The 72,089-nt window shown below is 40.6% G+C and overlaps 2 protein-coding genes across 2 annotated transcripts; one reads left to right on the forward strand and one right to left on the reverse strand.

Moving 5' to 3' along the window:
- Positions 1-1,322: 1,322 nt before the first annotated feature.
- Positions 1,323-22,589, reverse strand: cngb1a (cyclic nucleotide gated channel subunit beta 1a; the record flags this gene model as incomplete). The annotated part of the gene is made up of 32 exons (XM_083900593.1): positions 1,323-1,547; positions 1,709-1,898; positions 3,122-3,268; positions 3,795-3,913; positions 4,006-4,089; positions 4,458-4,555; positions 4,819-4,978; positions 5,364-5,505; positions 9,487-9,609; positions 9,712-9,776; positions 9,942-10,028; positions 10,153-10,203; positions 10,308-10,516; positions 10,730-10,951; positions 11,238-11,386; positions 11,485-11,571; positions 11,936-12,089; positions 12,921-12,960; positions 13,143-13,266; positions 13,740-13,781; positions 13,939-14,072; positions 14,189-14,290; positions 16,360-16,420; positions 17,151-17,180; positions 17,794-17,851; positions 17,945-18,060; positions 18,433-18,496; positions 19,019-19,043; positions 19,164-19,263; positions 21,557-21,626; positions 21,700-21,739; positions 22,479-22,589. 32 exons carry the CDS (start codon positions 22,587-22,589, stop codon positions 1,323-1,325), a joined length of 3,429 nt encoding a protein of 1,142 aa, XP_083756719.1.
- Positions 22,590-31,072: 8,483 nt separating this feature from the next.
- Positions 31,073-38,449, forward strand: LOC310936928 (annexin A2-like). The gene is made up of 13 exons (XM_083901091.1): positions 31,073-31,147; positions 33,023-33,084; positions 33,576-33,669; positions 33,984-34,078; positions 34,159-34,272; positions 34,466-34,556; positions 35,309-35,388; positions 35,680-35,739; positions 35,847-35,940; positions 36,246-36,341; positions 37,038-37,096; positions 37,203-37,325; positions 38,299-38,449. Exons 2-13 carry the CDS (start codon positions 33,034-33,036, stop codon positions 38,356-38,358), a joined length of 1,017 nt encoding a protein of 338 aa, XP_083757217.1. The 5' UTR covers positions 31,073-31,147; positions 33,023-33,033; the 3' UTR covers positions 38,359-38,449.
- Positions 38,450-72,089: the final 33,640 nt, after the last annotated feature.

Below are 72,089 nucleotides of genomic sequence, written 5' to 3' on the forward strand. Positions count from 1 at the left end.
TATTCCTAATGTTTAGATCCCACATTGTAACCCTATGTTTAAAAACTTAAACTGCGTCAGCATGTTAATAAAAGAATGCCAAAAGGAAAAAAAAGGAAGACAAACGAATGAGGGTCAAAAGGAAAAAGACAAACATCAGGAGGACAAAAAAAAGTTAGAAGCTAAAGTGCTTATTTTTGTCTTGAAATTTACCCTAATTTTAATGAACATCTGACCATTTTCTAGAATATTTTGGTCACTGTATTTGATCAAATCACCTCTCAACAAATACTTCAAATTCAATAAAATTATTCCTATTAAGATGGTAAATTTCAAGTAATTCCGAGATACGTTTTTGAGTCTAAAGTCAGCTCACTGTCAAAGTGCATCAGGGCAAATGGATCATTTCCTGAATTTCAACGGTTCCTTGTTCAGGGCGATTCCGACTATTATGATGATAAATTTCAAGTAATTCCGAGATACTTTTTGTTTTTGATTCTAAAGTCAGCTCACTGTCAAAGTGCATCAGGGCAAATGGATCATTCATGGCAATGCCCTAAATAATGCATGATACTGTTATCTAATACACTTTAACGCTAAAGTGTTGTAAAATAGAAATACAATAGAGTTCTGTTAAAAAAACAGTAAATGAGCTGTAATTTCACAGATGTTCTGTAATATTAACAGTAAATCACTGTTTATTAAAAAAAACACCTTAATACTGTTGAAATTCTGCTGTAATTTCACAGAAATTATGTACAGTGTACACGTCAGACTCGAGAACGGTCATCAATCATACTTGTCTTATCTTGGACTATATTGACAGCACCCTGAACATTTCATGTAAACTTTAAAATCTGTGTTTCCAGCGGAAAACTACAGTTAGGTATGCGGAGTATTTATGCAAGGCAGATCATGCACGGATCATTTCCTAACACAGATGCCATGGCAACCCATAGACAAATCAAAGGCAGACACAAAGGTGGCATTTCACTCTATACATTTTAATAGGGGGGGGAAATGGCAGATAAAGTTAAATATATTTAAATTACAAATAACAGAAAAAAGTTGCTGCATGGCCAATTCTCTTGCCACCTAATTTATCTACAGTGGAAAACCTTGTCGTAGTGACTTTTTTAAACTAAACCTCACCAGTGTGGACTTTAACAGCAGTGTCTTGTCTGTACCGATGCTTCCTGCCAGGTTCACAAAAACAGAGCCCAATGGTGAATAAATGTCCTTCTCTTGACGTGGAAACAAGAACAAGAAAATGTTTCACTTCATCGCTCAACAATGGGACCAGAATGAATCAGGGTAGAAGATAACAGCGCAGGTGGAGGAGCTCACTCCCCCCTTCTTTCCTCTTCCTCCTCCTCCCCTCCTCTCGCATGCATCACCTCCACACTGAGCGTCTCCTCTCCTTCGTGCCGCGGCGTCATCCTGATGACGACAGAGCTGTCGCCCGTCTCCGCCACGGCGTCATCGTCGTCCTGAGCCCGAAAGTGAGGGATTGGAGAGCGGCGGTGCATGGGACAGGGAGGAGGGAGTGGAGAGACAGAGGCAGGAGTCTGGGAGGGACAGAAAGGAGGAGTGGATGAATGTCTTTTCTATGCCCATCCTTTCTCCTCCCTTTTAGTCCTCCTGAATACGAGGAAAAAACAAAAACATAGGTGTCCGAGACTGAAATTGACCTATAAGTGGAAAAAAGAACTCAGTGTTTTTGTCATACCTCTGCTCCTCTCTCGGATGACGTGTAGGCCTTCTTCAGTTTGGAGAAGGTCCCCTCTATTCCTGCCTGCTCTGCCATCTTCAGTGCCGCCTTGAACATTTTGGGGGTGTCCGGTCTTGGTGGGATGACCTCCATCGCCTCTTTACCTCCCTCCTTCTCATCTGGCTTCTTGTCCTTCGTCAACATGGTCCTGCAGGGACGCAGAGACGCAACAGTGAGTTCAAGAAATGCAGTGTGAACAAGTTAAACTGTTTCTTTCAACAGAAAAAAAACCCCAAAAGCTATACAACTCCAAAGGAACTCGTACCAACACCAAAAGAACCTCCAGCACATCCACCCACTCTGCTGCGGCACCATGATCTGACTGAGAACATGAAGACAACAGCAGGAACCTGCACTAATCTGACCTGATTCTCTGACCGTCCGACCCCAGAAGTAGAACAACCTGAGTGAGCAGATTAGAGCCAAGACTAATCCTGACCCTGGAGGAGACAAAGACAGACGCAGAGCCCTGGAGGCAATCTCAACTTGCCGTGAAACAAACTACGTCTTATTTTTAACATATGCAGTATGTGTTTGTTTGCAGTTTTTATATATTCACATATCAAACTATATTAAATGTGGGGTAAGTAATGCTGGAAATGACTCAAAACCTATACTGCACATTCTCCTCTTTGTGTTTTTATCTAATACCACTTTTTTAGGTCATAGTCTAAACGATTGTCTGCATGTTGCAGCTGAATATCCCTCAACTTACCCTTTCCTTTCAAGTGTGTTATCCCAACGCAAAAGTTAAGTTAATGTTAAGTTAAGTTAGCAAGTTTATCCACTCTGGGCGATTATAAAATCAGAAGCAGAATCATAATGTATTGTAAGTGCATTTAAAGATACAAAGAATTTGACTTGGTGTTTTGGTGCATATAAGACATACACAAATGTACACAAAATATATACATAAGGTGCAGTGGGTTAAAAGGAATTATTATTAATATACTGTATATGGTTTGCGTTAATATGACGCATACATCTGCATTTATGCAGAAAACATGGTGGTCCAAAATGGTGGCCTCCGTAGAGTTGACCCAGCTCCATGAACACAAAAGGCTCAAAACTGTTTTTGTTTAGCCTTAGAATAAGCCTTTAAAAAAATACTTAGAACTTAGAACTATCATGCACCGCAATGCTTTCTTCTGCTGTCCAAACTGACAATCAAGCTTAATCTTGTGTTTCATGTTCTGAAGCTTAATCTTACGATGCAATAATCTTTCTGGTATAGTAGGGCTGCTGTAGTTCTCTGACTCACTTGGGAAAGGAAAGGCTAAACATCTTTATACGACTGTCTTTATAAACAGTGATTCATCATGTTTGTTGTTTGCATCTTAATGTCAGTAATAATGTCGAACTCTGTCTTACTTTGCCTTCTTGCGGAGCAGCTTCTGGGACTCTGGGTAGTGGACCAGAATCTCTGCCAGGTCCTTCTTATCCAGGATGAAAAGGTTTGCAAATCCATGTGCCTTGACGTTGGCTGTACGACGGTTCCCTCCACCTCCTGCCAACAAACTGAGCAATCAGAAAAAGCAGAAATTACATATTAGCAAGTTTGTTTTGGTGGTTGCTTAATCAGTTTGTTAGTAGTGGTGTTAAACGGCAATTGGCATCCATACAGTGGTATCATCGTTTTTTTCAGTATCCAGTCATCGATCAATTCCCTTTCCTTTCCGTTCTTATTTCTTCTATTATTATACCTCCCTTATATTCTTCAAAGAAACATTATCAGAACATTATCCATTAGATAATAACAATATAGATAATGACATTAGAGGAAAAGTCAGGCTGGACCATGAACAAGTCATGATTTCATGGTGAAAAGACCGAATAACAACTTCATGAGAATTAAACTGCAAAAAACATTTTTAAACACAACAAATGAAGACATAATATAAAATCAGATTAAGTGTCTAATTTCTATTAATTAACAGCCATATAGAAGTCACAGCTATATAAACTGAAATTCGTGTCCCCACATTGTCCCCACATGATGGATTATAAAGTGGTTAATAGGATGATGAGAAGAAGTGGGACTGACCTGATCTCTCCGAACACTGAGCCGGCCCTGATGGTGACGAACACTATCTGCAGGTCGGGACCGCCCACCACCTGCACCTCCCCCTGTTTGATGATGTACATCTCTCTGCCAATCTCCCCCTGACACACACACACAAACACACACTCAGTGTCGGCACACTCACAGATTGTTAACTTCCCCCTTCTCGTAAACAGCTCCCTGATGTGCTCACCTTTTTGCAGACAAAGTCTCCGGGTAGGTAGACAACAGACTTGAGTCTGGTCAACATGTCGGACACCATTTGTCTGTCACAGCCCTGAGACACACACACACACACACACACACACACCACATTTTCTTTTTAACTTCTGAAAATGTACAATGTAAAAGAAAAGTACTACAACATCATCAAGATGGTATTAAAGACAATACATTAATGGGAGGCACACTATTGAGACCTTGTCAGGACCATTATGGGGACCAAAGGCCAGACCTAATGATACTTTACCTTATTTCAAAAGCTTTGGTTTAAGGCAAGATTACGATGTCTTAAGGTTTAGGCATGAAATGGTTATGGTTAAGATAAAGCGTGAGACTTTGGCTAAACTGTTCACATGGAGGCCAGTGCAGTGTCCTAACAGGAACAGCTGCACAAACCTGCTTATGTTTGTGTGTGTGTCTGACCTGAAACAGGGCGACTTTACTGACGATGGCATAGTTGACGTCCACAGCGATGTCCATTCTCATCTTAGTAGGTAGTTGAATCAGCAGTTCCTGTTCATCTTAAAAAAAATACAGGAAGCAAACTGTGAGCCTCCCCGCCTCACTCCCAGATACTGAATTTTGTTTTATAGAAATTGGGCGACTTTTATTTTCGTCAATCAGTCAGTGTTGCTCCTGACGGCTCTACTAGTGAGTGGTCATCACCACCATTTGGTGTGTGTATCCTACATAAGGCTGCAGTAAACGGTGGAGGGTAGTAAGCGCTGCATATTAACAGTATATGCTGCTAAACTCACTGAAGTGTTTAACTCTGTTCCCTTACCCAGCATACCCTGGCTCTTCCAGGTGTAGTCATACCAGGTCTTGATGCGGTTCTGGACCTCTCGTGGGATGTTATAGGAGTTCATGTACTTGACGGTGCTGTCCATACAGGCCCGATAGTAGTTCTCTCCAGCGGTTGCTGCTCCGACCACGTCTCTCATCTGAGAAAAGCACAGTCAGGTTTTTTTGTTCCAGTGAAGAAATCATGACTATAATCTTTTTATGTTCTGGATTCATACGTATTTAATGTTCTTAGCGACTTTGTTCCTGAAAGTTTCTATAATCAATACAGTTTTAGTTAAAAGTGATATCTGTCACTGGTTTCTAAAACACCATCTTCATCATTATGGAAATATATTTCTCAAAGCACAGAATCAATGGATCCTGAGTTTTGAAAATGCCAAAAACGATTTATTCCTTTATTCTACTGTGTTGGAGCTAAGGATCTCATGGTCCTGTAGTAATGTATATGTTTGTCGGCCTATGGTGGACATATATTACGTATCAGGGTGTAACCAAAACAAGCAGTGGAGGTTTTCCCATCACCTGACCGATCATGATCGAAAAGGCAAAGACTCCAACGAAATAGTTGATGAGCTGGAAGCAGATTTCAAAGACGGTGGTGGGGTCAGGTAGTCCTCCGATGGTGATCAACGTCTTCACGGCAAAGTAGTAACAACGAATGTAGCTGAAGGAAAATTAAAAAGAAAAGGATTAAATCAAAGCTGCAACCAGAGTTGATAATAATGAGAGCAAAAACAATAGGTTTTGCTTATGACCACGCTGTTCGAAATCTTTATGATCACACAAAACGTTTGCAAATTATCAAAGAAGCAATATCCTGTTAGATATATACAAAACAGGAGGTAATACATCATTTGTTGTTATATCCCTGATGTCTGAACTATACTATGATAAGTCTATTTCTGGCAGGCTGTGTACACTACAAGGTGATGATTCTTCTCAATATTCAAACTGAATGTCCACACTGGCACAGAACATCTGGATGTTTTCCTATACATTTCAAACAGCCGGCTTAGCCACAATACCCCAATAACAGTCAACTTGGGACTTATATTTCTTCTTCTATGGGTTTTAATGGCAGCTTGAATCTGTGATTCAATTGCATTACCGCCATCCTCTGGAGTTAGAAATGTCTACACTACCATTTCTGTTATATTATTTCTTCCTTCCCTTCTCCTGTCTTCTTCTTCGCCCCCAATACGTTCTGGCAGGCTGTACACCAAGAGATGCAATGCTTCCCTCCTCCAAATTGAAAATCTCATCTTCCTCTTCAGTCTCCTCATCTCCTGTCATTTCCTTATTTCCTCTCCTCCTCCTCTCCACATGTTGTCTTTGATGTGGTGAGTAGTGCTGTTTAACACCACAACCACAGATGTAGTGGTGGTGCAGATCCAAGGCAAATCATTCTGCCTTTAATCTCTACAACATTTAGAGGCATAGTGAATACATTGTTTTTTTTTAAATTATTCACAGCTGATAAATGTTCACTCATGCTGATGACGCAGCAATAGATGACATGTCCCAACTCAAAGCTGTTTTACAAGACCTGACGATTCATCAGAATGGTCGGGGGCGACCAGATATCACTCGATTGTCCAGGACGGAGCTGGAGGACTGGTTCTGGCGCCTCTACGAGGAGTCCCTGCTCTTTAAACAGCATTCTAACAAACAGGATGACATGATCAAGAAGCTCAGTACTAAAGTGATGAGGCTGAAGAAGGATCAAGGTCGTATGGAGCAGCTGGCAGCAGGAGGAGCCCGGGCAGTCTCCAAGGCTCGAAGCGTGGACATGGAGGAGATTTTAGAGGAGCTTCAGGAGAAGGTGCAGCAACTCCAAACCGAGAATGAGGGACTGAAACAGCGTCTTCTCGTGGCCAAACACCAGTTACTGAACTCACAAACTAGCAGGTCACGCCCATACAAACAAGTCCAGTCTCAAGTCAACTCTGGATTAAAGAAGAGAATTGATTCCCCGTCGCTTGCTCATACACCATTGAGCCAGCTGAAGGAGGCAAGGGCCAAGATCCACAATCTTGAGAATGTCATAGAGTCTCAGCGGTGCCACATGGAGGAGATGGATGCAGAGTTAGAGCAGCTGAAGGAGGCACTGAGGAAGGAGGCAGACAAAAATGAGAATAGACTTCTGCAGTCACAGATGATCAACAAACTCAAGGAACACGTGAGCAACAATTTGACACAGATCCAACTGCAAAAGCAGCTGACCGACAAGTCCAATGCTGTCACTGCATTGGAAGGTCAACTACAAGAGCATAAGCAGACACTGAAGGCAGGATTACAGAAGTTGGACGAGCTGTCAGAGCAGCTCAAACACGAGAGGCTGAAGAGTCGGGAACTGGAGAACTGGCTGCAGATCTCCAACAACAAGTTGGAGCTGCTGCCGCAGCAGTTGAGTGAGGTGGAGCAGGAAAGAGACCAGCTGAAGGAGAACTATAACAAACTGCTGGACAGCATCTTTGATGCATCTCAGCAACAGAAATGGCAGGTCCAGGAGCAGCAGCTGAGGTTACAGATCATGCAGCTGGAGACGGAGCTGAAGACCGACCTTGACGACAAAAACAAAATCCTCCAGAAGCTCAAGACTGAGCAGGAGACACAAGAAAAACTTGCAAAAGAAAACAAAAAGCTTCAGTTTCAGTTTCTGGTGCAGAAGCAAGAAATGGACAAACTGATAGATTGTTTAAAAGACTACAGCAAGGGGAGTGAACCGTGCAATGAGGCATGTGACCCAAGTGTCATGAAGCAGGCGGAGGACACGAGGAGCAGTAAAACAGAGAGCTGCATCCAAGAGCTTCAATCTGCTGAATCTAAAACCATACGGGAGCTGAGCGTGGAATCACTCCTTTGGACAAAGAACAACTACATGGCGGAGCTGAAGGCAGCACAACAAAAGATGGACAGTGACAGTGTACATGAACAGCAGCAGCTGGAGATTCTGACTCAGCAGATTAACACAAGCACGGCAAATACCAAGATTGCGCAAGCTCATCTCAGGGAAACCACCTACAGCCCAAAAAGACACATCTTCAGACCCGAAATGACAGCCCGTGCTGAGAGGGACAACTTTGGTAAAAGGCTTCACCTCGAGTGTGAAGTCCTTGTTGAGCTTCAGATAGTCTGTGCCAGTCTGTCTCCATCTCTCTTGGAGGCGCTGGGTGACAGCAAACCCTACACCCTCTGTACCTACTCCTTCTACTTGTTTGAGCTACAATCCACTCCTGTGATGAAAGGCCACAGACCCAAATACAACTACAAATCCAAGTATATGGTGAGCATGGACAAACACTTCCTTAACTACCTCAGCACAGAGTCTGTCACCATCAACCTGCATCAGGCCATGGGTATGGACTGTAGGAATCTGGCGAAAGGACAGCTTCGACTGCAGCAGCTGCTCAAGCAGGACAGTCAAGTTCATGGGACGATAAACTTGGTCAGTGCCGAGTTGGGGACTGTCGGCTCAGTGGATTACTGGATGAAACTCACAACAGAACCCAGCCGCCCGATAAAGGCCAATCAGGGGCCGGGGGGCGACTTCAGCTTTGCCATGAAGGCAGCAGCACAGTCTCCACATGGATTTGTTGCCAAACATTCATGTTTATTAATTCCACCGCTGCAGTAACCTGGTGATTTTGACATCTGCTATTTTCCTGTTGTGTCGAAAGTGAAGGAGAAGAAAAGGCAAAAGAAAGACAATAAGGCAGTAATGTAAAATTATAGATGCCGACTGCCTTAAAGCACACGAAGAACACTGACGACAACAAGCTGGAAGAAGAGGCAAAGGAAAGAAAAGATGGAGGCAACAGATATCTGCTGTAACACTAAGCACAAAAAACAAATGCAATAAAAACAAACCATCTGCACACATCTTCTTTTTAGCAAGACTCTCGCTTACTCACTGTCTCACACATATATTCAGATACTGTCTTTATCCTAGATTAGTTCTTAGCTTAGCAGCGATGGCTACTCGATGTCCCCCTCTGTCACTGAAGTCAACCATAACATGAACGGCTTATAGCTGCTATTGCACATTTACACTGCAGGAGAAAATATTAGTGAGGGAAGAATGATTTTCTCTTACTGTGTATGTGTGTGTGTTTACCTGTGTGCAGTCTAATCTGTTGATCTGAATCAGTGTCAGAGTGGCGCGGGCAGTTAGTGGTGGCTATAGAGAGGTCACTGATTACTACTGTACTCTATGAACTACTCATTGTAACGTGAGTTGGAACAACCTTTCTCGATGCAATACACAATGAAATCCAATAAATCAATGAAGGCTGTGACAGAGCTGAATTGAGGGATGAAAGATTTGAAGATTTGAATTAAAATGCTGTGTTGAAGTACGTGGAAGCAGTAAGTAGTAGGAAATTCTGTATAGACTGAATAGAATGGAGTTTACATGTTGACGTATGTGAAACTGAAAAGAAGCTAAAAATGTGTGTTTGAAGTTTGAATGAAGTTTCTATGTTGAAGTATAGATAACTAGTCTAACAGCAGAATGATAAGAAAAATAAACAACATTTTAGTGGGAGCAATCCCACTAATACTTTGCATTAGCTGCAGTTTAAACCTCAGCAGGAAGCCTCGTTATGACAAACCAAGTGTCAGCCGAGTGTTGTATGGTTCTTACGCGTTGCCTTTTCCATTGTAGACCCATTTGGTGGATCCCAGTCCTTCATAGTCTGAGCCCCAGTAGAAGAGACAGGCATTGATATGCAGAGAGTACAGGAGGTACATGGAGGTTCGGATCACCCTGACACACCACAAGAATGCAGCAACGAACACAGGGAGAAGATTGAATAACATGAAAATAAACATATCACATAATAAAGAAGATGGTCGTGCCTTTCCTCACCTGTAGATGTAGGCTTTCTTCATCACGGCTTCCATTCTGTCGTTGAACTCGAAGAAAACATGGTACTGAGAGAAAGAGAGAGAAAGAAAACAAGTCAGCTGTGTTTCATCTATATAAACAATAATGTGAAATGAAAGATGTAGGTGTGTAATAACACAAACATGAAAAACTATGTCTACTGTTCATTGATAGAAACAAAAACATTTGTGTTAAGTGGAAAACATCCAGACCTTAAGCAGACGAGGAAACCTCAGCAGTGAGTTCACTCCTGTAAAGTAGTATAATATCTCCATGGGAAACAGACTCATGACGTCCACCTGTAACACACGCAGTAAAACATTTTGGATTATTATCATTAAGAAAACAATCATTTCAAAATAGCTTCCGTGACCAAATTGCTTCAAATCGATGCCAAACACACACATACAGATGTGTTCTCACCTTAAATCTCTCAGTCGACATGTAGTTTTCTCTCATTTCTTTTTTATCACACTGTAAAAAAAAATGGTCCAGACGTAAAATTATTATTTTAGCGCTTAGTTTACTGAGATCAAATCAAGTTTTTTTATTTTTTATTTTCTGTTGAAATCACTGACCACGATGTCTCCTCCACGGACAAACTGCAGTCTGGGCTGGAAGACGAGGATGTCGGTGATGTAGACGAGGTCACAAGTGTAGTCCATCATCAGCCACAGGTGGATGTTCTCTGAGGTTTGGTAGGGGAACGCCCAGCGGATTGGGATCAGCCACACATTCCAGTTCCACGCAGCCACCACAAAGAACAGCCAGATCACATAGATCAGGTCTGTGGAGACAAAGGTGGAGTTAACCAGAGTGACCTCTGCCAATCCGTTTACCTGACAATGCATCTACCTGATTACACATGCCAGGTAATTCATACATGGTTTAAAATATACAAAATGGAACATCCACATCTTCTCTGAAATTGGATGAAATAATAATAATAATAAAACATATTATTAGACAAAAAGAGTGTGGGTTAAAGTGGCAGCGTTACCAGTGAATGGGTCGATGCTGGAGGGGAAGCGATACTCCACTATGGCTCGGAGCCAGTCGGGCATTGGAGGAAGTTTGGGCAGTTTGGGAAATTTTACTGGGTGTCCTAAAAGTTCAAAGTTGAAGAGTGTTTTTTCTTCCTCTTCTTCAACAACAGCAGCATCTGCTTTCTCCTCCCCTGGTGGAGGTGGGGGAGGGGGCGGGGGTGGAGCTTTGCTCGGGGCTGCAAGGATCAGACAATGCCGATGTCAAAAAAATCAACATGAAGGAGCAATCAGTATTCAGAGTCAATTAATTTCCACTGTCAAGTGCAAAGGTTGATATCGTCCAGTGCAAAGTTTCATCCATCAGATGCATGTTGCAGGAGTTTCTACAGTCTACCTCAAAAGTGAATCAAATGAAAAGAAAAATATGATGCTGTGAAACATATCCAAGACAAAGTCATGTAGAATGAAACATAAAAATATCTGCATCTACTGAAATGTCTGAAACAAGGAGTTAGGACGCACAGGCGGATGGACTTTCCCCCTCAGACTCGTCCGGATCCACCAGCCGGTCTTTCTGGCGCTCCGTGCGGCCTTTGAACAGCCCGACGAGCTCACTCAAGCGGTCCTGGATCACGACGCTGCCGACACTGGCCGCTGACAGAGGACGCATCCTGCAGGACCACACGGGAGACGGGAAGATTAGGTTGGACGAGGACATGTGTGAGACAGGTACAGAGGGACAGAGTGTATCTTGTGTAAATGATCTCACTCTCCATCTGCAGTCAGCAAGTCTCCCTGACTGGACCAGGTTTTGAGATCAGTCCTCAAGTGTTCTTCATCCTCATCACCGACAGCACTGAGATGAACAAAAGATGATATGAGGACACCGCATGAACACAGAAGACAAGTGAGTGAATCAGTTCATACTTTTGAACCAACAACCACATCATCTTTTAGCTAATTTTGGCTAACTTGCTGTCTGTTGCTGTGTTGACATATACTGTATATATTTGTCAATGTTTGCTAAATTTAAAAGGATCACTCTATGATGTTCATGAGATATTTCAAATTTGAACGGATTGTCAAAATATGTTCTTGAGATATTGCATTCACAAGAACGGGACAGATGAGTTAAGATTTTAAAGTGTTAAGGTGGTTACATCTATGGCACCCTCATCAGACAGTACATTATTTACTGTGCACAGTATAATGGCCGTTACCTGGGTTTTGATAATACCATTTCAGGGACAGTCAAAGCAGTGGAATCTGGTCCTGCGGTTGTGATGATGTGAGGGATGTTCAGGCTTTTCCCCTGCACCACATCCTGATCCACAAGCTCCACCTTTAGTGCTGGAGTTTCACCCAAAGCTATACCTCATAACAGAGGACGAGAACAGAGACAAAACTGTTGGACATCTGTCAACGAAAGGAAAAGAAGTGCACAACGAAGGAGCAACGTCTAGCACAGTATGTAATTCCTTGTCTTTTTGAGATCACCTGAAGTGTGGTTAGCTGTTTGCTGCTGGCAAAGCAGTGCAGAGGTGTGAGACAAGGGCTTATTTGGCACTGTCGAGGGTTGGATCTCTACTAAATTCTATGAGGGTTCTCTAAGGGTCTGCAGGAGGAGGGTGGGGCTTAAGGCTGCTGAGGCTGCTGGGAGTTGAAGTTAAGGTAGCTGATGATTCTCGTGCAGCATTGTTGCGCCCGCTTGGAAAGCTGCGATAGTTCCTGGGTAAGCTGTGCGAGCTCCAGCGGCGGGGTTGGCATGCATAGTTTGGGACAGCTGAGGTAATTGTCATGCATGAACTTCCGGCAGCTCTCCAGGCAGTCAGCAGCATGAGGGATTCGCAGCAGAAAGCTCTGCGCTGGAGAGCAAATACCACATACTGGACAGAGAAACAGTAAGTTAGCCACAAGATGAGACGTTCACATGATCCTAGCACGGCCGATTTGTACGTCATCACAGAGGTCACTCCAGAAAGGGAAGAAAAGAGGACACTAAAGTCTGCTTTGTTAATTCAGTGATTTATTTGGTTTCAGTTCAGACTGTCCAAGTGTTCTATAAAGCTCATCCCCCAACATTTCAGAACGGAGAATTTTTCCACCTAATATTTTTATAATTTTATAATTTTATATATATTTTTATTTTTTTTTACTGCTTTACAGATCTTTAATTATAGTAACATCCACATTTTCTGCTCTCACCTCCACATCCACCTTCTTCCTTAGATGCTTTGTTGTTGCCCTAAAAGAGAAAGTCAGGATGAAGAAATTTAATTATTCTTAATGGCCTTATTTTCATAAAATTCTATATTCTGTATACATAATATTCTATATTATGTTCTGTAATCCCATAAAACACCAACATGAATATTTCAGTAAGGAGGGCATTATATGGTGTATTTTATGAAACCATTGACGTTTCACCTGCTCGTTGGTGGTGGTCGGGGCTCCTGGGGCTTGTGGTTGTTGGGTGATGTCCACTGGTGGTTCAGATCCACAGTGTGGAGGCTCTTCTTTGTCTTCAGCTGGACAGACATCTATCAGGCACCTGGTGAAGAAGGGCAGGTGTCATGAACATCTTGAAAACAAAATAAAACAACAACTGAAGACCTGCAGAACTGATTCAGTGTGTTCAGCACACAGTTTTGGCTTCCATGTTAATGTCTGTTCACACACTGTAGGATTTGAATTAAGACTGACATGTTTATTTGGGACTATTTTGGAGCACAGGAGAAACATTTGCAGTTAAATTATCCTATTGGAAGGGTGGTGTATTCATATCATCATCAACAATTTATTTTATCCACGCTTTGCAAGAATTGTGGTACACCCAAAGCAACACATATTATGTCTAGTGAGTTACTTATTGTATACTTTTTGGGGTCTGGCATAAATTATGGGAGTCAAGAGTTCTTGAAAAGCAAAAGAGGGTCTGAAGGTTCACCTCTGTCAAAAAGTCAATTATATAATATGAATATTGTGAAAATGCAAGTCCCGTTCCATATTATCAGATGGACTTACTCCAGCTCATCCTCGTTTTCCTCCTCCAGGATGTTGGGCAGTCTGTTGAGAACAAACATCAGGACTGTGACTGCATTGTCAGATAAAGTCAACCCCTAGTATTTATTCTATGTGGGTCACAAAACAACCACAGCTGTGCATCTAGAAGATGAATTCCATATAGAACTGAAGGTTTTATACACTGTGTCTATCTACTTACTGCTCATTGGACTCATTGGACAGCATTTCTATTACGATCTTGGCGGACTGCTCCATCTCAAGCTGGCGGACTGCCTCCTCAGCTGCCTTCATGGCCAAGTCCTCTGCAACACGGGCTGCCTCCAGACGCTCCTGCTGAAGTCTGTATGATAACATGACAGTCACTAAAATTCAGGAAAACTACACTTTGAAATACAGTCTAGAGTCCTGTTAGTGTCTGATACAGGCTATAAAGATGGAGCTAAAGTTACTACTAACCTTTCCTCCACATGACTTAGTATCGATTCGCCGATCTCCTTTTTGATGCTGTCCATCATTGGATCCGTGTGTGTCTCTGTGTCTCCTGCCTGCAGCTGAACACACATGTAGCTTAGCACATATCATCAAATATCAGTCTGGATGTTATTACCACAGTGGTACGACCTACTATGCTCATGTATATCCATGGCAACTGCTATGGTAATAGCTCAGTAGACTTTTATGTTTCGTGGTGCCAACCATGGAATTACGTGGCCACATTTCCACAGGCACTAACAGCACACAATGTCAACACCTTGTGCCAAGTGTTACTGCTAACACCACCATAGTATAACCTTCGAAAAGCCACCATGGTAGCTACTGTTCACGTTAATGGGAGTGATGGAATTTAAGAGTCCCAGACTAAAGAGACCAGAATGTAATGACCTCTGTGTTTAAGTAACACACCCTCCCGTGTGTATTTAGTTTTTTTTAGTTACTTTATAAACCTGCTGCTGCTGCTGAATCAGCTGCCTGAGGCCCAAAACTGTGAGGGGGGACCCAGGCAGTCAATTGCTTTGCCTTCCCTATTGCAACACACTTCAGCAAAGGCATGCACACAAAAATGTTTCCTTAAGTCTGGGATAAAACACCCACCTCCTTTTTTGATGATTGCAGATCCTTTTTGTTCTGGGACTGTGGCTCTTCTTTAATTTCCTGCTTTGTCTGCATGTCCTCATCCTGTTCTATGTCCTCCAGCACCAGGTCTGTCCTCCTTTGCACGATGCTGACTTGAATGCCGTGTGGCAGGGAGAACAGGGCTGAGGTTTATCGGTGCATAGTTCTCTGAAATCTACTGTACAGACCCTGACTGACTGATTGATCGATTGATTTCATGACAGTTAAGTTTCATGCTTTTTGAACAACATAACAAACACACAACAAAACACTTTTTGTTTTTTATTTCAGAATGAATGTTTTTATTTCCATGAATACAGAGGGAAATGCTTTTATAGCATTAGCTGCAGTGATTTAGCTGCCTTTATATCACAAGCAAAAGCCTTTAAAAAGCACTTAACAGTTGTTATTGCACTACTGAAAGACACAGTTTCAGATCTGCAAGCCAGAGCTTAGGTGAGTTTACTTAATTTGAGGCAACACCAGTGGCAGAATAACTACATCAGCTGAGATCAGTTTGGTATTGTAGCTAGACTATTGTAGTATGGATTATTAAACAGAGTAGCCCCCCCCCCCCCCAAAAAAGACTCACTCCTATGGCATAAATAATTCTGATTCTGTATGTTTGCCAAACTGACTGAGATGGAAGACTTAAAGCTTAAATGAAACAAGCTTTTTCCAAAATCTAAAACATGTCTCTGTCTGTCTGTCTATCCTCAGCCAGTTACAGTCTCTGCTGCATGTCAGTGTCAGTGTGAGCGACTCTCTCCTGCTTGTCCTTCTCCTTTTATTTTAAGGGGCTCTCGTGCCTCCCCCCCCTGAAACAGAAGGAGCAGAGCAGCCCGGTTAGAGTCCGCCTCATCACTGGCACCAGCATCTGTTCATCACTACACTGCCAGTAACACCCAATCAACCAATCAATCAATCAATTCATTCATGTGTTTGTATCTGCAGACGGCAGTCAGGGGGCAGTAATAAGCTCATTTCTGTGTAATCAAATTAGGCCCTAAATTGTTTTATGGGGTATAGCGACACTGTGTCTTACATAGAGCTGACTGTGCCCCAGTAGCACCAAGATGCATTACAGAAGAAGGAGGACATTTTTAGCAGACCAGCAACTTTAATGGCTTTAATGGGTTCATTTTTTTGTGTTTTTAAGCCCCAAAAACCCTGTCGCCGTCTTAACGAAAAGCACTTTTTTTTTTAAGTAGCTAAAAAAAATTCTGCTCCTGCCTGTCTCATGCAGGTTCATATGACTATTTTTTCAAAACTGCATAGAACCACCCTTCAAAAAAACTTGAACTATCCCTTTAAACCACCTACATGTCTGTGTGATGTGACTTTAATGCTCACGTGTTCATGTGTTAGTGAGAGTGGCGTAAAGTTTGTACTCACTGTTCTGAACGTCACCACTGCCTGTGTCCTGAATGAGGAGGATATTATTGTTATGATATTATTCACAGATGGTCGGCGAACAGCATTTTATATTCGTGAGCGATGGACTCACCTGCTTCTGTACAGGCTGAGGTAACATTTGACTAATGCCAGTGAAAATCCAGCCCATCATACTGTGAAAACAACACCAGCATGTTAAAATGACTTAAAACACATAGTTTTATTCACAAGCTAAGTTCTGCATGTGAGTTTCTTGTGTAGCATGAAATGTCCTGAACAGAATTAACTTTGTTCTTGTTTTTGCCACCTTGAGAAAAAGAAAAAAATGTCTCTCATCTGTTGCATATGAGTATGCCCAGGCCTTAACGCTGGGGAAACACTACACAACCTTATTGATTTTGAAAAGACTTGGAGTACACTCTAATCGACTGGTTTCAGCAGAAAGACTGGGGATCACACATTTAACGACCGACTACATGATTTGTCAAACCTCATAAACATATCAAACTCTGACCATTTCTACGATAGAGACAGTTTTGATAATATATTTCCAGTGAGTCCCCGGCTTTAATAACACTCCTCCCTCGCTTATTTATTGCTGATAAAGCTTTTTTCTGCTTGCACATCAGCCTTTCTAGATCAGACTAAAAGACTCAAACGTTTCAAACATTTCAAATGTCTTGCTTAGGCTCACGCTTCCCTATAACTCAGCCAAACCCAGGAAGTTAAAGAGCAGCCCCATCAGCTCAAGTGTATGACAAGTGTATGCCTGACAGAACTAGGTATGTCAGTAAAATATACATATCCAAATACTCTTCTTTTCACTATCTTAATATTTCCTGCATCATGTTATCCACCTCCTACCCAGTTAAACGCTGACAATAATGTTATTTTTCTACTTACTTGGGCTGCTGTTCTTCCTCTTTGAGTGACCTAGAAGAAAAACGAAAACTGGGTTTGACTATGGTCACTTCAGCATGAGAATTAGCCTGTTAGCTCTGTCTGCACTGAAATGCAATGAAAAAACACAGATTTGCACAAGTGAAAAAGAAGTATACCAAATATGCATCCATTCAGAAGTGTAATGGTGTTTCTACATTGAATGTGACAATTTGTCCTCTGATGACATTACATATAAAGTCAATACAAATATTTAGTCAGTTTCTCTGGGGAACACAAATCATGATTTTCTTCAGTCAGTTAAATTTGAAATGTTTGAAGTCCAGTGTAAGTGCATCATCACTATTTTGTATGCATGTGCCCCTGGTAAGTAGTCACAGGGTTGTTTTCACTTGTATTACTCATTGTGTGAGTAAAGAAAGTCAACACAAATGATGAGAAGTGTGATGGAAACAGCATGAAAACAACACGAAACCACCTATCTAAGGAAAGTAAAGGAAAGGATCTTTGTTGTCCTTATACAACCGAAATTGCCATGACATGTTTTGGTTTAGAAACCCAAAAGATATCAGTAAAAATGTGACAGATTTACAGCTAAAAGTCTAACTCCAACTCTGACAGTCATGACCACTGACAAAGAACTTACTTCACAGTGTCAGCGGCTGGTTTTGGGACTGGTGGAGGTTCTGGAGGTGGAGCTTCTGCTGTTAATAAGCCAAGAAGACACTGTTTGTTGTCATTTGTGACAAAATCATGTGTTTAATACTAACTTGCACACACATGTAATGGTGAGATACCTTTAGCTGAAGTTGGAGCTTCAGTTTTCTTATTGCTGTCTGTCTTTGAGTGGACATGGACATGCTCTGGCTGAGGAACCACCTTCTCCATACTCTGCTTTATCCAGTCCACCATTCTGTGTCATCATAAATATAGAATCTATTCAAAGATCAGACTGATGTGATGACTCTGTTGTTTTCCTATTCCTGTGTGGTGACTGTTCACTTTTCTTTTTCGTGAATAATTATATGAGTATAAAATAAAAGATAAAATGCTTACAACCAAGTGTAGCAGCAGTAAATTTTACACAAGCTATTCTTTTGGGGACTTGCATTGACTTTCATTCATTTGGACGCCTAACCAAAGCTTCCTCCCCAACCGTAATCAGAGAGACACAGAAATTGGGTTCTTTCTCCTCGTCACCCATTTGTGATCTCCATCAGGACCACTGGTCCTGACAAAGTCAGTGTTTACATCAGAAAAGGTCTGAAAGAGTCGACACACACACCTGGGTGGAAAGGCCTTGTTGTCACTTTTGTCCTCTTGCTCCGGCTGCACCTGGACCTGAGGTTCTACAGTTGACACATGAGAAAACGTATTATGGACATGACATCCTGCCACTTAGGTACTCGCATATCAGTACTTTACTTTGTTATTTATATTTCGATTACTCCACTACATTTCCTCAAACTATTTTTGTTACTCGTTACTACCAAATAAAATCAGAAGAAGAAGAGTTAGTAATGGTCTGTATTTATATAGAGCTTTTCTAGTCTTGAGGAGCTGCTCCACACTATAATTTTGCCATTCACCCATTCACACGCTGCAACATGGGGTTAAGCGTCTTGCTCAAGGATTCGCAGAGCCAGGCAACTCGCCCTACCACTGATCCACCATGGCTAAATCCTAACTCCTCACTCTTTTAATACTTTGACTTCAAAAACTTAAGTACATTTTATATCAGAAAATATTTTTTGATACTTAAGTACAATAAATGACATACTTTAAGACTTTTACTTAACTAATATTATAAAAAGTAACTTTTCTCATCTACCAAAGTAATTTTCTGGTAAGAAACTTAGATCCTCTCTTACCTGCTGCAGCTGCTGCCTGACGCACCTGCAGGGAAACAGACGTGAGGTCACATGACCAACAGACGAGGCTGCATGAGATTTCTCAGATAAAGGCGCATTGCACACATTTACTGGTATTGAAGTAAAAACTATTTAACAGTCTTACCCCAGTGGACTGTCCACCTGCTGCTGTCTCTTTGCTCTTCAGTTCAGGCTGAGGAACAACCTTCTCCAGACCCTGAGCAAACCACGCTAACATACCTGTCCTGTGGAAACAAAAATATAGTAGAGATGTGTATGTAAACTCTGCAGATCCAGAGGGGTCAGGGACAGACAGGAGATTAGGTCATGATGTGTTGCTGATGCTTCAAACTGTACTGTGCAAAAGACTCAGGGCACTTTGTTGTTTTGTCTGCCATATTCTGTGATAATCAGAATTTGGATTACAATAATGTGACTGACACTTTAACCCATAGAACCCATTTAACCATAATTTTTTCCTGAGGTTATTTTAAAACTGCATACATGTTTCCTGTATTTTCCGAATGTGTTCCAATATACTGTATGGTCATTATAGAATTGCTAAAATAACAAATGGTGGCCTAAGACTATTGCACAGCACTGTAGTTTACATGTATGTTCACATGTATGTTCATGGTGGGGGAGCCCACTACCTGGCAATCAGGCTGTTCATGGTTGTGTAAAGCAGTTCACTATTTGGCAATCAGACTTGCTGGATTTTATGAAGCAGCTCGTTATTTGGCAATCAGATTTGCTGGATTTCATAAAGCAGCTCATTATTTGGCTATCATACTTTAAAAAAAAAAAAGTATTTAACAATAAGGAATCCGTGTCATTATTACTCACTTGTCTTCAGGTTTACTGTTGTCCACAGAACAGAGAAAACATCTTGTCACATCATGTATCAATACTACAAATACATTTTCACAATGTACACACACACACACACACACACACACACACACACACACACACACACACACACACACACGCACATTCTTGTACTTGCTGCATACTGAGGACCAGCATTTCCACTTTATAAATCAACACAATTACAAATATCTACTTCATGAATGACATCTACAAAGAACTACTGGTTGCAGTACCATAAAATGTCTGCAGGTAAAGCCCCAGAGGAAAAAGGGCTGGAAAACTTTTTCGATTTTATTTTATTTTTTTAATTTTTGGTCCAACATTTTACAAAAACGTCATACTATACTATGTCGACCAAAATTAAAAAAATTATTTGACAAAAAAAATTTGGGCCAAAATTTGACAAAAACGTCATACTATACTATGTCTTCCAAAATTTGAAAAAAAAAATGTTGACCCAAAATTAAAAAAATAAATTTGACCCAAAATTTGAACAAAAATGTTGACCCAAATTCTGAAAAAAATTTGAAAAAAAATTTGCCCAAAATTTGGCCCAAAATTTGAAAAAAAAATTGGACACAAATTTTTTTTTTTTCAAAAAACGCCATTATATACTATGTCGTCAGAAACTTGAAAAACATTTTTTTACCAAAAATGTTTGGTCCAAAATTTGAAAAAAAAAATTTGGTCCAAATTTTGAAAAAAAAAATTTGGTCCAAATTTTGAAAAAAAAAATTTGGTCCAAAATTTGAAAGAAAAAAATTGGTCCAAAATTTGAAAAAAAAAATTATGGTCCAAAATTTGAGAAAAAGTCGTCCAAAATTAAAATTTTTGACAAATTGAGTATAGTATGTTATAGCAACCTAAGGAAGTGATTTCAATGAAAACAAAGTGAGGACCGGCCAAAATGTCCTCACTCCGTAAAAATGACCTCACTTTTTGGTTTAAAACCCTCACTGGTCCTCAGTATGCTGCAAGTACAAGAACACACACACACACACACACCTCCACACGACCCTCAATGAAAATTAAAAAGAAGAAGAATAAAGAAACTTAAAATACTTGATAAATAACAAAAACTGGGTCAATATTAAAATAAATAGATATGGCAATAAATATAGAACTAAATTAAATAACAACCACACAAACAAATTTATTAATAAATAATTTGCAATATTGTTCAATTTTGTAATGGTAACTGATTCAGAAGTGTATGATGAAGGTCAAAATGGTTTGTCAATTTCTCAATGTGGAAATATGAAAGCTAGCTTTAAGAGCTGATGGTGTCTCTTTTTATACATTGCTTCATAGTTGGGTTAAAGTCAAAGTTTGTCCTGAAACACTTGACTTTGACATAATACATGATCATTGACATGTATGTAGTTACTGTAACTTTAAAGTTACTGTTTTGCAAGTGTATAAAAACAAAATAAAAGTTTAAAATATAAATGTAGAATTGATCGAACTGATTAGACCTGTGTTGTATATTGTTTATATTTATTTAATTTTGTTGTATGCATTCATATTTTATTTGTGTGACTTTTGTTTTTCTGTATTCTGTAATTATCTACTTTTCTTTTTCTTCTTTTTTTTCTGGACTTTTCAGGACAAAGTACTGGTTTCCAGGTTTTTAGAGCTTGTTAAAAAAGGGTTTGTGTAACTCACCTGCTGCCCTCTGCTGTCTGTACTTCCTTATTTGGTTTGTCTGCGTCTGGAGGTTTTGAATCTTTGGGAACTGTAAAACAAATATGTTGTGTTCAGTGTGAGGAACAGAATCAAAGTGAAACACGTCATACTGGTCACCTCACCTTCAGTTTTACCGTCATCTTGAAACGTCACTTTCTTGTCCTGTTCAAACACAAAGTTATATATGAAATTAGAGAAATAAATATTGTTCTCTAATAGTATATTTTTTGTGGCAATGAAGTAAGTGTAAACTGTATATACTGTGTGTATACAGTTTAAGTTATTCTCAGAGGTCATTATTCCCTATTACAACCACAAAGTTTCAATAGAAATGGTCACTATAAGCCCCACTCTATAGGTCTATATACAGTCAAAAAAGTAAACATTGTAGTTTACTTTTCCCTCCACGCATTTCTGTGTTTTTTCCCCCAAATGTAATAAGTTAGTCAGTCAGTACAGTGGATGTAGCTGTGTAATGTAATGCTGATATACAGCATGTTAAGTTTCAAAGGATTCAAAAGCTTTATTGTAATATGCAAAAATAACATGTTATCTCTCCAATGAAATTCTCCTCTCTCCATGCCACTACATGATTACTTGTGTTGAATAATAAAAGTAAAGAATTGCAAAAGAAAATAAAACTAGAATGCATAGTATATAAACAATACAAAAAAATATATGCATGTTTCTGTGCAATGAAAATATGTCTAAAAATGATTGATAATATGAAGAGAAAACAGGCATGGTTTACTTGAGCAGGTTGTTGGGCTGCAGGAGAAGGTGGGGCTGCCTGAGGTGGTGCAGCTGGAGCTGGAGGTGGAACTAGAGCTGGAGCTGGAGCTGGAGCTGGAGCTGGAGCTGGAGCTGAGGCTGGAGCTGGAGCTGGAGCTGGAGCTGGAGCTGGAGCTGGAGCTGGAGGCAGAGCAGCAGTTGGCTTCTCCTCAGGCTCTTCGTCTTTTTTGGACGGAGGCTGAGGTGGCTGGGGAACAACTTTGACCACCCAGCTCATCATCCTGACACAAATTAGTGACATAAGATGGAACATTTAATAAAATTGTGGTTATTTCAAAACAATTTTATTGTCTTTTTAAAACTAAAATCTGCTTTGTTTGAAGGATGTTGACAAAACGGTATGAGTTTCCAAAGATCCCAGAGGAAGAAGAAGAAAAAAAAACAATCTTCTGCACAGATGTTACAGATATGAAGGAATTCTGCAGGAATCATAGAAGGATCATAGTTCAGATTTTTTAAATTGTGGTTGTATAAGTCAGTGCTGGCTGCCTCATGTGCATCCTCTGCACATAACCAGAGTCTCGCAGCTCTTTTCTCAGATATACACTGACACTGACAAAATGCTGGCCACTTTAATTTGGCATCCACATTTATCAACCACACTGTGTGCCATGTGGTGGAGTGCTGGCTCCCCCCACAGTCCTAATTATGAAACTTAAAATACAAATCCCTGCAGGAAGCACATTTTCATCATTGTTGGTTGGTCTATTCAGTTATATCCTAATACTGCACAACATGTTCATTGCTGTTGATTGTTGATGGCTGTTGGATTCATTCCTATTTTTATACTTTATTGTAATATGTAATATGTCATGTAAGTTTTATTTTAGTGCACATTTCTTGTATAGCTTTTGCTCCTCACCATTGTCACCCCCTATACGAGAAGTATCTAATCTGTGTGGGTTTTTATTTAAGACTATATATTCAGTTTAATCAGTTGCTCTTTTATATAGAGAGAATGTGTTGGGATTCTTTCTCTGGCACTGAACATGCCGTTCAGTCATGGATGGAGATAATGTTGATACTGTGCTGTGCCTGCTTTTACAAGTGTAGAAGGGCCTTTGGGTAAAGTTACTTAACTTGCAAACCGAGATGCTCATAGAGGAAAAAAGACCATGGACATAATTGAAATTGATAACACGTGTTTGGATATGCTGCTCTGTATTCTCAGACATTCAGTACAACAAATTACACACCAGAAATCCTGGCCCTTCAGGGCGTATATCTGAGTATCATGTACTGTAGACTACACCACTGACTGTGCTTAATGGTGTTGAGCTCAAGTCTGGCTGAGTGTCAGGTTCAATTAGAGCTGACTGATCATGACCCTAATACTCCACAGGAGGCCTGGCAGCAGACAGCAGCGCCTGAGCAGCCAGTTAAATGTTCTTCCAATTCTTCACTTTCACTTTCCAGTTGGGTTTCAACCATTTATTTGGGCGGTCAGTTTGTTAATTAATGATCAGCAAATTAGTCAGTCAGCAATCAATGTATAGATATAGAAATTGAGACGTCTCATTTTTGATGAGATATGAAATGTATTCAACAAAACCCCACCATCTAAAAACCTTGAGGATACAGACCTGGATGTCTGAGAACATTCAGAGACATGGCTAGATGTTATTCTGTCTAGTAAGTCAGATTACTAATTAGCAAATCAGTCAGCTGATCAGTCAATTAACTTGTTGGTAGGTTGACCAACCAGACAGTCAATAAGTTAATTAGCTTGCTGGTCAGTTCTTTGGAAGTCTAGCAGCTTAATGAATTAGCCATTTCATCCAATCAACCAGTCAGGTTTGCTGCAGATCACAGATCAGCGCGGCGACATTGTGTATCATCAGTAAACAAAGATGCGTCTCTGACTTCCGACTGCGGCTAAGTGTCAACACCCTAGACTGTGCTCCGGTAGCAGAGGGCAACATTTCCTCCAGCATTAGCCAATGTACTGTACCACGACAAGAGGAGATTGTATTGGGGGATGTGGACTCACATATAGCGGCACGTTCACTGCCTCTCCACCAGTACCAACATGTGGAATGGTGTCATGTGATGCAAACAGTCTTTCTGCTGCATGAAATCACAAATACATACATCATGTGTGTTTCAGTTTCTGGTATGTCTTGATGCTAAGGAGCATTTGTGGTTTGCAGGTACAGCCCAACCTTGTTGTCACTTCCTGCCTAAATCATGGCTCCATTAATCCACCTGGTCTGGCTGGTCAATCAAGGTAAATCAAGGAAATGCAACTTGGATCTGAAATATTTAGCACTTGGTCAGGCTGTCACTTTCTGTTCTCACAATTTCATAAAAAAACATGTTATTTGTTGACTATGTGATGTTCTTGTTAACCAACCAACCAACCTCACAACCAATCACACTAAAAAACCAGGAAACAGGGTACTTTATTGGCTTTGTGTCTGAATGGTTAGGACGTTTCTATTTTCAGTTTTGGTTTTGTTTACTTGTAGTTGTGTTTGTTCTCCGTTTACTGTTTACCAATTTAGGCCTCAAACAGCAACTGTTCTCAAGAAGACAGTGAAGCATCAAGACAAGAACAAACAGATCCCAGAACAGTACATACCCCCAAGATATTTGACTCCTAAACACTCAGGAACTACTCTTTCAAGTAACGTGATAAATCTATGTTAACATGCACTTTATCTGATTACTCTGATGACTGAATACTGTTTTTAGTGGCTCTGTCTGTCTGTTTGTGCTTCCACACATGCACTTGCCAATATGACCAACAGAGGCCGCCAGAGGCTTGTTGCGTAAATGGGGTGAAGTCTGCCATCTCTGATTGCCTTGTTTACAAAGAGTTTAAAATCAGACAGGACAGCCAGTGCTCACTATGTGCCAGTACCTGATAAAAAAGACTGAACTATCACTTTATAAGTCAACAAAAAGCAGATCACTGTTGGCCCAAACCAATTACCTCTGCAAAACAATTTTCTGAATTCCCTTTGACATTTACTTATAAACTATTTAAAAGGTACAGTATCTCAAAAGTCCATAATATACATTGTGCTTTTTGTTTACAGCACCACAAGATCCCAAACATCTTCAGGTTCCAATGTAGCCATTCTGTTCTCAGTGAGAACAGGATGAACTGCAATAAAATGCTATCATTTCACCAGCCATGCAATCGGGTGTGTTTCAGGGTTGTGGGTGGTAGTGGTCTATCTCTATCTGCTGAAGGGGTATTTGGTCCTACCTGAGTCGTTCAGTTGGGATCCAGCAGCATCCCACAGAGCTAAAGTGAAGACACTATGAAGACCTGCAGAGATCTGAGCTCCGGGGAAGGATTACAGACAAACTCTGCTAACAGGATTACTGAGGGAGTGAAGGGCAGAGCAAAAGCAAGACACTGGGACAGACCAGGACAGACCAGGACAGGCAGGAACAGACCAATACATCTCTGGACAGAGGGGAAAAGACTCCATGAGTCAGGCACAGACTTGATGAGACTGACCAGGAGACCAGGAATGACTCAGACAGACTGATGAAGACAGACCAGGACAGACTGGGGCAGAGAGAAGACAGAAATTGCATTTAAGAACAGCAAACAGCAAAGCCTAAACAATACATAGCAAATGCAATATAACAAGTAGACAACACACATTTAAATAAAGCACAAACATACAGTACATACACAGTTTGAATTAAGTGATCGGGATTCACTTTTTCTAGTTTTGCATGAACAAATTGTTCTTATTGGTCATTTGAATTTGAACTTTGCAACAGGAACTTTGTGAGTTCATGTTGCCTTAAATCATTTTCCAACCAGTCTCCACTGACCTCTGGCATCAATTAAAACCGGCATTTGTTGCCAGCTCTATTTTTTGTTTTTGGATCATTCTCTGAAATCTAGAGATAGCTGTGTTTGAAAATCCCAGTAAGCCAAATACCCAGAGCAGCCTGTCTGACAATGCAATGACCATCCTTCCCTGTTGTGATGTTTGGTTTGAACTTCATCAGGTCATCTTGACCACGTCTACAGCACAAGTAGTTTAACACATATATCTACTTAAGTAGCTGGTGAGTGAGTTTGTGTTGTTTGTGTTGCCCGCTCAGCTGTGACCATATTGACAGGGCTACAGGTGAAAGCTGTTAATGTGGCCCTGAGAAGGATCAGCTCATAATGAGGTTAAGTCCAGCGTCAGCAAATACAGAGGATTGGAACTAGATCACAGAGAACACTCAGACCAAGAAGATCTTCCACCAGTCCCCTCTCTCCTTATCCAGGCCTCTGTTTTCCTTTTCCTTTACTTCCACTTCTTTCTGTGCATCTTTATGTCTTCCTTTATTATCTTGCCACATTTTCCACATCCTAACAGACCTCAAATCACTCCCACTCTCCTCTTTACACCCACTTTCCCTCACTAATCCTTACTTACTTAATTCTTCCTCTAGACCTCCTCTTGTATCCACCTTTCCTTTTCTCAACAAGTTGGGACTAACTTGATTAAATATGATAGTATGGAAGTTTTTTTTTTTTTTTTAAATGAATTAATTGGCATCAATGGACATGGTGTCACTCTGCCCCCTGCTGGACAAAGATGATAAAACACACAAGCGCCCAGGTTCTTATAAATGCAAGCTGAAATACAGAAGGAAAAATGAAATGACAATTATTATTAATTGTGGATTTTACCTCCTCAAAAAAGGGAAAATAAAGGTAACGAGTTCATAGCTGAACATTGTCTGCACCTTTTCAGTGTGGACAGTGGAGACACACACACACACACACACACACACACTGGGTGTTTCTGTGGAAACCATATCCACAGTGATTGCGTTTGCTTCATACATGAACCTGACCTTTGAGACTGAATGATAACGTTGCTCTGCTCTGAGTCAATAAAGTTTCACGAAGTAAAATATCTCATCAACAAGGATCTAGAAACTATGGAGACATTTATTTGATGTCTACTTACCTTCGTTTTGCTAACATGAAGGGGGCACAGTTTATGGCCTATATTGTAGCCAGCCACTAGGGGGGGGTGATCCAGATGATTTGGCATCAACATTATAATTGTTAACATTGCAGAACTGTGGGGAAACTGAGCAGCCTTGGGAGAAATGTGCACACACACAGTGCTTTATGGGGTTAGATTGTACTCTAAAGCTGTAGTGCATTATTTTTCGATTATAAACAGATGTTTGCTTCATTTAAATTAATGTCATGTCAAATTAATTATCAGCTCCTCACACATCTCATGTATGTCTCTGTGTGAGTCATTTTCCAAGGAAAATAGTGTTTTGCTTTTGTGTCCGTGATTACGTTACTGTGCTGCACACAAATACAATTTATGTAACGACTGAGCAGGCGAAGAGGAAGAAGCACAAAGTGTGAATAAAGTTGGAGTCCTCCAATGCTTGAAAGCTTTTCAGATAAAAAAAAAAAAAAAAAGTACATTCCACCGTCAAAATAAAGGAACACGGACATTCAGCGGGACTTGACAGTCATGGATCACCATCAGGAATTTGGCTTCTCAATGTGATCATCTGAAACTGAAAATGCTCACTCCGCTAACACATGCAAAACAAATCAAGTTCTGCCTAAACCACTGCGAGCATGTGCCGAACACAACACAGCTGCTGCTGTTCACTGCACCGCGCAGCTCCAAGGTTCCTGGATGAAGGTGGGATGCGTAACATAATGCTAAAAGACACTTACTTACTTACGAGCTGTCTCGTAAGTAAGACGAGAAGAGAGGGGAGGCAGAGATTTGGTCAAAGAAGTTACATGCTGGAGCTTTAATGAACACTGAAATATAGTAACATTTAGTTTTTTGTGAATAAAAGCTACTTTTATTTGCATAGACCTGACATTTTAGTCTCTTAATGTTGCTACTTAATAAATAAATAGGCAACTCAAAAGTACATTTTAGATAAAAATTACCCCAATACTTACAGTAAGTAAATTTGCATAAATGGTACCTAAATAGAGTCACGTTTACTGTGTTTACAAGCTGATTCCAATTTCAACCAAGGGGAAAAAAAACTGTATTTATAATGTCTCATGACAGACTCCATGGTATGTTCTGGAAACTAAAGTGAGCAGGGTCCATTGTGATGATCTGCTGCCAACGGAGGTCAAACACTGAAGGAAACGGCGATGTTTTCCGCTCACTGTGAACACAGCAGTTTCCTCCTCTGGTCGCACAGCCGTGTGTAACAGAAGGAGGAATTCACAGTGGAGCTGGTCAGAGACAAACAACCTGGAGTTCACTCTAAATGCTGACCGAGCCTCTGGATTCACCTCACAACCTCGTCCTCAGCAGGATGAAGACAGAGCTGAGCCTGAAGGAAAGCTCTGGATTCAAATAAAATCAGCAGAATGTGAAGAACTGAGAACAATTTGCCCTCGTCAGTATCTTTGAGAAGAGCTTTGTACAGCTGTGGGTGTGTCTTGAACAGTTTGTTGACAATCATATCCTAAGTGTCCTAAGTTGTCTGACGCTACAACACAGTAACAATGAGGTTGTTTATTATTTGTGAGCAAGAATCAAAACAGCATTCTACTACATGCTCTACACTGTAGTGTTGTCTGTTGCATTCAAACCATTGTCCAATCCAGTCCAATTTATTCATAAAGCGCATTTAAAACACAGACACAAAGACGAAGCGCACGCAAACATCTCACACACAAAGTGCGAAACTGTTAAATGAGTTCACACAATGCCGATGAAGCCTGCGGCTCCACACAACTCTCTCTGTGTTTCTCAGTATAGCGGTGGTTAGATTTCTTGTCGCCCAGCGACATCCTCAGGCTGCACACAGGAAGTTATTTACTGTAAGTCAAAACAGATGGCGACAACAGCGTCACCGTGCATGAAAATGAAAAGCGAGACAGCTGCACACAGGCTGGGGTACAACTGGAAACGCAAAGAAGTGTCCAGGAAAGGTTTCAGAGGTGAATTCCAAGTCAGGTCTGATAGTATTGCTTGACAGAGTTTTCAGGTAAAGAATGCAGCACACAAATAACGTGACATCATTTCTGTAGACGCAGACTAAACAGAGGCAAAATAATCACCAAAGGTTATGCACTGCAGTCTGCAGATCACCAATTATTTATATATATATATATATATATATATATATATATATATATACAAATATATATATATGTATATTTATAGTCTTTCTTTGTCTTTATTTCTTTTATTTAATAATAAACATTAACATGTAAATATGCCATGTTGTCACCTGAGGCTAATTTCACTTGGCAGGTTGATGTTTTAAGGGATAAAAATGAAAACACATTCAGGGAAACAAAAACATCAGCTCACAAAAATACACAAGTTACATAAAGGAGGAAATACATATACATACATGCACACACATATACATTATATACATATACATAATATATGTATATATAATGTATATGTATGGCTGCATGTATGTAAGCATATACGTATATATCATATAAGTATACATATATATACATATATATATATATGTATATATATATATACACACATATAAATATATATATTTGTATATATATATACACACGCATATAAATATATATAGTACATTAATATGTATAAGTGCCATTGACATTGAATGATAGTAAATTCCCAAACCCACACACACACAGAGGGAGAACATGCAGAAAGCTCCTTGTTCCGATCAAGTCGTGAACCTTGGTCTTTCTTGCTGCAACAGCAAGAGTGCTGACCGTTACACCAACCATGTGGTCCACCTTGTGCGAGTAACACAACACAAAAATTAGCAGTTACAACTCAGTGTGATTGGGTTAAAGCTGCAGCACATTTAACAAATCACTAACCCACTTCTAAACTGAGAAACACAGAGAGAGTCGCGTCAAATGTAGTCAGCGTGGCGTCTAGTCATGTGACAATACCCTTAATGTAAAGGACATTTGCGCTCATATTTATAATGTAATACACTTTTAAAGCTCTGAGATGTTCTCTGTGATCCTGAGATGTTGCCTCAGTCGAGCCTCGACTTCCTGTTTATTCCCCTCCCTGACTCAATAAACATGTCCTTCAGTGGACTGATTCAGTCCAGATGATATTCACCGTCCGACCTTGGCGACCTCAGAGGAGGTCAAAGATGAACTTGTGCGGCTGCATCGGGAGTTTCTTTTTTTTACTAATTGTTATCTCAACAGATAACAATAAAGTGGGTGGAGGTGGGGGGGGGCGTGTTTATTGAGCTGACAAAGGTCGTTATGTTACAGGAACATTATGGCAGGTAAACCCCACCTACCCTCGCAACAACAGCCCTCAGGTGAGTGTGCAGGTGAATCACTTCCATCACAAGAAAATCCCTGCTTTATGACTGCATTATAAACAGAGTAAATAGACTAAAACATCATTGACTGTGACGTGAAAGCAGCAGCGTTATTTTATGTTAAAATGAGCATCTTGTCCAGGGGACAGTGGACTCCCAGGTGATGATGACCCACTACTCACTCAAACACAGTGTGACACATCTGGTTGCTATGGTTACCGGGAGTTTATTAATAATGCTGATGAAAACTGATGTTGGAGTGAGCCTGACTGCAGGTGAGGAAGTCCAAACGTCAGTGAGAAATTTATATCCATGTCTTGTCCACTTAGTCACCCATGCAGTGTGTGTGTGTGTGTGAGTGTGTGTGTGTGCGTGTGTGTATGTGTGTGTGTGTGAGTCAGATGGTATTTAAATACCACACCCTGCTCCGTCCGGGTTCATAACGTAGCTGCTGCTGCTGTTACTCGCTGCCTCTCTGCTGCTGCTGCTGCTGCTGCTGCTTCTCTGAAGGTAAGAAAACTGCCCAGGCTCAGTGCGACCGTGTGAGAGGAACGGAGGAACGAATGCTTCACTCTGTCAACTTTAACACGACATTTAGTATTTAAGAGTCTTTTTCCCTGGCACTTTAATTGCGGCAAACATCTGTCGAACAAGTCATTTTAGTGTCACTGGGTCTGTGAAGAATATATTAAGAAGTAGAATCTCACCCAGGAGACTCATGCTGCAGGTTTCAGAAGTGATAACAAGCTGCATGGCCACTGGGTGCGGCCGGGTAAAGTCTTCCCCACAGACCCACTCTGCTCGCCGCCTGCCTGTAATTACCACAATATCATGTTGGTGTCATTTACTGTGGGAGGATCACAGAGAGGTGGTGATGAGTCTCCGCACACACACACACACACACACGAGCAGAGGGAAGTTTTCATCTGGACAAAGTTATGTCGACAAATCACATCCTTTCATTCACGTACAGGGGGGAACAGGGGGCTTTTATTTTGAAGCCTGCTGGAAAGTTTTTCGTAGCTGCTCGAGGAAATAAACACTCATGAGCAAAGAATTTCCAGAAGCAGCTGTGAGAAAGGCTTTCGGGATTTCAGTAGTGACTCTGCAGTGAAATAAATCACTTCAGTTTCACTCCACTGAGTCTGAACTTGCACCTCCACCTTTGATCCTGCCACGTTTTTAATATCACATTGTAACATTGTGATGATCTGCTTTCAAGCTGATTCCAAGTCAGTGAAACACTAACTGTTGGCTCAGGACTGTGATAAAGTTTTCCAGTATCCTGCAAAACTTTCTCAGAACATGGCCATGTCTGCTTGTGAGGTAGACGTAGAGGAATTTATCCAAAGTTAGCCAAAAGATAACAGCTTGATGTCTAAGTATTAAAAGTAGCTCCAGCTGCTGCTTAGAATCAACGATCTGATCAGTGGAGCATTTTACTCCGCTACGACATCTTTGAAAGCTGTACTTTATGTGAAAACTTCCACAGCTGCACTTGAATGCACCACATGTGAAATGGTGCCATTCCCCTTTAAATCCCCTCTGCCAGCTGGACAGAGAACTATGATGAAGACCAAGCTTCGGGGCTGTTTGCGCCAACTGTTGCTAAGCGACGAACCACTGGCCCTCACTCACCTTCCTGTTGGAATTAAGTCATGATAACTTCACGGTTCATAGTTTAGTCATTAGTGAACAACACTTGAAACTCTGTGTGTGTATAGTACTGTGTGTGTGCTTCATAACAGGGTCCACATTTCTTCAGATGTGTGTGCTTTTTGATCCATGTTCCTTATCAGCACACACACCCTGTGGTATGTCCGAGCTGATTAGTCAAACACACCTATCTTTACAGCCTGAGAGACGGTAAAACTATTGTTACAGGACAAATCTGAGGAGGGTGTTTGTTTTTCAACTGGGGTCAGTGAAGTGAGGTTTGGAACACACCTTGATTCTCTGGTATGTGCGGCTACTTCTTCTACAGTCGGATAAAGGTTCTGTTCTGCTGCCACTTCATGCCAAAAGACCCCCAATCAGTAGAAAGTAACACTACTAGCGTCAGCTTCACTGAAGATTAAAGGTGCATTATGTAATAAATGTAAAGCAACTGGCCATAAAATCCTCCTAATATGTCATAGAGACTCAGGAATAACATTCATATAACAAACTGAACTCAACAACAACAACAGTACAGCCAAAATAATACCTTAAAGACCTCGGTATTTTGAATTTGAATGTAGTAACCTTTTTTGGCCACATTCTTACACATGGCACCTTTAAGATTAAAAGTGACACATGATTTCAGACACATTTCAGATAGTGTGAGGTCTTGCCTCCCATGGTCACGTCACAGTGATGTTCTGACCTTCTGTCTGGTCTCCGCAGGGTAACACATCATGGCGCTGGTTTCTGAGTTTCTGGGCCAACTGACGCTGTCATACGGAGGGGTGAGTTAATCCACACCTGACAGAACTCATCGGTCACACTCACACATTATTTTGCACCTCCTGTACTCTCACTGCCCCTACTGTGCATGTTCAACTGGCACAGGATAAGTGAAACAGAACAAGACGCCACTAACTGTTTAAACACAACTGGCACGTCCAGTTGTGCAGAAATGTGTTTCCACATCACTGCCTTCCTCTCTAGGTTTCTGTATATATAATACCATACGAACAAACAACCGAGATTGATTGCTCATCAACTTTCATTGTCATTCGTGGTTGAATTCGGAAAAAGTCTGGAGGCTTCGTTTCACATGTCTGTGACCTGTGGTTTTGCAGCTCTGGAAATAAAGGGTTTTAGAGTGCAGTGGTATAAAAGGGCCATTGGGGTCAAATTAAAGGCTTGCCTAAACAAGGAACTAAATGTTTTATCGAGGGGGAGCGACACTGTGACAGCGGGAGACTGTGTGGTCATGTGTCTCTGTCCTCTGCAGGGCGAAGATCCCAAATACCCCACTGTGGTGCCAGTGCACGACTTCGACCCAGCCAGGGACGCTGCCAGGATTGAGACGGCCGTCAAAACTAAAGGTAAGTGAGTCAAACTACACGCCAACGTGACGCTGCAGCAAGTAACTGTGAGTCCATCACAATAAAGACAGAGGTGCAGACAGGAGAAATGAAATGTTTTTCATTGTAAAGACAAACATGAGGCTCAACTTGCACAGTAACACAGCTTCCAGGGGCGTATCAAAAACGTTTGGGGCCCAAGGCAAAAGGATTGTAGACGAAAACAATACCAAAGCAATAGCTGAATAACGTTTACTCGATTTGCCTCCTATGAATGCACATATTTTGACGTCTGGTACTGAAACATTCAGTGAAATTAAATCTGTTCCTCACAGGTGTAGACGAACAGACCATCATCGACATCCTGACCCGAAGAAGCTACGAGCAGCGCAGACACATCGCCTTCGAATATGAACGAATCGCCAAGAAGGTGGGTAGTGTTTGCCGAGATTATTCAAATATAGAGATATTTCGATTAATATTTTATTTGAATCTATGTCTATTTTCCAGGATATGGCCACGGCCATGAAGGGGGCGCTCTCCGGCTCTCTTGAGGCCCTGATACTAGGGCTGATGAAGAGCACGGCTCAGTACGATGCCTCTGAGCTCAAATCCTCCATGAAGGTCAGAGTCAAAGTGATGATGTGGGTTAAAGGTTTATTTTATTTACTGTAGGTGGCGCTATATAGTCACATAAATATATTAAACAAAGTAGTGTTAGCAAAGCCTTTTTCTTTGGGATGAAATGAGACACTTAGTTTTTCCAAGATAAATTGAGGATTCTCATGTGAGGGTTCATGGGGTGATTTATGTGCAGGGGCTGGGAACAGATGAGGAGAGCCTCATCGAGATGGTCTGCTCCAGGAACAACGAAGAAATGGTGGAAATCAAGAAGGTCTACAGAGAGCGTAAGATGTTTCCCTCAAAGACGGGAATGATGAAGAACTGTGTTTCTCAGTCAGAATTTTTGCCTCCATATAAGTTAAAATATCTGTTTGCCAAATTTAGTGAATTAAAGTCGATTAATTGTTTATTAATTAGCGTTTATTTATTATAACAATAATATAGCATTTATATGTTTACATCAAAAGATTGGTATTGGCATAACTTAAAAAAACATTTAAATTAATCTCTGCGCAAACAAAGTCCTTGAAAGCTGAGTGTATACAGGACATGACAGCTCTCGAAACATCTGGCTCGCCCCCTAGTGGCTGGCTGCAGTATAGGTCACAGACCCTGTCCCTCCATGTAAGCAGATGTGATGTAAAAAATTAGATGTCAGGTACAGTCAGTGTTTCTAAAGATGGCTTCTGTCTTTTGTAGTTCTTCTCAAACATGTTCAATTTTCTGATCTGTTTGGTATCAGGAAGTAACTCATGACATAAATGTGCAAACCTCAAAATCTCACTGATTGATAAGTTGGAAAGCTAGAAGTTTTTAGTGTTTAGACAATTTATGACTCGTTAAATATGAAGTATATAAATATATTTTAAGAGACGTGAAACATTGAAGGAGGGTTAAAGTGGACCAGTTCTATCTCCAGTCTTTGAGAGACCTCAAATACAGTCACTGTTCTTCTTCATATACAGTCAAATGTAACCAAATGATGGCCACATTTATAAATTTATTATTGGCTATTGTTTTTATTTTCTGTCCTCAGTGTTTAAGAAGGAGCTGGAGAAAGACATCGCAGGAGACACATCAGGAAACTTTGCTAAACTGTTGCTGTCTCTGGTTCAGGTAGGTCCACGACACATCTGGGGATTGTATTGTGTCCATCTTTTAAATGATTGTTAATATGAATAAAAAAGTTAATTGAGTGAACATGCATAATCCATGTACAAATGGATTATGGATGGATGTAAAATAGCTAGATTTTCCTAGATTTTTCAAAGAAAAATGTTAGACTTTACAGTTTCGTATGACAAAGAAAACTCTGTGAATTCACAGTCACCGCCAAATAACCAACTGTTTGTGTTCTACAGTTAAACAATATTAATTTAAAGTTGTCCAAAATGGTTTGATCTACAGACAAAGAGAGATGAGCCCTCTAATGTTGTCGACTACGAGAAGATTGATGACGATGCCAGAGTGAGTAACTCTGTAACTATTATTTTTAAGTATTTAAATCAGTCCACATCTCTCTGTGCCCTTAAATATCTCTAACCGTGCTCTGACCCCACATGTGAACCTCTCAGTCTCTGTATGAAGCTGGAGTGAAGAGGAAGGGCACTGACGTGACCACCTGGATCTCAATCATGTCTCAGAGGAGCGTCCCCCACCTGCAGAAAGGTGAACTACACCTACTGTACAACACTGAAATACTCTCTGCATGTACACAATCACAATCATCTTTTATTCCCTACCAGTTCACATTCTATGCCTTTTTCTTCTTTGTCTATTTTTTTTTGTCATTTTATTTTTAATATAAAGCCAATGGGTCATTCAATTTTTAAGAATACTTAGTTTTTTTTGGACGTCATTAGTTTACAGTTAGGATTTAAAGGAAAGTGTATCTGTGATTAATTACAGTCAAATCAAAAGTCACTGCACTGCCAATGAACATTGAAACACGTGTCCCGTGTGTGTGTTTTCAGTGTTTGAGAGGTATAAGAGCTACAGCCCCTACGATATGAAGGAGAGCATCAGGAAGGAGGTGAAGGGAGACCTGGAGAAGTCCTTCCTCACTCTGGGTATGTCCAACAATCTCCTCATCGGTAGGAGAAGCCTTTTAGGACAGAAGTCTTTCTACGTGGCTTTTCCTCTGTGATTTCTTAGTCAGCTTTCGTAATCATCAGTTCTATAAAAGGTGGAGTTTTCAGGAGAATCCCAGATCATTATTTTGAAGTAGCCAGATAATGGAGTAAAGATGGATTAAAGACCATGACCATGCAATGTAAATTAATCACACAAAGCAACCTTATTGTGCACTGTAATTCTTCAGCTGGATTTGATTAGAGATGAACAAACATCAACACGTTTTATGTCTTCAGGAAGAACCAGAGCAACAGACGGTGCGGTGTAAAAAAAATGATCCATAGATTAAATTAGAAAATACAACCCTTTGACAGCGAAAACAATGACATGAAACCATACAGTGGTAGATGAGGTTGTTTGAGGTTCTTCTTACACACAGCTGACTGCACTCTGCACACTCCATGTGCCAACAGGCAGCAGGCAAGTGTTCAGTGAAATAAAGACTATAGCAGCAGGGACACCAGCAAACCAGACTTTAGCCACTTAAGAAGACACTCAGGTCTATTAAGCAGACTATGATATGCTCTCGACTGTGTCTAAGTACATGATACAACAACCACTTGTAAAAAAAAAAAACTATGAGCTGTCCCTTGATGATAAAGAGAGCTAATCCTATGGTTCTCTCTTCACAGTGGAGTGCTTTGAAAACAAGCAGCTGTACTTTGCCAGCAGACTGGGTGAAGCCATGAAGGTACTACACCTTACACTTTCATCCTTGATTTGTCTCAGAAATAATACAATTAAATGTTTCTCACAGTGCACAGGTTGAGCCCTGAAGTTTCTCTGCTTCTCTTCAGGCTAAAGGGGCCAAGGAGAAGGTGGTGACCAGGGTCATGGTTTCCCGCTGCGAAGTCGACCTGATGAAGATCAGGACAGAATTCAAGAGGCTCCACAGGCGATCACTGTACCAGACTATCGCTGTGAGTAACCGTCTCTTTCTGTCCCGCTTTGTGTTTGTGCCCTAATGAAAAAACTAAAACAAAATCATAAATAGTGACATTATATATGATGAGATATTTGAAAACTATGAAAGAATGTCTTAAAGCTATGTACGTGCATGGATATGGTCGATGAGTTAAAACTCAGATGTTTGCATTTGGTCAAAAATGTTGGAAGAGTTAATGACTGAATAAGGGAAGGAAGAATGAATAATGACAAATCTCAACCTCAGCAACCGTTAGAGCCAGTTGTGCAGTTTAATGCGCTTTTCATTCTTTGTTTTTTGATCATTTTGGCTGTGTTCCTGTATATGGCATGGATTTTTGGCAAGATTGTAAAGTAACCACATTTACTCACGTTGTAACAAGTGGAGCAGGAAGTTGAAGTTCAAAAAACATCACTCAATTCCTTGTTAAACGTGGTCAGTCAGACCATACACAGTGCATAGACAAAGAGGCAAAGACTGAAAAGTGAGAGGAGACTGAAAGAAGACAGGTGATGTCAATCAAGGCAGAGGCGTAAAAGTGACAGGAAGTGTGTGAATCTGCAACGAGAAGTGAATATAAATTCAAAATAAAACAGGAAACGACGCAGGAAACAGATGTCAGCAGTACATCATTTATTTGTAAGGCACTTTACACAAACTGGTTGTAAATACACATTACACATAAGATTACAAGCAGATTTTAGTAAATTAGTATATAAGTATATTTTTGATATGTAAAGTTATATATATATATATATATAATTTTTTTTATTATTATTAAATCCTTGTAATTTGATGATGACATGTTTACTTAAGTGGGAATCTAAAAGCAGAACTTTTACTTGGAAACAACTATTTTTTACATTATGATGTTGGTATTTTTACTTATGCAAAGGATTTTCCCCCACGGCTAATTTGTCATTAAAGATTATCACTGATCATTGTTGTCATCTCTCTGTGTGTTTCAGGAGCACACTAAAGGAGACTACCAGGTCGCTCTGCTCAGTCTGTGCGGAGGAGACGACTGAGACCTCAGTTTTCCAGAAGACTGTTGGGTGTGACGCGTCAGCTGACTGCACGTCTTCTCACAGTATTTGAGCCATTTGTCATTTTCAAACTAAACAGTGTTTGTGAAATAAAATTAAAAAATAAAAAATCCTTCACATTCTTGTGTGTTTGTTATTGAGATCATTGACCACCAGAGGGCAGCCAAGACACACGTGCTGTTTCTGCTTGCTACTCATACAAGAGTAGGTTTAACAGTATGTGTGCATCATGACCAGGCCACTGAGTGAGTTTTACTCGTTTTTACATCCCAGTGAGGACACATCATTCACAATGCACTCCCTATATCCTAACCTTAACCATCACAACTAAGTGCGTAACCTTAGTCCTTATAACCCTAACCTAAACCCAATTGTAACCCTAACCCTAAAACCAATTCTTAACCATGAAAAGCCCTTAAGAGTGGTGGGGGCACAGCCAAAATGTCCCCACAAGGTCAAATGTCCCCATGAAGATAGTGTTTTATGTTTTTTTGGACCTCAAGTACACACACATACACACACATAGAGTCTGGTTTCTATTACTTCAGAGGACATTACATGCCACACACACAGATGCTCCAAAAAAATGTAATATTTGTTTTTAATTATTGAGTTTGAAACAGTCAGACATGATAATTGATCAAGTGCCAGCGTGTCTTACCAAAATGAAACACCAGCTTTTTTAAAGTTCAGTTTCACTCAGGGTTTATCATTCATTCAGTGTTTCATCCAGGACGTAGATACAATATTTTGAGACAATATTGAGCAGAGTTTGCCAGTCTTTTCAACCCAAACCTCACAATAATGGCGACCACGAGACTTGCTGTAAAACTATAGTTCACGCTACGCGTAGATGTCGGCTTGTGATTGGCAGATGCTAATCGTAACACACCGACTAAAGCCACCACAGTCAGTCAGGATGGGGTGATCAGATTTTACTGACGACACTAAACACTAAAATAAAAGTTCAACGGTCGACGTCTAGACGTGAAACCAAGTTACCATAAACCAGGTTTATGCCACTTCTCACAGTATCGCTTATATTAATTTAGTATGACGAGACACACTAACTGATGCTGTCAATCAATCAATCAATCAATTAATTTGATAGTATTTTATAGGGGCGGGTGGTGGGGGGGGCGTTTGGACTGTGTGAGGAAACTTTAGGCAGGCAGACCTCACTTGTCTCACGAGGACGGATCAGGGTTTGTCGTCATGTTTGCCTTTTTTCCGTCTTGAAAGAGTCGGAAAGTGATGATGAAATTAAACAAAGTCACGGATCAGTGTTTGCTGGATCAAAGTCAGTATTTGATGTGAAAATATTGGTTATTAATGAGTTCCCAGCAGACGCGCACTGTGCTGTGTGTTTGTGTAATGCACATTAACTCATGTTTGATCATTAAATCAGATGAAAAGATTCTGACGCTTCAGGTTGTTTTTAATCGTTCGTAGGTTTTTGTTTTGTTTGTTTGCTGCTAATTTTTTAATTAAAGATGCTGATTTTACCTCCAGCAATAGACTGAGAGAGGAGCGCGGGGGCAAGGAGAAGGAGAGGGAGAAAGAAACAGGGTAGAGGAGCTGGGGGGGGGGTGGAGGAACGGGGGAAAGAAAGAAAATGGAGCAAGATGGAGGAGGGGGGAGGAAAAGAGAGGCTGAAGACAAGAAGGAAGAGGTGGTGAAGAAGGAGGAGAAAGATGGAAAAGAAGAGAAGCGGGAGGAGGAGGATAACAATGATGAGGAGGAAGTAAACCGAAGAACCGATCAAACACTGACAATCAAAAATATAGAAACGTGAAACAGAGCTTCCTTAAAGAGCGCTGGGATATCACCTCGGCTCCAAACTCTTGGTCATACTCTTGAGCCTCCTGATGCATCATGGGTAATAAACCAGTTAGAGTTAGGGGGTGGATTGACGTTATAGACGAAATCTTGTGAAGGACATGAAGCACGGGCTCCTCATGAAGACCATTCTGAGACATGAGCATTTTTCGTCATCACAGAGAAAAACTTTATGTTAAGTTTCAACATTTAAGTATGTGGAACTAATGAGAAGCTGAAAATGTGTGTTTCTTTTTAAAAGTTTTCAATACAGTAAGGGACCAAAAATGAAATTATGCAATAATGTCTTGAACATTATGAAATGTTGACATTGAACTATTTAATGGAATGAAATATAAAAAAGAATATTGGCTGCCGCAGAACAACATATAGTCACAGCAATCTCACTAATTGTATATATACACATATATAGACATATAATAGAGCCCTGTCTATATATTGTCAGACAGACACAGTGAGACATATCGGTGTCTTGATGAAGTGAGCGCCTCCTCTTCTTCTCTCTGTTTGGACCTTCTGACCTCCACGAGTGTTATTTATTTAAAGCTGAGTTAATCCTAAACTGTCACGCTCCCATAATCCCATCAATTCATACCCCCCCCCCCAACACACACACACACACACACACACACACACACACACACACACACACACACACACACACACACACACACACACACGGCCTTCAGACGAAGCAGAAATCACCACGACAGCCACTCCAACATGAACCAAATGTCAGCTTCTCCTGCAGCGGCCATGAACATGCACAAAGATAATTACCTCTGCCATCTTCCTTCCTCCTCTGGCTGCCACTGCCAATGGGACAGGGACTGAGGGTCTGAGGGACTGTGAAGATGAATCCAGATCCAGGTGAACAGGATCAGGTGTGAGCTCCTGTCAGGGGGAAACCCCTGCTCCTCAAGACAGTTGACATGTGACCATGTGATCGATCTGACACCTGACATCCATCTGGTTCTGATTTTGTCATTATTCAAAACTCAATGCATTGTGTTTGTATTGTGAAAACATGCTGTTTGTTGATCTGATGAAACCCTCTCTGATCAACTGAATGGGGGAACAGCAGTTGTTACCCCCCCCAAAATCACACTCTGGGCCCCCCTTCCCTCCCCCTGGGTTCCCCGTGGTCTCACTCCATCCTGCCTCACTTTGTTGCAGAGTATAGGATGGCGGCTCTCAGGGGTGTCACAGAGCAAAGGGTCTGGACTCGCCTCGGTCTTACGTGACTCATAAGGTCTCATAAGAACCTGCTGTTGCCATCGACAGCGACAGAACAGAGCCATGCGTCTGTGATTCCGTTTCCTAGCTCCCTGCAGATTTGCCGAACACAAGGACATTTACTCAACGCATCAGATAAAAAGCCCAAGACGTAGAGTCATAAACAACACTTGCTGTTAATGATGCTAACTCGCGATTTCCAGCAGTTAGACACTTAAGACGGCAAACCGTTCATAATTAATGCAGGAGAACAGATTTCAGTAAAACCGTTCAGAGGCTTTTCAGCTCAAATCGAGACTTCAGCTCATGAATTATGATGAATACAGCCGGCACCTCCCCACCCTGCCTTCATTCCTGCCCCACACTCTCCCATCTGCAAAGTGAACAATTAAGAAGAGGGACGCTAATTTAGCGCAGAGATCAAGCGTCTTTCTCGTCTCACCCTGAAGGAGGTTTTTCCATCGAGCCTTTGATCAAAGCTTTACGCCTGAGGATGTCGCCCCGCGACAACACGTTTCCTCTGGCTAAACGCACATTATGCTCCACTCGCAGCCCCCACTCTGATGAGGGAAAAACCGGGAACGCTACATAATCTACAAAAATAAAAATAAAATTTAAATCGACTCTGGCAGATGTCACAACAAACAGGATCCATGAAAGTCGCATCTTGTTGAATCATCATTACAAACATGAAGAAGAAGCGACGGCTAAAAAAAACACTTGTTTGTGAGTCAAAACAAAGACAGACATTTCACTGGTTGTTCTGCGAATCTCTGCCGCTGTTGGTTCTGCTCGGCGCCGCCGAATGCAAATGAAGCCAGGATCTGGAACTTTTACATTTTTTTATTTATGCCCGCCTACTGAGCTGCACATGTTTAATCTTGCCATTTCTTCTCCTTCGTCGTCTTCTGCTCCTGTTCTTGGGGAATATGCAAAGTTTATCAGGCTTGCATCTTGACTTTCATGTCAGGCCTTGGCTTCTTGACTGAGACACCGACAGACGCTGAAAGAGATTGAGGAGCCAGGTAGTAGCAGAGTTAGCCGCAGGCTTGAGTCAGCACTGTGACGTGCGCTGTCTGCTAATTCGCCCTGACGCGCTCCTGATGCCAGCCCTTCATTAGAAATATTTTAAAGGAGCTCCGACCTCCTGCACACCCTGTGCGGGACCTGAGTGTTGTGTGCACGGGCCTTTGATTTCTGCTCCTCGGTGGATTCCAGACTTGTCATAACGACAGCGTTGCCTGACAGCTCCTCGTCACACGCCTCATGTCATCTTTTGTGGGGAGTTTTGCAACAATTAGCATAAATATTTCATCTCCTTCCGCCCTGCATCGACCCTGCTGGTGCTGCTGAAACAGGATCTGGCAAACCCCCGAGATGTCACCGCGTGGCTGCCGGAAAACGACAAACCTTTGTAAAGTGTACTTTTCTCCCCATGAACACACAGAGATGAAGCAATAGAGGCAAACAGCCAAACATATGTACCCTTTGTGGAATCTTTTATTAATCATATTTGGGAGCAAAGAGAGCAGAGTTTGATTGCTCGCGTGGCCTCCGAGGATGCAAATTTCCCCGCCGCAGTTACGACATATACTTGTACACATGATTTATTAAAACACCAACTTATTTACATTCGAGATGGGAAGCCTTCCGGTGGAAGTTTACTGAGGGAGTCATTGCCCTCCCCCCCCCTCCTCCCCCGTCGATCGGCGTGCACATTTGCTGATGCTCTGACAAGTGAAAGAAAGTCAAGAAACTTATAGGTGCAGAGAACTCTGCAGAGTGGCTCCGTCTGCAGCAGAAATCTCATTTCAGTCACATCTTTCACTGCAGATAATGAAGGAGTGGTAACATTATAGGGGCATGTAATACTGTGCCAATTAATCTGAGTTTCTGTGAGTGCCTGCAGCCATCCACCAGCAAAATGATATATATATACTTGCATCTGATTTCAAAGGAGTTGCAAACCATCCTAGCTCCGGTGCTCTTCCACTGTGGAAGACTTTACTTAAGCTTGAGGAAGAGCATCATTAAAATTAAAAAAGGAAAAACTGAAAAGAAGCAGAGAATCTCACCACTCCCGCCTTTGGCTACTGTTCAACATTTCAAAACAAGCTGCATGGACAGGCTGAATCCAGAGCTACAGTTAAATGCTTTGTCATTCACCAGCCAATGCTGGTAATTGGTGCAAATGAAAGATTCAGATGACAGAGGAAATGACCTGAAAACACAAGAAGCATGTATGCGGAATACGCTGCAGCGAGCGGGACAGAAATGAACAAATCCACTGGTCCTACAGTTAGTATTAGGGCCATGCATGAAGAATGTTTTAAATTGAAGTCAACATTGCGAGAATAAAGTTGGAATATCATCAAGATGAAAGTCGACCGGCCCACAGAAGCTGCCACTGAATCCGGACAGTCAGCGGGCGGTAACTTCACTAAAGAGAGAGACTTTACTTTATTGGTATTTTAGAACTTCCAGTCAAGAAAAGAGTTTCAGCAGGTCAAAAACTCACATCTACATTCCAACCACACCCGAGACCGAACATCCAGATTTGCAGTTTATGAGAAATGTCGGGTTAAAGACTTCCAAAAAGGTTCATACTGTCTTCTTGGTAATATCATTCAACTTAAGTTTTGTTCACCCAGACATTTTGACATTTTACGATCACTTCCGGTGGAAGCAAGACACGTCACGTGACATGTTACATCCACAGAAAGTGGATGTCAGTGGATGTCAATGATAGTCCAACTCTATTTTCGAAATTTTGGGTTTCATGAATTTATTTCATATATTTTTTTCTTCATGTGTGGCCCTAATACTCAGTCGTAGTGGAGGCACTGAGCCATTAAGGGTCATTGTTCAGACTGCATCCACACTATTCTGTTTCTGATTAAAAATGCATCCACTCTGCTCCAGATATAACGCTATCCTGGTATTTCAGAGCTCCTGAAAACTGAAAAGTTGGAAAACACAGCTGGCTGCTAGTTTGAAAACTCCAGGGCAGCGCTTTAGTCTGGACGGGCAGAAACAGGAGCCTTTGAAAACAATGATGCAGACGCCCACAGACTTTCAGCTGTGAATAAACAGCGTTTTCAGTGTCAGTTTCACATCTTCGTGTGTCTAATTGTTTAGTTTATTACCAGTCTGAATGACTCAACTTACAACAGAGTTTCATTTAATTACTGAATCTCTTCTACATGTGGTTAAGTGCTGACATTTTGAAATGTTTTATTGTCTTTATTTAGTCTCTTATTGACTCTCTTTTAGATTGTTTTAGGTTTCTTTGGTGCATAGGCAGTTGTTTCCAGTGCTTCAATATCAACCATACAACTGAAGGACGTGTAAATGTAGATAGAAAGTACAAAGAACAAACCAATCAGATCAGCTTTTCTCTCTGACCTGACCTGTAACTGGTCAATTTCCACTCACATTTCCCAAAAGCTGGAAACAGTCTAAAAAAGAATTATGCTGAAATGTTATAATCAAATTACTGGTCACAACAAACAAAAAAAAATGCCAACACCAGCTTTAAAGCAAGAGAATTCTGCGATCAGCTCGTGTTTGTTTACACAACTCATCACCGTTTTGTGTGCTTTGTGTGTCTTTGTGTGGATTCAGGTCTCCGTGGTTTCACGTGTCTGCTCATCTCTTCTCCTGCTGCGCTTCCGTCTCCTGCACAGCTCTGCTGAGGCTGAGCCCGGCTCCGGTGACTTATTATTACATCCCCCAGAATATGCAAATTGAAGCGGCTCGACGATGTGTGTTTTTGATGGAAGAATACAAATCACTGCAGACATGACACTTTTTTAATTTTCCTGATGAATGTAATGCTTCACAAAGAGGAACGATTGATGACGGGGCGTAATGAACTCTTTAGCAGAGCGACTCGCAGGCTTTCCATTACACTGTCCTGTGTGCGAAGACGCTTGTCCACAAATCTGTCTCCTCCTCCATCTCAGAGTTGAATCACAGACCTGAACACCATAGGTGATCCTCGGCGCTGAACTTCGCAGTTGAACCTTGGAGCTGAGCCTCAGAATTTAACCTCAGAGACACGCTTTGAAGCTGAACCTCAGTCCTGCACTCCAGAGAGACAAACCTTAGAGTCAAACTTCAAAGCTAAGCCTCAGAGCTGAAGCTCAGAGGTGAACCTGAGATATGCACCGTTGAGCTAAACCACAGAGGAGAACCATGAAGCTCGGCCTTGGAGCTGAACCTCAGTCCTGAACCTTAGAGCTGAAACCTGGTGTGGAACCTCTGAATGTCACAGCAGCACAGTCCTGCTCAGGTGAGGAGTCATGGTGTTAACATGATCCTGGACGTTAACATGGTTCTTATTTTCTTCATCAGGTTTGGAGAGAAATACTGACTGAGACATGTAGAGGATCAGTGGAGTTATATTTCACACACTGTCACCAACAAACAACGGTGAATGGATGAAGTGAGAAAACAATCAGGAGCGCATCAGATCGTATTTATCCAGAATAATTAGATCTTCATTATCCTCGATGTGGATCATTGAAGGTCTCTTTTGTCTCAAGTCCACCGTCTTGTTCCTTTGTTGTGACTGAATGTTACCGAGTCAATGGTTTCCCACTGTTCCCTCAGTGTGCATGTGCTCATACTTGTGTGTGTGTGTGTATGGTTTAAACAAAGTAATGGCCTCTATTCATTATGAGGCCAGTTGATTTTCATTTCTCTCGACAATTAGAGGGAGCAGCTGAGGAGGTGATGGAGGGACTGGGACGCCCAGAGGTCGCCTACCACTTTAGGTGATAAATTAAATACTATTATCAAGACCCCTTCCCCCACCCCCTACACACACACACACACACACACATACACACTACTATCTTAGAGAGGAAACTCAATGACCTTAAAACCCACAGTTAACCCTCAAAATAGACCACATGAGAAGTCCTGACATTGTCAGGTCTATAACTCAAGCTGGTCCTCGCACAGATAAAAAAAAAAAAAGACAAAAGGTTGGACAAACACTCATCAGCTCAAACGTCTGGAAAAATCAACATGAAATAATATGATTCTTTGAAGATGCATCGTCTCTTGCTCTTGTCATTTTCAAGACATGACTGTTGTTGTCCTCGCTGCTGTCTTGTATTCTCAGTCTTCTTCTGTCTGTCTCTTGGTCTTGTCCCCACTTTTATCTCGTGTCATTCCTGTCCATCATCTTGTGCCACCGTCTTCATGGTATCCCTGATGTCTTGTTTTCCCTGTCCCTTTAGTGGCTGTTCAGTTCTCTCGTCTTGTTGTACACCATGTCCACTCATGTCTTATTCCCTTTTGTCTTGGCATTTTGCATCACTGTTGTCCTCCCAAACATTCTGCCTCTAATGTTGTCTCTTAGAATAGAATGAAATGAATGGTGAATTCTTCTGGAAACTGGTGGATCACTTGTGTTGTCCTAAACTTTCACTCTGTGACATCTCATGTCCTTTTGTTGTCCTCGTCTCTGGTCGTGTTGTCCTCTGTTATCTTCCCTCTACATTGTTCTCTCTCGTCCTCCTCCTCTCCGTCTCGTGCTTTACTCTCCATTCACACCGTCCTCTTCTCCTCCCCACGTTGTCCTTGTTGTTGTCTCCATGTCTTTACCTGTGTCCTCTGTCCTTTCACTTTTTTGTTTACGTCTGTGCTTATGTGTCCAGTGGAGCCTCGTCCACAACAAAACACATATTAGCATTACAGAGCAAACTAACATATTAGTGTGCAGTTCATCTGATGGGACGGGCGGCGTGGCACAATTAGTCATCCAGCAGGGGGACAAACACAATTACAGCGAAGCAATAACTGAGTGCAGCGGCAAGAAAAAAAAAAAAGAAAAAAAAAAAGAAAAACTCCTGACCTCTGCATCTCAGCTCCATTTAAATGTTTGATGTCTCATTGAATTAGTATCACAGTGTGAAAGACAAAGCTAATGGAAATGAACCAGAGACAGGCAATACTGCTGATTGGGCCTGATATAATTAGAATAATATCACGTCCGGCGTTAATAACAAGGAAAGGAAATAAATAACGGGGAGATCACTTAATAGCCGCCATGCTAAAATGGCTGTGTTTTAAATATGCCGAGGCCAGCGCTTCTTTCTGTTTACTCATGGGCTGCTGATCGTCTGAATATTGATGCGGTGGAGCGATCAGTAGTGAAGGATCCTCCGCTCCCAGCTCCCGGGAGGAAGGGGGGGGCCTTTTCCATCCTGATTATTCATCTTGATAAATACATAAGGACGGACAAAATTATTGCCGTTTTTCAGGCGGTGCTGGTTTGTACTGGGGTGGATTAGCTCTGCTGATAGATGAGAGAAGTGAGGCTGAGAGGCAGTGGAGCTACCGGCCTGCCCCAATCCTCACTGGATCCACAAATATTAATTTACACGCTGACAGGAGCAAAGATTTGGTTTCAGTATATTTGGAACTGCTTTAATTGTTTTTAGCCCAAAAAGAAATTATGAGCAAAAATAAAAGTGACTTTGTATCTCACATTAGCCACAGACGCAGTTTTAATTAGCTGAAGTTGATCAGTGTTGTAGCAGAGGCATTAATGAGAATAAAATCAGTTTGAATTTGAATTAGCAACACACAGACGCAAAGGGAGTGACGCTTTTCTGTCGACCACTCAACTGACTACTAAGCTAACTTATCCTGTACGGGTGGAGCTGGGTCTAACTCTCCCTGTACCATACAATTGTATTCTTGTACACACTAAAAATGGAACGGTTGGCGCTGGTTATTTTGGTACAGTTCCTAATGGAAACGCAAAAAACATGTACTGAACAAAACCAAATTGTTCCAAAAATGGCTTGAGTCCCATATAGCAACCAAGATGGCTGCCATTTGGTAAAACTTTCCTGAAATAAGTTTGTTTGCTTGTTACTACTTTCCTGTTTGTTAATGAAGAATTGACTCATTGTTTTACATTAAGATAAGACATTGACTTATGAAGGAGGCCCCCTCTGCCCCCGGAGGATTAACTCATCATTGCAGTACATGATTTACTGGTAATGTAAAATATAACCATGCACAGTAACACTTTGGTTGGTTGGTTGCTGGATCAATTTCATTCTATATGTGCCATTGCTTAATGTCTGAACAGGAACAGGTCAGTCATGACTCTCACAAGGCTGTTCCCAAAAAGCAGACTACTAGCACAACGGCTAGTTAGCTAGTCATGCTTTTTGAAGATGTATGTGTATTTAGCAGTGTATTTTTGGACATTTCAGCACTACAGCAGCCCCTCCTAACACATGTAGTGTGATTAAAACCTCCTCACCTTACAGTTAATATGCTTATATAGTTGATATACTGACATCAATACACAATATGACTCACCTCAAGCAGGACTCTCATAAAAGTCACCTCTAGCATTTACCTGCTACCTCTAGGAGAGGGCGCCCTTGAGTCCTACTTCCCACAAATATAAAGCATGAATACTACCTCGTGGAATATCATATGAACTCTGTTACACTCAGCTTGTGTATGAAGACAGACAATTATAAGACTGCATGATAAGATTGATTATATTTATAAAACAAATGTTAGAACAAGACAAAAGTGACAAAGTTGAGGCCTCTCCTTCTTTTCCTCTGCAGCACGTTCAGTCAAAATGAGGTGAGCGCTGATATACGAGAACCATGGAGTGTGAAGTAGTAAGGGGAAGCTCATTCATGTCACACGCCGCCACGATCCGCCGCCGACGACAGCGCGACCCGTCGACTTCACTTGAAGAAGAAAAGAGACAGCAGATCGGGCACAGAGAGGCAATCTGGGTACAGGCACCGAGAGTGAAAGTGAACATCCATTGCACTTCAAATGTTATTTCATGGCATCAGGACTGATGAAGCACCAGGCCTCGACGTACAGCCAGCCGATGCTTCCCTAATCTATCTGCTGAGCGAACAGGGTCTGAGACTCCATTACTCTAAATCTACCTCGTGCTTCCCTGATCCAACACATTTGAATCAATCAACAAAGTCTGATCGTGGCGTCATGGATTATGAAGAGCGAAGGTTGTCGCGCGGAGAGGCGTACTGCGATAATAACTTCTCTCTGATTCCGGTGTGTGGGATTAATGCGGCCCTCAGCGGTGTGGAGTGGAAGACGAGCCGCCATTTCCTGTTAATAATATACCTGTACGCTGAGACAGCAGCGGTCTTGAATTGTTCTGCTCTGCATCAGCGTCACCTGAATTAACCCCTCCCTCTTCAGAGTGCTGTCAGAGACGACCTGAGCGGGATTAAAGCAGCGCTCGGCGTCTGTGTGTGTGAATTGGTTTGGGGAGTGGAGGAGAAGAGTAAACCTACTGTGAACAGATGAGCAATGAATCTCTCTTCAAAATAAAGTTATTTCTGTTGTGTTATGATTCTACTTTTACTCAGTATGCAGTCATGGCTGAAGCAGACACTTCTTTGTCTTAAAAAAAAAACAACTGTTGTTTTGTTTCCAAACAATGGAGAGAAAATGATTCACCTGGTATCTACCATGTTTTTCAAGCAGGTGTAGCTCATTATCACACAACGCCATCTCTAATGGAAAGATACCCTTTGACGTCTTTCTTCTGCTGCATCTTTGTGACAGTGTCCAAACAGTTGATGGCTCCTGAAGAGTGTGAAGAACTGGTTTAACATAGATGATTTAGAAGAAACCTTCTAACCTGCTCAAGAATATAATGAACACAGCCCATGACGGAATTTTTAGAAACTGGAGAGATGAATTAACCTGATGAACTCTCCTGAATTTCTCTCCAACCCGCATCAATAACAGTCATAAATTAAATGAACAATAATAACAAAAAACAAGACATTTTCAGCTCCTGTTTGCATAAAAAAGGAAAAACCAAAAGAGGCAACATTTCCATTTTCCAAAAATATGAGGGAATAAGATTAAAGGATCAAACTACAACGCTTTGATAAGCAGCAAAGCAGCAGCAGAGACAGGATCGCTTCATTAAGATGTCAACGGAAATGATGCAAGAAGCTATACGCGCTACAATGCCCTGCTCTGTAAAAAAACATCTGATTATTGTTATTGGACACATAATACGTTAATTCTCTGGTTGAAGAATGACTTTGACACTGAATCAAAAAGAATATGAAAGTTCTGAATTTGAATCTTCAGCAGTAGTTACAGGTGGTTTTTCATGAGCAACACATCGATGCTCCAAAAACAAGCCACGGTTAATGATTGCAAGTCACATGAACAACATCTTGTTTTTCATTTAGTCACAAATCTTAACAAATTAGAGCAGGGTTAGTCGCAAGGAAGTGAGCCGTGCTAATTTCTTGACATTATAGCGGACTCTATTTTCACAGCGAAAAAGGACTGTGAAAATAAGTTCCAATATACAGTTTGTCAAATATGTCACCAACATTAGACTGATGCATTTTTGCATTGGAACTGAAAACATGGCAGCAAGTCTTTCTTAAGGACATGTATACACCTTAAGCAGTTTATTCCAGTTACCCGATTCTACTCTAATTCTTTCATTAGCACGTCTCCATTTTTTTTTTTTTTTTTTAAATGCATGAAATTCTACCCCAGCATTTTAGAGCCCTAAAAAAAAATTTTTTTTGAATGCTGCATTTGCTGATTTGTCATGTTTCTGTCACATGACCCTCTTCCTTGAAGAAGACAAATGGTCCCAACTGACCAAGATGCTGATGTACCTTGACATTTTCATGTGTTTTTTGTTTACGTTGTATTCCAGTGTGATTATTATCAGCCCAAACAAACAATGTTGCGTCTGTTTTAATTGGTCGCTGGCTCGATTGAACACGACAGTGGTCAGTGGCATTTGTGTTGGCGCTCAGTTTTGCATTTTGCCCCTTTGATGATAAATCAGTGATTTGGACAACTTGCAATTTTTTTTCACAGTGTTTTGTATTTTCCTAATTTTGATGCAGCACGGGTGTTGCAGCCTCCCGGTAACACAAACGCCACGTTTGTTGCTGTAACGCAGCAGCAGCAGCAGCAGTAGAAGAAGAAGAAGGAGGGTTTGAAAAAAGCTGAAGAGGCAGCAGCACATGTTTAATTCATCAACTCTATGCGTCCCTCAAGTAAATTCCGCCGCAGGCTCTGTTTATTTCTGCTTTGTACTCATGTTTAAAGCCAGTTGTTGACAACTCTTGAACATGTCAAACTATCACCGCTAATAATTGCTTAAGGAGCTGGAACTTTCTGCAAATGTTGGTTCCAGCAAAAACACTCCTCTTTCACTCTCTCTCTCTCTCTTAGATGAATTTTTGATTCCTCCTCTGTCTCTCAGCAGAAACATTCCCTCTGTAATTCAAAGCAATTGCTGCAAGAGAAAGGAGGAAGAATAAAAAAGAATAATGTAGCTGCTGCTGCTTAAAAAAAAACTGTCAAGTTCTGCTCCTTTTCTTTCTTTTTTGATTAGTTCAGTTTCTTTTCTCCCTCTGTGGTTTTTTTTTTGTTCTTGACCCAGCTCCCCTGTAAGAGGCTCCGTCTTCTTCTGTGGTTGAATTGGGAATAATAATGTAATGCTGAAGAAGATGAATCGGTACAAGCACTGGCCCCGGGGCGGCGTACACCTTCTCTCTTTGGGTCAATGCCATTTCTCTTCAGATTGAGACGCCGCCACTCAACTCAAGCTGCCAGTTGATTAATCCCAATTAGACTGGCTGTCACTTTCCTGCAGGAAGGGGCGGAGGGAAGAGAGGGAAAGAAGGATGGCAGCGTTTCCTCTTCTGTACGGGGCGATTGGTGCGGAGGAAGGAGAGGAAAGAAGGCTTTTCCTCATGTGATGAGAAGCAGAAATAATAACTTTCTTCTGTCACAGAGATGACACTCAACTCTTCTGACAAGATGAGACAGCTGAGTCTTTGTCAGTCGGTCCTCACCGTGCAGGAGACAGGAGAGGGGTGATCATCTGTTTAGGTTTACTCGGCATCTGAGCATTTGACTTTATGGGACAGTGCCACGTGAGCAATGACACTCTTATTGACACAGTCACTGAATTTCATGCATGTTAAAAGTCCAATTTTAGTCTCACGATTATATCATTTTGTTTTCTTATTGTCATGTCAACACATTAGTCCGACTAAAATGAAGCTAGTCTCAGTTGGACTAACATAGCTGGATAATGTGATTCATAGTCCGATTACTCCTGCATGTATACGCGTAGTCAGACTGGAGTCGGACTTCGGCGTTCTGCACATGCACCAAAGTTTTTCTCACTGGTCCTTGACCCCGGAAGTAGAAGGAAAATTAAACAGCAACCGCAAGAGCCATGCTCAAGTATCATGATTAACAATGTACAGCAGGTACGAAACATACAGAACCACAGCACGATCCATCTCACCATTCATCTCGCCGTTTGCTCTTTGTTTTTCTGTGACATGAAGGTCAACAGGAAACTGATTCAATACACACTAGCTTCAACACACAATAGATACAGCGCCCCCTACCGAGGCGTGACCGAGGAGTCATATACGTACACAGCCAGTAAATTGATTTCTCCTCCGCATTTATGCTCGGACTCTGCAAGTTGTCCCGTCTTAGTCAGACTATGGCCTTTGCTCGTCATTCCCCTGTGGCCATGCAGGTACACAAGCAGAGACACATGTCCTCACATAACGCTTTGACAATGGTGAGCATCTACATGGTTCCTGCTCAGGTTCTGGTTCTGTTTTGGTACCTCGGTGCTCTCAGAGAACCAGCCTACATTCACACCAGTTAAGTCAAATTTAAGATTCCAACATCGTGAGCCGAGGTAAACAAAACAGTGGTAGCATGACGGTTAATTGCGTTAGTTCATTGTTTCAAGATGTAGAAGCCATTTTCATCATCCGGCTGTCCTTCCTTCTTCCTCACGCCTACAGCTTTCTTTAACACACACTAAAATGTGTCACAAATCGATTTTATCGAAACCAAAACAATGCCCGTTTCCACGCAAATGTATGGAAATCACACACAAACAAACTGTCTAAATGTTTTGACTATATACACATATTTTATATTTTAATTACTTGTTTGTGCTTTTTATATATTCAGTACTTTTGTAGTGATGTTAGAGTTTTAATCAGAAATGTATTTTCCTGGCCGGATTACGTTGTGAAACCTGAATGCATACAGTACAGTAGTAGTAGTACAGGCGTAATACCTTATAGAAATGATGTTTTTTGAGTGCCACTTTTTCTGCGGAGGAAATCAATAAAATGAAAATTGGAGACAAATGTGAGAATGCGAACATTACTTTTTTTTTTTTTTACTGACTGCTTCAGGTGTTCAGGTGCGAGCTGAGCTGTATATATTTCTGTAGCCTGTTCTTTAATTCACCTTAAAGAGCAGCACGGTGCTGACTTCATCACTGAGAACAAACAGCACTTAAGGAAACGAGGCAGTGTCTCTGATGAATCTGCCACTGCGTCCACCACGGCTCATTTTGGCGACACTGGCCCGGCATTATGGACGCTATCATCAGATTAATAACCTCCACTCTGGACCAGTGCGGTGATTCAGCCATGGGTTAATTAAACATTTACATATAGATGCCCAGATATCTATTGAAGCGGGACATAATTTATACCATCAATATGCACTTTAATCAGACGCTACAGGACGCCGTATGTTGGCGTGCTCCGTGCTAATTGGCACCATGCTGGCTGCTGTTTTGGAGCTCAGAGACAAAGTGAGTTCACGCTCAACTCTCAGCGTTTCCTCTCTAATGTGCTGCTCTTTCTTTCACTTCCTCCAGATCCGTGCTCTTATTCTGACGGGACTCTCTTCATCGCCCACATGGCCCCTGAATGAACCACAGCATGTTTTTTTTAACGCGTTAAATGTCCTTAATTTCTTCATTAAATCAGATGAATTCTTTATTAAACAGTGGCAGAGTTAAGGGTGAAATATAAAAAAGGTCTTAATGGCGGTTCTATTAATTAAGGGATTTCTGAGGCTTTTCTGAGAGTGATGTGTGAATGAGCGCAGACTATTTTCATAATTAAAGTTACTTTAATTGGTCTTTCGATGCTTTTAAAGCTTTTATGTCTCAGCTCACAAAGTTCAACTCTCTGCTTCTGTGTTCTTTGAATTTTGATTCATGTTCTTATGTCTTTAAATGTCGCTTCATTCATCTTTAATCGCACAATACATTTTTCTAAATTATACTCATATGTTTCCTAAAGCAACAGAGTATTTAACGCTGCAATTTTGCATTTTTACGGAAATAACTGTGTATTTAAATGAAATTAGTCCTTTATCGGTCCACTGTAACACTTAACACTGTAGTATTAAACTACAGTATGAAACACATCAGTAACCCAATGCTTAACAAGGCAATTTCACAGTGTGGCATCAGTACTTTTACTTAAACTGGGTGAAAACCAGTTTATATGGGTATCTAGTCATGTTATTTGCTGATCTAGGTGCAAATCCTCACAGTTTAATGTAAAGTAGTGAAATTATCTGTGTTATAATATAAACATTTTTGCTATGTGAGTCACTGAAACACTTTCGTCCAACCAGTGCGAGGACACTTGTCTCAGACTCCTCCCCCATTACAAAAGCTTGAACCACTTGTACTTTTGCTTAAGTTACCAAGTTTTAGCTTTGTGTGCGTTTACATGCATGTTGCAAAGTCCCATTTAGTTTAGATTAAGACGATAATTTGGTTTTCTTAATGTCATGTAAACACAGTAGTCTAAAGTTGAGCTAATCTTAGTCGGACTAACATACCTGGATTACTCCTGCATGTATAGGCGTAGTCGGACTTGGCGTTCGGAGAACATGGCATCCATTTCATTGTTCACTGTTTGTTTTTCCGTGAGGTAAAGGTCAACAGGAAACTGATTCAGTACACACTAGCTTATAGAGAGATACAGCGCCACCTACAGAGGTGGAGTCACACGTACACGGCAAATAAATCGACTTTCTCCTCAGCATGTATACTCGGACTCTGTATGTAAATTGTTACTTTTACTAAAGTAACAGAGTATTTAACACAGTAATTGTGCAGTGTAGTGAGTGAAAAGTGTTCTCACTTCACTCACAGTGCGTGCGCACGTGCACGCGTGTGTGTTTTGACATAGTGAGAAGCTCCTCTAACAATGAAGATGAATCAGATTTAAAGCCCTCGTGTTTGTCCCTCCACAGTCTGCTGCCTCCATCACTCCCAAGAGGAGGAGGAGTCGGGATTCATCATAACAAACAAAACAATGAAACCCCCCCCACCCCCCCCTCTTCTCAAACATCTCCTCAACACTCCTTCACCGGGACCTCAAAACAAACATAAACACTTTTCACCCGCGGCAGCGACACGACAACTCCACACAAATCACAAGACTCAAAGGACACGAGGAGAAAGTGATCATGACAAATAAATGAATTAATAAAGTGAGATTCAGGTTCGTCAGTACAGAGGACTGTTCCAGGAAACACGCTGATGCTGTTTGTACAACAATCACTCAGTCATTCAGTCATACTTTTTTGTCTTATCATTTTTTTATATATCAAACAACAAAGTCAGAATTCTATTCCATATGTCGTGACATAATTTGAAGAAAAATGATTCCTTTATTGGCTGCAAAAGTTAAACCCTTTCTACACGAATGATGTCATTTTAAACTCTGTTCAGACCTGATATAGACATCTGTCCTATGTGGTACCAGCACAGGTGTTTACTCTAAGTGTGAATACGTTCAAATGCATCATCCTCAGATCTTTGGTGTCTCTGGCACGTACATGTGTGAAGACAAAATTCATCCTCAGGACACTTAAAAGACTAACCGCTGCAGTTTCACAGTGTACAGTGTCGTTTATTTGATAGAAGATGTAAAGCGTTAGGTATAACAATCTAAGTAGTTGTACTGTCTAATTAAGCTTTCCAACAAGTAATCTGCTCCTAATATGTATTTAACATTTATTCCCAGAGATGTATTTTGCTACAAGAAAAGAAAATCCACTAGGATTACTGGGTGGAACTTCAATTCAAAGTAGAAGAAGCGCTGGCAAGATACTGCGCTGAAACCTCTGTGTGAGCTAAAACAAGAGTGGAAATTGAGGATTATTGTAAACATGGTTTCATAATCGGAGAAAATCATCGACACGTCAAACTGATGTATTTACAGATTTTGTCTTGCATATTACAACATGCTCATCACGTCAGCTCCTCTTCAGAGTTCCTAAAAGCCACACAGGACAAACTGTTCAACAGAAGAGTGTAATTACTATTCTTAAACTGGATTTAAATGATTTTGTGTATGTTTTTCTTTTTAATTCCGTTTGCTCTTTTGTTGTATACCGCTGGGCCTCTTGACCAGGTCTCCTTCAAAAAAAGAGATTCCATCTCAAGGGATAATAAAAGTTAAATAAATAAACAATAAACATGACTTTCATCCCGTGTTTATTTCTTATGATCTTCCACACAGACCAATAAAAAAAACAAAGTGCAGCAGGAAGTTTGTTCTTCCACTAAAACAACAGCGTCAGTGAGACAAACTGCTTGAGAAGCTGCTTGCTGATAATTTACGGAGCTCAACAGATATTTAATGTAGCATGTTATGGTACTTGGGCTTTTACGACTGGACTTAATTGTTTTTTTGTCCTTTGTTTTCTTTACAGAGCATCAGCAGCACTGCAGCGCCGAGCATTTAGTTTGGCTCAGGTTCATCGTCACTGCCGGACACATTAGAGACAGATATCAATAACAATAAGGCCACTTTACAGTTGGGAAAGTAATAGTTTATAATTGTTTCATGTTTTTGATTGACAAAGTTTTTCCTATTTCTGTTTTTTTGGGGGGAAATTGTGTGATTGATTATGTAAGGAAAACAAAAAAAAAAGGGTCAGATCAATGTTTCGAAATAGTTCACTTCTTACTACTTAACGCCTTTTGCGGCATGGGACTAACCTTTAACTTTGATGCTTTTAGATATTGATTCTGATCTGTTGAAATCATATTTAAGTTTTCATTTCCATTCCATTTGCTTAAATTACACTTTATTTTATTATTTTATTTCATCGGGAGACAGTGAGGGCAGAATAATGTGTGTGTGTGTGTGTGTATGTGTCTCTGTGGCATTGTTTGTCACACTCTTCTTTAATTAAGATTAATTGTGTACCTGTGAAGAGTCCTCCGGCACTGTTTAGCCTGGACGCTGCTGGATAAACGCTGTCACACTGCAGTGACTCCACTTGTCAAAATACCCCAGAGAGAGAGAGAGAGAAAGAGAGTAGGGGGTTGGGTGTGTGTGCACTGTAAGAAAAGATACACCATATCTACTCAATAAAAATGAGGCAACAGATTACAAGCAATATTATTAATTAAATTTCACAATGTTTGGTATTGAGTAAATTTTAATTAAATTAGACCCTTAATAGTAACCCATTTAATATGAGTAGATCTGAATAGAAAACAGTACAGAATTAATTAAAATCTAAACAAACATATTGAGTTGATTTGAAAAAGATAATGTGTAAATTGTACTAATAAAAATGTATTTAATTCTACATATCAATGATATATAATTGATTAATAATCAACTACATTTATCTGTGCATTAATTTGAATGTATTCAATCCAATCAATTAAATATAAAAAAAATATTTCTTAGGAATAACTAGTCTATAGCCCAGAAAATACAGAACTAAACAAATACTCAAATAACATGTTTATTAACAATTAACAGCTGTCCTATTCTGTCCTATTTCAAACCAGAAATTTGAATAGGACAGAATACTGACTCCAAACTTTTTTGTAAAAACAAAAATAAATTACATTTTACACAGTGATGATGTATTTCCATGCTTGCGCACCTCACAAAGCTACTAAATTGGATTAATAATGATCTTAAAGAAAAATTCTCCAGAAGTGCATGTACCAAAACTATTTGTATGGAGTAAAACACATTTAGAACTAACCACAATAGAAATGGCATTGACATTAGTGGGATAAGTGTCCAAATCAGTGCTAATTTACAAACATAGCAGCACTTTCAAATGTGCAAATCGCTAGCTCTGTAGAAGCTGAACATAGCACAACATGTAAACTGCAACTACAGTCTCATTTTCAAGCCAGAAGTTGCTGTGCTGTAGTCTGTAATGCTGCAGAAGATCACCCCTTGTTGTCGCTCTGAATCCAAAGACTTTACACTGCCATCTCATTTGGCTGCACCTAAGGAAAACACACAGTTTTAGATATGAGAAGTGCTTTTCAGCTTCAAATTTCTGCAGATGATAATCATACCCATGTGAAAACTGAAAGCATTTTATTGAAATGAAATTTCCCCAACACAAATATAAACACCAATGTCAACATAACGTGATTTTAACCTATAATTAATATAATATATTTTCCAGTCTAAAACGTTCATGGACTGAAATTGAAAAATTGAAAATTGAAAAAATCTGTGCCGTGTTAGGCCTCCCCTCCTCCCCCCTGCTAACGTTTAGTGCTGTGGACCGGACATTACCACACTAAAATTAACAGATTTAAGCATGAAAATAAATATAATTGCGGCTCTAAAACGTAACACTGTTGATAAACTTACTTCACGTGTGTTTAGGTAAGTTGCCTTCACATTTGCAAGTTGCAACACAACAGCGAAACAACAGAGAGTACTTACGTTAGCTGCCCGGGAAAACGAGCCCCACACAGGAAGTAAAGCTAACGGAAGTGCGTCAAGTGCCGTCCGAAATATAAGATGCTCTTTCAGCGATAACTCCCAATATATCTCTTTATGTTAATGTGTCTAACCTTAACATTAAACCCAATGTACTTATTTACGTCATTTTACAAAAACATACTGAGGATATATCAACACGCAAGTGACGTAGGAAGCAAGATAGCAACCATGATAGCGGAATGCTAAGCCGCATCCTTCAAAATAAGTTTGACTTCAATACATGAATTCTTCCTAAATGTATAATGCAGTGTTCATATTATAGCGCAACAAAATCACACTAGGCCTACTGATGTACATTAACATAAAGCCTTGGCAACAGAAGCCAACTTTATGTTGCTGCTGAGTCTCTTTTTCTGTGATAGCTCATTTTATATTGTAATATAGCCTTCATGCGTTCTTCTTACAAGCCAGGTGATAATAAAATAAGTTTTCTTACCTTTGAGCAATGTCGAAGTAGATGAACATTCACTGTCTATGCTCCTCAAATGTCTTGTGGCTAAATGATAGCCTGCTGCATTCAAAAAATGCACACTTTGACAGGAAGTGCTTCTCAATTAAAATTTGCCTGATTACATTAATTTGAATTCACTCAATATTCAGTTTTTTTGGGATTAAGCAAACACAATGCTTATATTTTATTTAACTACAATGGGTGGATTTTATTCCAAATATTTTTATTTGAAATGTAATTAAATATTTGCTTCAAAACCAAAAACACAATTATATTGAATATATTTTACCTGATACATTAATTCAAATCTACATCACCACAGAATCGTTTCTTACAGTGTGGTGTGTGTGTGTGTGTGTGTGTGTGTGTGTGTGTGTGTGTGTGTGTGTGTGTGTGTGTGTGTGTGTGTGTGTGTGTGTGTGTGTGTGTGTGTGTGTGTGTGTGTGTGTATTTATTATTATGCAGTTTGTTTGTTATTTTGATGGTTGATCAATAAATTAAATCACTTTTATAGGCAATGCACAAACATTGTTTTGTTCATGTGTGATAAAAACAGACATTTCAATTTGTCCTGTGGGAAAAGAATTAAAGTATGGGAATTAAAACGCAGTTTCCTTTCATTAACAAGCAAAACAATCAACAAGATTACTACAAACTACTACTAGTCAGTTTGACTACAAACTGACATTTACATTACAATAAAATCCAGAGAGATCTTTTTCCTGTAGCCAACAGCTCTTATATTAATATTTGAGATAGGGTGATATACAGTTCTGTCTATATGAATATTCATGATCGGGATAATTAACAATTATGACAGAAAATGCTGCCTAACTTACACCAACATACAGTCCTGGTGATTTATTCTTTTGAAGTGCCACAAGCAGGGGGAGTCTGCATGTTTCCTATCACCCCACAATTTGTAACGATCTTTCTTTGAATTCTTTTTTTTTCACATAAAATGTTAACTTAAAATAATGTTATCACCATTACATATCATCATAGTTATTTTGTGGATGAGTTCTTTATGTTTTGTTTTGTTATTTTTTGATAAAGAAAAAAAGAATTGCACTGATATTGTTCCATTCCTAACACATACAGTGTGTCTGATTTTAATTAATGAGCCCCATATTTTTTGTAGAGAAATGTATGAAAATTAAAACAATATAAAACGTAAAATCATGGAGTTTCTTAGGTCACACAATGGAAATTCTTTTTTTTCTTTTGCAGAAGCCTCTTAATGGACAGAAAGGTGGACGTATGGACAGACAGACGCAGCCTCCTCCTCACTGCTGAACTTCACAGCTTCAGTCGTGATTCAGATCGTCTGAATATCATTGGATTATGTGACGAAATGTGAACGAACTAAACCAAAAATCACCACATTTTGTAAGAATGACAACACTGTATTTCCTGTTTATTAATAAGGATTATGAGACATGCAAATAATAATAATAATAATAATAATAATAATAATTAAAAAAAAGAAAGAAATTAAGTCAACTTAAAAAAGTAGAATAAAGACCGTCAAATCAGTGGTCTGTCTCGTCCAATATAACAATTAAATAAGGAAGTAAGTAAATGGGTGGAATCACATACTTATTTATTGATATACTTGTTACATACATTTCCTTTTTCTCCTTCTTCTTCTTCTTTGAAAACATTTAACTGGAATAAGCCGATTTAGTTATGAAACAGGACGTTTGCTGCACTTGTTTCCACTGAGTGAGCTGTCATCTCCCATTGAGAATAAACGGGTGGGCGATGCAACATTTCCCATGGGTCCGTCTGCCTGTCACGGATGGAGTGGTGGCTCTGAGCAGACCCGTCCCATCTTAATCTGTTCTGCATGCTAAGCAGCACCAGTCCCCCCCCCCCCCCCCCCCTCCGCGCAGGATTTATCACAGGATTATCTCCTCAACCAATGAAGAGATGGGACAGGTTGTAAATGACCCTGCAGGGTAATAAAAGGAGACGCTGCTCCGCTGAGACAATAGGAGCACGGAGACTTATTATTATTATTATTATTATCATTATCATTATTAATGATAATAAATAATATCACAGATCTCAATTCAGTCTTGTTTGTTTTTCTTTTTACTCAACATTTAAAGTTTTATTGGTTTTAAAGAAACGGTCGGTACAAGATAAGAAATGGTAGGAATTATAAAAGCATATATTTATTGGATTAAAAAGGCTCCAGCTGCAATAAATGTCATATTTACAGTAGAGTAAAATCTAAACGGACACTTTGTCAAACTTTATTTAGTCGGAAATGTATCAAGAGGAAGAAAAATGGGTTTCAATTTACTGTCCCGGGACTTAATGATGATTTCTGTGGCAGACTCTGAAAGGCTGTAATCAAATGCAGAACGTCAAAAAAAATGGTAAAAGGAAAACTCACATGTTTTTAAACAGACAGGTGAAAAATTGGAGGTAAATGCTGAACAATAAGAACAACAAAGGCCCAGTCAATCATTTAATCTCCACTGTCACCAGAGCTGAACCCTGGTGAACTCGCGTGGCAGATTTAAACTGACGTGTACGACGGCACTCAAACTCCTCGTGAGAGAAGAAGATGCTTTGTTGGGAGGTTTGGGAGAATCAGTGACATGAAAGATGAGGCTGTTGTCAGGGACAACGTCTCCTATGAAGTCAAATCCATTTGCATTATGGGAAACATCAGAATTTCTTTCTTTTTTTAAAAAGTTTGATTTATCTGAATGTAAGATGATTTCCCTGTCCTTGCTATGTGTGTGTGTGTGGACAGCCATGCACATTTAAGAACAAGAGGTTATAAGTAAGCAATAAGATGTCAAAAGCAACACAGGCGATTTGAAAAAGTTAAATTAAACCCTGTGTATCAGGACGTGACATGGACATTCAATAAAACGTATAAATTGATGTGCAGATAAACAAACGTACACTAGAGTAAAATACAAACATGTATTTAAAGTTCCACTGCAGGATCTCTATTGCTCCCTGTGGACATATGAGCAATTACCACAACACAGGCCTGATATGACCCATAGATAGATAGATAGATAGATAGATAGATAGATAGATAGATAGATAGATAGATAGATAGATAGATAGATAGATAGATAGATAGATAGATAGATAGATAGATAGATAGATAGATAGATAGATCGAGACCACCCTTGGGAGCAAGGGCTACCCAGAATGCTTTGCGTGTTTTGATTTAACAAAGATGGCACCGAAAGCAGCGAAACGAGTACGCTACAAATTAAGTATTTTCTTTGTTAATAGAGATATAAAAAATATGAAAACCATTGTATTATCTATAGTTTAAGCCCATATTATGGATTACTGACGTCATTGTTGCGTAACATTATTTTTATTTTACGATCTTTTGTCAATAGCCGGCCAGTGTAGACAAGCGATCGTTTGCGTTCGTTTACGTTTCAATAAGCCGTGGTGTGCGGTAACTCTCAGCTGAATATGTTCGTGGTTGTGGTATTTGTATGAGTATCATCTTATAACTAACTGACAACCTAATAACTTGACTGACAAACGGATCGTAATAAATAATAGTGACCCTGGTCGAGGATCTAAGGACTGAGGATGTTACCAACCCCGTGAAGCCCCATGAGTGAAACAATGTTTCGTAAACTGTGGGCTATATGTATAAAATTTGATTGATTGATTGATCTCTAATGTAAAAGCAAAAAAATAATGCGTAGAATTGAGCTGTGCCAAGTTGTACTGAAACTGTATAGTGGGAAGAAAAGTGTTTTCAGCCATGTGTGCTGTATTAAAGGGGACATATGATTCAAGACCAACTTTTTAATCATTTTAATACTGATATTTGGTATTCTGGAGGCTCTATGAGTAGGCAAAGTTTTAGTTTCTCCACAGACACTAAAACCAAAAAAACTTCTATACTGAGAAACACAGACAGCTTCATGTGGAGCTGAAGGAGTCAATCAGCATTGTGTGAGCTCATTTGGCAATGGCTTGAATGAAACAAACATTTGTTTATGTTTAAAAGTTACAAACTACAGCCATAACAGCTACACATTCGCCTCAGACAATAAACTGGCATAAAGATAAACAGAATAAATGTTTGCCGGCAAAACAAATGTGACCAAATTAAATAATGCAAAGTCAGCATCAGGGAGACATTCACTGACAAGGCTAGAAAATAGGTCAGGATAACACAGTGCTGCCTCCTGCCAAGAAAAGAGTTCCATATTTGACTTGGTATCCTGAGCATATGGTAGCTGGAAGGCGTGGCCTCACAGTCCACCAATACTGCTGTCCCCTGGTGCTCATAAGCCCCGGGGTGTCAGTTTTTACAGTTCTGCCACTACAAAGACACCAAAACCATCCAGTCACATGTGAGCGGCTCTGCTGAATTGGGTTCAAGTCCACACACACACAAACCCAAATGTGCCAACCCACAGGCCATGGCAAGAAAAACCAACTGAAACATCAGAGGATCAACGCAAAGACTCATAGAGGAGCCAAGATTTTTACTGCTGGCAGCAGAATGTCTCACTTCATCCATGTTCACGCCTAAAGCTCTTCTCTCGTTTCTTTCCCCCAACCCTGTACACAGCCACAAATCTAGTTCCTTTAAAGGAGGTCAAAATATCTTAAGGATGAAGCACCACAGCAGTTCAATCACTCTGCCAAAACAGCCCTGTTCAGAACGCTCGGTTTTGAGTGCCTGTCTCTTTAAATGCAAATGAGACACAGGAAACTACGTCACTGTCACTGAGGCTCCGGCAGCTAACAGCAGTTAGCATTTGGAAAAGTGATCATATTGCTGTCATATATAAAATGCATCCACTGGACATGTAAATCCTCTGAGGCTGGAAGTTTGTGTAGAACTCTGTGCTGCACTGTGCAGCCAAGAATAGAACATTTCGCAGACTTCTGCTCTTCCAGGTACTATTGCCCTCGCCTGAACTCTCGCTTTTTCTAGGGACAAAGCGGAGCTCTGCGAGACAGCAATTCCAGGAATTTGCACAATGTGACGTAGCAATGAGTGCGGAAGTCAGCCTTGCGTGTTTTATCTCCTGTACTTAGACTGAGGCGGACCACAAAAATATGACAGTCATCTTTTTTCACACTGCCTACTCATAGGGCCTCCAGAGTCCCAAATATAAGTATTAAAATAATAAAAAAAATTGATTTTGCACAATATGTCCCCTTTAAAATCTAAAACAAAGGTCCAGAGATTGAGCTAAAAATCACAAATAAAACCTAATCTGAGATAAACCACAAGAACCTGTTCATGGATCTCTGTCCAACTTGATCTTCAAGGGACATGTATCTGCAGCTGCTTAGTAGAACAGCCAATAGGCGTGCCCTCTCTTTGAATTGACCTGACCTGATTGGTTAAAGGTGAAGTAAGTAGTTTATAGTGCCATCTAGAGGAGAGGCTGAAATTGACAACAATGAACTGCTGCTCTGCTCACCCCCTTCTTCCCTGAGCGCTACGGTATCCTCAGCTGGTCAAATGTCGTCCTCGTCGTCTTTCTCCGTGTCAGCAGATGAGGTTCGTGAGGTGAGGGAGAGGGCGAGCTACCGCGGCCGTAGCAGACGAAGCGGAGAGAGAGGAGGCGGGACTTCAGCTACAAGTAAAGAGACGTTTGATTTGTTCTCTCGCGTTTGTCCTTACAGGCTCCGGTAGAAACATGGCGTCTCGCTGCTAACAGTGGCTATGCAACCGCGACCCGCGACCATGTTATTTAACATGACTTTTTGAAACACTACGAAAATGAAACAAAAACTATTATACAGCGACTAGACAATGCAGGAGCACATAATATGTATAAAAAAAGTGGATTTTGGGTCATATAAACCCATAAATACTACACATTGTCCCTTTAAAGTCTCTTGACATGGACAGCATTTCCCCAGGGCTGGAAACATGGAAACAGAGCCTGGAGAAGGTCTCAGAACAAGCAACTCAGCAAGTACTACTACTGTATGTGTGAACTCTCCAAAGACCAGCACAGATGTGGCACAGACTGGAAATGTGATCGGTCCACCTTGAGTCAAAGAATGGAACCAAATTAAAATAATTTCCAAACGTGACTTGAAGATTAGGTAAACTAGTTGGAGGCTCCTCCTGGTGGAAGATGGTGTTCTGTGTGAACTCCACTTTAGTCAACAGCTACTGATGCTACTGTTAGCTTTGTTAAAGATAAAACGGCGTCACCAGAAAAGTTGCAGTCTTTTATTTCAACCATCGCCCGCAGTGGCCATTATGCGATTTTTTTCTCATTGACTGTCGGATCATCAGCAGAACAGTGAAATGTTAAAGGCAGATAAAAGAGACAGCCTGTAAATGTGCAGCTGGCTCCCTGGAGACTGCAGCTTAATCCCAGCAAACTCTTAAGCCTCACATTAAATATTTAATGAGCACAAAAAGGGAACCAACTGCCGAAAGTGAATAGAACAGAGACACCGAAGCCCCTTATTCACAGACATCAGACATGTCCAGGAGGTGAATTAAGTGGAATTATGGGACCAGTGTCATTTTTTTGTTCTTTCATACTCTCATTGAGCTGATGATAAACGAAACCATAAACAACAAATCCTCCACATTATGTACAGTCGTAGGAACAAGTGGCTACCGGATATAATGTCACCAGAATGAAAGAAGAATGTGAGCTCCTGTTTTAAAGCCTCAAGAGTTACAATTTACCATGTTGTAGTTTTACAACCGGATGTTCACAAACATCATCTGCAAGAGATGAAACATGGCGACGTTTAACTCCCCAGGAAAATGTTTGCTGACATTATATGACATGATATGAAACTCTTCCACTATTCTCTCTGCTAAAAGCCGGTGATCGTGAGCCGAGTCAAGTCATACTAGAACTGTATAGTGGAAAAGCACCATAACACACCTAATAAAAAGGGTAACACTTTAGATTAGGGAACACTATTTACCATTAACTTGGTGCTTACTAACATTAGCTTACTAAAGGCGGATTTCCACTGGACGCGTTACAGCCACGGCATGTCAGCGGCATGGTCGCTTCTATTCTAATCAATTAGAGCATTTCCACTGGGTGCGCTGCAGAACGTCTCAGCAGCGTCCCAGGAGCGGCTCGCCGTGCCGAAGCGTTTTCCATAGGTTGCAGTTCTATTTTTGCCGTTGCCGCTGCTGAACCACGTAAATTTCAACAGAGCAGATCGCACCAGACAGGAAATCTGCGACAGAATCAAAGTAAAACACTTCCGCCCCCCCTTTCAAAATAAAACACAATACGCAGGTCATATAGCCTATCGCAACTTCACATCAATATTACGTCGTAACTGGTGCTACCAGGTCAACAGTCGTCTCGGAGAGTCATAATGTACGACGAAAGACTGATTGTTGAAGTGGAAAAACATAAAATCATTTATGACACCAGATCAACAGTTCTTCCACGTCGGAGAATGAAAGAAGCTGTTGTTTTTGTTGTTTCCTTTGTACACAGTCTATCGCGGGATCTGGCGAACTCGCGTCCGTTCGGGATTATCGCGTGATCTTCCGTGAATACCGCTGGCTCCCAAGGCACCGCACTGTAACGTAGCCCAGTGGAAATCCGCCTTAACTTGGTTTTTGGTCTGGATAATGTGCATGGCAGGCCTATTCAGATGGGTTTTAATAAAATCAAAATAGACAATACAGTCAATCAGACCATGTGTCCTTGTGGTAAAGCTACTTTCCCACCTAAATGTACTTCAACCTGAAACCACCATGTCTTCTCATGACATTTTGGGGGCGGACCAATTGATGACACCAACAGCTTATCATTTTTTCCCCCATTATTATTATTATTCTTTTATGACTCCTCCTTTTTTTACTGAACATGTCAGACCGTGGGGAGGGAAATGACACTCATATTCCTCAGGCTCCGGTTGGCAGGCAACTGACGGACAGAGGTGAAAATAAATCGACTCAGCTGCTGCCTCACAATCATTCTTAAAAGTTAAACAGCCATAAAAGGCTGCGGGAACTCTGACCTTCACAATCTAACCGAGCAGGAAAAGCCAATGATGTGTACAAGGCCCCGCTCGCCCTCGGCAGATTATGATAAAATATGTCTGAGTGTCACAAAAAGATAACTGTACGTCTCCTCATGACAGATATGGGCCTGCTATTTTAATAACAGCCCAATTTCTGTGGCACTAAAATGTTTTACTGTGGGCTGTAAAGCATGCAGCGTGTGTCACGGGGAAGCATGCTTCAATTTCTGAATGTCTTAAAGTAAGATGGACCACATGGAACTGCAGAGGACGTAAACCAGACAATACGGACATAAGTGCCATGACATCAAAACATGTAAACCTCCACCGGTGTTCCACGTCAGACGCAGATGTGTCCATTCAGAAAGAAGGGGCTTCTTTAAAGGAGCATAACAAAGAAGCTAACAAACTGTATCTACTCTCCACTACAATCTTAGCGATACGGACTTCTTAATTAAACACAGTTCGCAGTTACATCCTGTGAACCGTGTATCTAAAAGTAAACGTAAAGTCTTCCTCTTTGCCAGTTGAAGCTAATCAGGGAGTAAGAATATATTGAATAGCCACCAGGGGGCGAGTTTGCTAGTTGCAAAAAGAACTCTGTTTAAATGTAATGGTGTTTTTTTCACTATATAGTTCTGACTCGGCTTGGCTCATCTCTACACAGTTTGTGTATCAGACACGTAATTTTTCATTAGTACCTACTCAATGTGGGCTTGGTCGACATAGCATAGCAGAGCTGCGTGAAACAGCCGTGATGTTGTTTTATACGCGACGCAAACAGCAACACACTAACTAGTGATTCGGTGTACTGAATCATTAGTCAGTCAATTAAAAAAGATTAGTTCAGTGCTTCCAACATGACCGGAGCGCAGACTCACTGAACTAAAATATGACGGAGCGGGTTGTGATTCGGCTAACAATCAACGGCTATCCGCAATGCTATCTCTAAATACATCATACTTCTCTGTTAAATATTGAGATTTTAGAAATCTCCTTGCTTTAATCTCCCATAGAGTGGTCCTATCATACATACATGTGAGTTATAGAGGTCTACTTACATACATTAACTTGTTTTTATGGTCAAAAATCTCCTAGTTGCTGCAAACGAGCCTATCCAAATCTCTCCTCACTGAAGCTCTCGTCAGCCACGCTGTTTCAGACTGAAATCTCGCCCCCAGAAGACAGAACTGGGTTGTGATTGGCCAGCTGACGAGAGCTTTCTCACCTGTCTTGTGATTGGCCAGTACCTGGAAGTGACGTAATTAGCAAAAGCGCCATTAGTATGGATGCAGATTACATCTGCAGCTGAGCTAAAATGGTCACCTGGACACAGATTGATTTAATCTGAAAATGCTGTTAAACAAAATCATAGTATAGATGTAGCTTAAAGCTAATAATGCACAAACAATAACTTCCATTATTTTGTGGGATAGAGCGTTGATGAGAGATAGCTGACAGTAGGGGGCAGCTGTATTTTTGTCAAAAGTTGCTATAGCTGCTGTTGCTACCTTTTGCTTCCTCACTTACTGACTCTATCTTTAACTCTGTTTTATTTTCACAACTTCAATCAACTATGTTTAAACCATATGAGTACTGGAAGTCAGTGGCTACCTATACAGCTCTATAGTCTGTACAGCATTATAAAAAAGTATAGAACATAATTCAACATTTCTGGTTCTTTTCTGATGTCCTGACAAAAATTACAAATCGCAAATCCTTTCCTGTGCCAGAACAATGTTAGCACCAACTGAGCTGTGTCCTCCACAGACACTGACACGAGTGTTGGGTAGTTTTGACCCGCGAGACAAAAAGGAGACATTGTGATTGTCTAATAACACTCGACAGCTTTTACACTGATGCTTGAAATTTGTGTGGAAGTCCTTGAGGGTAAAAAGCTGCTGGAGAGAAAAGAGACCTGTGGCTGCAAACAGTCACCCTTCCAAAAAGCCAAGAAGAAGAATTACCCCGCCATGGAGAGCACGGAACGTGTGTGGTCCCTTCAGTCGCCAGGCGATGTGGTGGGGAAACTGTCAGCCGGCTGGATGGTGGCTGAATCCTGGCGAGCAGAGCAGGAGGAGGAGGACGGCGAGGCATTCTTTACCCCTGACACTCTCATTGAGACTTGGGGCAGCCGTGAAATAAAAGCTGCGAGGAGGCTGAAAGAAAGAAAAGACAGCTCCGGTAGTTTATTTTGTCCAAACAAAAGGTGAGTTCCACTTGTGGAAAAAAGTGATTGAACCGCGCTTTGTGTGGAGCTGAATGAGTGTGAGCAAATACGGCTGGAAGAGCACTGTTAGTTTTACTGATTTAAAGTGTTGAGAGTGGAGAAAACTAAACCTCTCTTAGGGGCCAGTGAGATCATTTCCCAGCGATTAACATTTCTTTACTCACACAGTGACGAGACCAACAACACCTGAAATACTGAAGAAAGATTTTAATAGAACAGCAGTGAGCGCTCGACCTCATCCAATGTCCAACTTTCACACGAGTGGAGCATACAAACATTTTAAAGAATTTTAGCCATGGTATGTTGTATTTTAGAATTGTTAATAAGGGAGCAACGGTTCAACAAACCCACACTTCAGTATATTACAGTCTCTGGTTTACAGGTTTGGTATAAACTTAGTGACTCTGTTCTTGTAGCGTCCCCGGCTGAATGATGGTCGAACTCTTTAACTGATGGTTCACAAGTGTTTATTTTTGAGCTGAATAGATGGTAACGTGGCTCCATTAAAATTCGTAATATTCAGTAAAATCAAGAGTGTGTTAAAACCTTTAACCAAAAATAATAATCCTCCTTTACAATCATGAAATCCTTTTTAAGCTATTTTAGCTTAATGACAACCTCAGAATAGAGTGCAATAAACAAACATATTTAACTTACAATTTAGTATTTTAACTGTCAATTTACAACTTTAACATCAGGAATTGTTATTAATGTACACAAAATTAATGCTGCTTTTATTTATAAAAATAGCAAACTGAAATAACCGTCTCTTTCAGACTAACAGACATGCCCTGCATCGCACCAAAACAGCGTTATTGCTAGCTTAAAATACACTAGTATAAAACAATGCAAAACTATATAATGACATCACATTATTATCAAGCATTTAGCACCACATTAAAACGAAATGATGACAAACCTTGTGCCCCTTATCAGCCAGGTGCTATACGAACTTAATATACATTTTCATTTCGTTTTTGAACCATTTCCGGTTACGCGCTATCAAAATAAAAGCACCAACCTAAACACCGGAAATGACGGTAAAAATAAATACGCTAATTCTAAGAGATTATTTATGAAACTAATAACTATAGGAACAACACATTTGTGACATATTAAAGTTTATTTACAGTTCTTCATTTTGCTGCTTGGATAGTGTATACTGTACATTTCTTCAAAATAAAGTGTACATGAAGAACAATAGATTCAGTTGCAGTTAACCATGTTCACATTTAGTTTTAGTTGCATGTTATAGGGCCACAAACACATTAATAGGGCACAACATTATTGGTGATCAACACAGTAGATGGCTATCTCCATGTTTGATGACAGTCACAGGATGCACAGTTCAGTTAGTTATCATTACTATAACAACTTGCAGTACCTCCTCAGATACAGTGACAAGACGACTGGGTTTGTTTGCATCTCAGTGCCATGAAACATTATGCCTATGCTAGCACTTAGCTGTCATTTTGGAATTTTTGCAAGAAATGTCCTCATTCCTTTGCAAAGTAGGGGTGGGTCAAAATATCGATTTTGGTGAGATATCGTGGTCCTTATTCGTGCAATACGATAATCGATATACGCCGGGACAAATATCGCTATTTTAACTAACAAATTAAACCGCTTTTAAGTAAACAGTCCCTGCCAGTTTCACTCGCTGGGCACTGCTCAAGTGAATGAGGGAAACTTTGGAGGAAGTTACATGAAGAGTTTACAGTTTACAGCAGGATAATGGTGGGGAAAGCTACATTAAGAGATGCCCCATCCACGTTCAATACATAGACTTTATGCACTTTATTTTCTATGTTGTGAATAAAATAGAGAAATCCTGCACTTCTAACTTTTAAAGGTGCCATATGTAAGAATGTGGCCAAAAACGGTTACTACATTCAAATTCAAAATACCAAGGTCTTTTAGGGTTCGTTTTCTGACGTAACTGGCAACCCGTGGTTGCTCGGCAGCTGAGACTCTACTGACTGCAATGATTGGTAGACGGCAGTTGGTGGCGCCACATGCCAAAACATGATTTCAAAACATCAACAAGATTTGCAGTCTGAAAAATATTTTTTTTATGTAAATATTTTGGCTGTACTGTTGTTGTTGGTGAGTTCAGTTTGTTATATGAACATTATTCCTGAGTCTGTGACATATTAGGAGGATTGTATGGCCAGTTGCTTTTGATTTATAACATAATGCAACTTTAACAAACGTTTTGTTTTCTTCAGATATCGCAAAGTATCGCTATATAATTGTTTTGGAATGCATTGATTATCACAGAATTGTGATATTATTGGTATCG

Source organism: Microchirus variegatus (genome assembly GCF_963457635.1).
Source record: "Microchirus variegatus genome assembly, chromosome: 14".
NCBI classification, from domain to species: Eukaryota; Metazoa; Chordata; class Actinopteri; order Pleuronectiformes; family Soleidae; genus Microchirus; species Microchirus variegatus.

Bases quoted from the DNA above. Each gene is read 5' to 3' on its own strand.
- LOC310936928 (XM_083901091.1), top strand. From the start codon at position 33,034: ATGGCGCTGGTTTCTGAGTTTCTGGGCCAACTGACGCTGTCATACGGA. The intron at 33,670-33,983 runs GTAAGTGAGTCA...TGTTCCTCACAG, and splicing joins GACGGCCGTCAAAACTAAAG to GTGTAGACGAACAGACCATC. The intron at 36,342-37,037 runs GTATGTCCAACA...CTCTCTTCACAG, and splicing joins GAAGTCCTTCCTCACTCTGG to TGGAGTGCTTTGAAAACAAG.